At 37.9% G+C, this 72,089-nt stretch overlaps 1 protein-coding gene and 1 long non-coding RNA gene across 4 annotated transcripts; one reads left to right on the forward strand and one right to left on the reverse strand.

Moving 5' to 3' along the window:
* Positions 1-4,458: 4,458 nt before the first annotated feature.
* LOC110133530 (uncharacterized) lies at positions 4,459-10,800 on the reverse strand. The gene is made up of 3 exons (XR_002312790.2): positions 10,521-10,800; positions 5,298-7,280; positions 4,459-4,888 (listed from the first exon to the last, which is right to left on the reverse strand). It is a non-coding gene; the product is annotated as an uncharacterized lncRNA (long non-coding RNA).
* A 53-nt stretch (positions 10,801-10,853) lies between these two features.
* Positions 10,854-49,318, forward strand: NUF2 (NUF2 component of NDC80 kinetochore complex). Of its 3 annotated transcripts, none has more exons than XM_020887554.2 (14): positions 10,854-10,982; positions 14,180-14,314; positions 15,754-15,828; positions 16,750-16,826; positions 17,330-17,391; positions 26,812-26,909; positions 28,053-28,126; positions 30,236-30,332; positions 31,467-31,529; positions 33,826-33,963; positions 37,101-37,241; positions 38,067-38,242; positions 39,173-39,308; positions 48,923-49,318. In XM_020887554.2, the coding sequence occupies exons 2-14, from the start codon at positions 14,192-14,194 to the stop codon at positions 49,058-49,060; spliced, it is 1,398 nt and encodes a 465-aa protein (XP_020743213.1). In that variant the 5' UTR covers positions 10,854-10,982; positions 14,180-14,191; the 3' UTR covers positions 49,061-49,318. The 3 variants fall into 3 exon arrangements, with proteins under 3 accessions (XP_020743213.1, XP_020743212.1, XP_020743214.1); XM_020887553.2 differs by having other exon boundaries at positions 10,854-10,978; XM_020887555.2 differs by lacking the exon at positions 10,854-10,982 and adding an exon at positions 10,997-11,122.
* The last annotated feature ends 22,771 nt before the right edge of the window (positions 49,319-72,089 follow it).

The raw sequence follows: 72,089 nt of genomic DNA on the forward strand, positions 1-72,089 counted from the left end.
GTGGAAGATTAAGTTGAATAAGAAAAGTGGACCGGATGATGTGAGAAACACACTAGTACTGAAATAATGAGTTTATACATGGCAGATAAAAGGACATTGTAGTTTCCTACCATGCTATTGTGATATAATAGAAAATTTGACCTTAGGCCCTGGCTCCTGCAAACGATGCTAAAACTTTTGTAATTTGCTAACTGATAAAGGTGCTAGGAATATCTTTTGTTCTAATAATTGGTCTTTGACCCTAGTTCCTAACACAGAGCACCTAAACACCTTGGGTAATACAAGCATCTTTTGCTCTGAGGCAATTTATGGTGAGCTCCTGGATAACTTCAGGATGAAGGCTGATCACCAGAAAGACCAAGCCATGAGTAGAAGCTTGGAAACTTCAGCTGCAATCCCCATTCTTTGGAGAGTGGCCAGAGGTGAGAGGCCAGAGACTGAGTTAGTAATCAGTCATGTCTGCGGGATGAAAGTATGGGGCTCAGAGAGCTTCTGGGGTGATGAGCACGTCCACGTGCCAGGGGGCACCCCACTCAGTGGAGACAGAAGCTCTTGTTCTTGGGCCCATACAGACCTTGCTGTATGTGTCTCACACCCGGCTACTCCTTTATATCCTTTAACATGCAACAAACCAGCAGACTTGCTTCCCCGTTCTGAGTCATTCCAGCAAACTACTGAAGCCTGAGGAGGGAACTGTGGTGACTCCAACTTATAGTCCGGCAGTCAGAAGTACAGATGACAATGTGGGACTTGCAGCTGGCTGCTGAAGCAGCAGCAGTCTTGTGAGAGAGAGCTCCCCGTTAACTTGTGGGCTGTGGCACTAATGCCAAGCAGACAGTGTCAGGGACAACGCTGGTTTTGTGTGTGAGTATTGTAGAGAGGTGGTAAATGGTGGAAGGTATCTGGGGACACAGTCCTTCCTAGGAGGACCCGGGAACACAACCCGAGGAACATAAGCAGTCTGTTACAAAAATCAACACGGCCCCTACCAGCTATAAGGGTCTGAGATTAGGCAGTACAGTAGAGTAGCTAGACAGCTTCCACTGTCAGACTGCGTGGGTTCAAAGCGTGGCTCTTTTTCTAGATATATGACTAGAAACAAACTAAGTTTTCTTAAGTTTTGGGTTTTACATCTGAAAAATGGGAATGGAAAGTACTTTATGCAGTTCTGAGAATTAATGAGAAAATACACGGACCTAGCACCTAGAATATCTTCTATGAATGTGAACTAGTATTATTTAAATATTGTATGCAAAAGGAATATAAATAGAAACTGTCTTAATGGGTTATCCTAGGCATAACATTCAGATATCAATTTCGAATTTATATGGTCAATTTGTTTATCGGTTGCCTGCTTAACAGTCAGTGAAAACTGAAGGGTACTTTTTTCAAATACTAACACTGAAATTAGATACTCTTACCTGGTATTTATGTAGAAATGTTTTGATAAAACACAGAGATATAGCCTTCTTTTTGAGAGAAATAAGATTAGGGGCTATGAAAAGATGTTGAGAACTTAGAAGTGATTTCCTTCTAAGAGTTCATTAAATAAAGTCTGTACTGGAAGATTTACTCTAGATAACAGAAGTTATTAGCATAAAAGAATCTACTGGAATGACAATGTGACACTAAAATTCTGACAAAAAAGCTAGTTATCTCCAAAGTTTTCTGGTACTGTCATTATTGGTTTTATTTTTTAACTTCCTTTTCCAAAATTTGTTATAAATGATTAACTTTAACATAAGTGTTCACATTTCCCAACCCTCCTCCCCAAGAATCTCTTAAACTTCCTTGAAATACCTGGTAGCACTATCAGTTCAGTTCAGTCGCTCAGTCGTGTCCGACTCTTTGCGACCTCATGAACCGCAGCACGCCAGGCCTCCCTGTCCATCACCAACTCCCGGAGCTTACTCAGACTCATGTCCATCAAATCGGTGATGCCATCCAGCCATCTCATCTCTGTTGTCTCCTTCTCCTCCTGCCCCCAATCCCTCCCAGCATCAGGGTCTTTTCCAATGAGTCAGTTCTTCGCATCAGGTGGCCAAAGTCTTGGAATTTCAGCTTCAGCATCAGTCCTTCCAATGAACACCCAGGACTGATCTCACTATAGGATATCACAATACCAAATTCAGAAATGCCCAGAGTACAAAACTCGTATTTTAAACAGTTACATTAGACAAATATCTCAGTAGTGTCTGACTCTGTGCGACCCCATGGGTCATAGCCCACCAGGATCCATGGGATCCTCCAGGCAAGAATACTGGAGTGGGTTGCCATGCCCTCCTCCAGGGTATCTTCCCAACCCAGGGATCAAACCAGCAACTCTTATGTCTCCTGCATTGGCAGGCCAGTTCTTTATCACCAGCGCCACCTGGGAAGCCCAAGGTTCTCTATGCTACGTTACAATAATACAGGATGATGTGAAAGTTGAGGAAAGGATACTAGGAGGTTAAAGTAGAATATACCAAATTTTTGCTTCCTTACATCTGGTTTAGAGTTCATCACAAATTAACAAAGGACATATATTTTATGGTTTCAGACTAAAAATTTCATTTGAAACCAAAATGAAGATACTGTTTAAAGTAACTCAAATGTATAGTCCAGTTCCCAAATGTACTAATAAAGAGGGACACAGATGAGGAATGAAGTAGATTAACAGATTTTGAATGACTATAAGACAATACAAAAACAGAGACCTGCTTTGAATTCAGGCTGTTTGTCTTAAGCCTGAGCTCTAAATACGTATCTTAAAGCCAACAAAGTCAGAATCTAACCTTCCCACCTAGAACACTGTGTTCAATGTTCATCACTCTATTTACTTACGTAAAAGAAAATGAAAACGTCTAAATTGTGAGAGGTCAACACTAATACAACAGCGCCACCCAGTGAGTAGGCTGTGGAAACAAAATGCTCCTAGAATTCACCTCTAAGTATTACTGCATCTGTAGTGCTCCTAGAACCCCAACCTTTTAAATAAAATTATACACGAAAATGCCAACTCACAATCTATAAAAGCATTATTACATATTAATTCATAATTAACTACAGTTAAGATGGAACAACAGACTGGTTCCAAATAGGAAAAGGAGTATGTCAGGGCTGTGTATTGTCACCCTGCTTATTTAACTTACATGCAGAGTACATCATGAGAAACGCTGCGCTGGAGGAAGTACAAGCTGGAATCAAGATTGCCAGGAGAAATATCAATAACCTCAGATATGCAGATGACTCCACCCTTATGGCAGAAAGTGAAGAGGAACTGAAAAGCCTCTTGATGAAAGTGAAAGAGGAGAGTGAAAAAGTTGGCTTAAAGGCTCAACATTCAGAAAACTAAGATCATGGCATCTAGTCCTATCACTTCATGGGAAATAGATGGGGAAACAGTGGAAACAGCGGCTGACTTTATTTTTTTCAGCTCCAAAATCACTGCAGATGGTGATTGCAGCCATGAAATTAAAAGACGCTTACTCCTTGGAGGGAAAGTTATGACCAATCTAGACAGCATATTGAAAAGCAGAGACATTACTTTGCCAACAAAGGTCTGTCTAGTCAAGGCTGTCATTTTTCCAGTGGTCATGTATGGATGTGAGGGCTGGACTATGAAGAAAGCTGAGCGCCGAAGAATTGATGCTTTTGAACTGTGGTGTTGGAGAAGACTCTTGAGAGTCCCTTGGACTGCAAGGAGATTCAACCAGTCCATCCTAAAGGAGATCAGTCCTGGGTGTTCATTGGAAGGACCGATGCTGAAGCTGAAATCCAATACTCTGGCCACCTGATGCGAAGAGTTGACTCACTGGAAAAGACCCTGATGCTGGGAGGCTTCGGGGCAGGAGGAGAAGGGGACAACAGAGGATGAGATTGCTGGATGGTATCACCGACTTGATGCTCATGAGTTTGAGTAAACTCCGGGAGTTGGTGATGGACAGAGAGGCCTGGCGTGCTGCAATTCGTAGGGTCGCAAAGAGTTGGACACGACTAAGCGACTGAACTGAACTGAACTGAAGATGTAAAAGGAACATTCCAACACTTGTAACGAAAAGGTTTTGCATGTTGGACACTACTTGTAATGTTAGCAAACAATAAATGTTAGCTGACAGGTCAAAGAGGCCCACTGTTTTCTCTCATATGAATTGTTAGGCAGATATAAAAGTACCAAACTCCTTTGGCTTAGTAAGTTTTAACTATACCTCACAATACATAGTTTCAAAGATTTTCTGATGTCCTTAATATAAAGTATGTGCTGATAATTTCACTTTCTTAAAGACATAAATATTATTATCTAAGTGAACTGAACAATAGCAACAATGATACAATCATCAAATTTGTAAATAAGTTGATAATGTGATGTGGTCAAAAAATGCTATGAACAGTATGACTTCATATAGCATTAATATTCTACTCTGTATCAGATCATAGGTAGAGTACTGTTTTCAGTTTAAAGTTCATACAAATTGAGCATTTCTTTCTCATCATTTTTATTTTTCATAGGAAATATAAGCAAATGAGGGAAAAGGCATGAAGAACCAAAATATATACAATAAAATCTTTTCACTCTGAGCCCCAGTCTCCCTCCTCAGAGACTACTACTATTAATTTCTCCTGTTAGATGTACCATGTTTAAAAAGGAGTAGTTCAGTTCAACAACGACCAGGTGCCCTGTTTGTGCCAGACACGGTGTAAGGTGCTAGGGAATCAAGTCATTTAGAACCAGCCCTTGTAGCCCAGCCAGGTGCTCTGAGACCACCTGAAGGGGCAGGATGGGGGTGGCGGTGGAGTGGGGTGGAGGGAGGCCCAGGGAGGTGATATGTATGTAATTACGGCTGATTCAAGTTGTTGGATAGTAGAAACACAACACTGTAAAGCAATCTTCCTCCAATTGAAGAATAAGCTTAAAAAAAAAAAAAAAAAAATCAGTCCTGTGTAGTAGTGGAGACAGACACAAAACAGATCATTTCAATAAAACATAAACCTTTTTTTTTAAAGTATACAAAGAATATGTCTGAGATTTCTCCCAATTGCATCGTATCTGTCATTTTCACGTGTATCTCCCACAGGCATCTTGAGTTAGACACATCCAAAACTCAGTATCAGTCACCTCCCCCAGTGAGTTCACCTCTACATTTCCTAAATCAGAAAATGGCATTCCATTGATCTAGGCTCAAGCCAGAAAACTCTCACTCAGCAGATATTTATCAAGCATCTGCAATGTCTAAGGACTTTCAGGCTGTGAACATGTGACAGCAAATAGGGTCTTCACTAAAACTTGTTTATGGAACTCTACCCTTGATTTCTCTCACCTCTGTCCTTCCAATCCAGTTGTCAAATCTTGCCAGTTCTACTTCCTGAATCCCTCCAGGATTTATAGTTCCATCCACACTGGCAATGCCCTAGTACAGGCTGTCATCTTCTTTTCCTTGGATTACTACAATGATGGCCTAACTGGTTTTCCTTCCATTAGTCTTGCCACTCCTCAATTCCATTTTCTCACAGTAGTCAGAGTCATCACCTAAAATACAAACCTAATCATGTTGAAACCTTTCAACTTTACTATAATCTTTAGGAAGAAGGTCAAATGCCTTAATATGATCAGCAATACTCTTCATGATCTAAGCCTATTTGCTTCCCCAGCCCTGCATCTAGAATCTCTGTTCCTGGACTGTGCTCTCCTCTCCCGTCTGGGCCTTTACATTTGTCTCTATCTTGCCCTCCAGCATTTAATCTGGCTAATTCCTATCTATTCACAAGCATGGAACCATTAAGACTGAACTACATTTTTTTTTAAAATTTATGTTTCCCTTCCCTATGAGAATATAAGCTTTGTCAGGTCAATTATTAGATTGATTTTTACATTTACTTGTTCATTATTATACTTCCATATCTAGCTCAATGTCTGGCATAAAATAAGAGGCTAAGTATTTTCTGGATAAATCAATCAACACTCAGAAAGTCAGAAGGAAAGTCAACTAGCTCAGTGTGTGGATTAGGGAAAGGCTTTCTAGAAGATATCTGAAAAATAAGTAAAGAAAGTAGGAGTTAGGCAAAGAAAATCAAGACATTCAGACAGTGTCAATAAGAATATGAAAAGTTCTCTAAGTATAAAACAGCATCATGAAGGGAAAGTGGGTGTGATGGAAGATGATAGTGGAAACATAAACAGTGGTGAGATTATGGAGGTCCTAGGACATAGGCTATGGAGGTAGACTTTATCTTGTAGGTGATGGTGGAGGTGGCAGGGGGCGGGGGAGGGTTGTAGACATTTAAACAGACCAGTAAAATGGTCAGATTTACATTTAAGACTGATCATTTTGGCTGCTACTGAAAAGACAAATTGGGGGATGTAGGTGAGGGTTGTTAAGGCTGGAGGCAACAGTGAGATAGATTGGTAGCTGAAATAAAAGGAAGGGATAAATTAGAATCTGAATGGCTCATGAGCCCTCCCAAATGGATCTATGTAGTAGGCAAATAAAAGTCTGAGTCTCAAGGAAGAAGTCAGGTATAGCAGCAGTTTTAGGATCCTTAAGCAAATAGCTTAAAACAATGAGCATGGATGGTACTTTGAAAGGGAATAGTCATCAAAAAAAAAAAAAAGAGGAGAAAAAAAATCAAGGTTTAAACTTATACTATTTAAAGGACAGGCAGAGAAAGCACCCCTAAGAAGCATGAGATAAGTAGAACAGGAGAGAAGTAAAGGGATTCAGGTTTCAAGAAGGGTCTGACCAATGGTGTGAAAGGTAAGAGACGGTCTAGAGAGAGGCACTGGTCAATAGCACGGGTAGAGTGGGTGCTATTCATTTTCCAAGACCAATAAGAGAGAGGCAGATAAATGTGGGGTGGACAGGAAGCTGTGATACATCACATGAGGGCTTGGATTTTCTCAATTAACTAGGTACAAGGTTGTTGGAAATGTCTGTGGCCCCGAGGAAATCTCCATCCTCAAATGAGTGGGTCTTTGATGGCAAGGAGGGCATAAGCCCTTGGCATAATACCAATTTTGGTATTTCACCTATTCCTACCACACTAGACCAAGTGAATCAACTTTTCATCCTCACTAACCCTTTTTTTTTTTAAAAAAAAAAAAGCAGAAACAATTTGGAAATCTTGGCACTTAAAAAGAGATTTAAAAAAATTTAACCAAAAGCTCTAGCTACCACAGGAACACTATCTGAGTTCAAGATAAAGTCCTAGTTGCAGGCTGTGATGGTCTCACTGAGCACCCCATCTTGTCAGTCAAAGGTCTGCTCGGCCTTTACAGGTCTGTCATCTGGGATCTAAAGTGCAACCTACAATAGAAAAAGAACACAAATTAAAAAAGGAACTGGCATTAAAATTGCAGGCACATGGGAATGTGTGTTAAGTGCTTGAAAAATACCTTTTAGACTAGTCACCTTGTAACAAAGAAGAAGTTGAAGCTGAGGAAGGAGGAGGTAGTTATCACCGAGTTATAAGACCGGGAACTGACAAATGATAAAGGAATGTCAAGAATTGGGGTAAGCTGAAGCTGCAGACCCAGAATCTGTTGTATGTCACTTTGTGTTATTTCCTCCAAAGTGCTCAGCTGGAGATTTATGGGACAGACTCGGGATTAAGGTTTTGACAGGCACTGGGGTCTGAGGCAAGGAAACACGGGGCATCTGGATATTGATAAATCTGTGGTCTAGGCTGGGAAGGGAGGTAATGGCAGGAGGGCTGAGAGGGAAAATGAAATATAAGAGCAGGTATGGACCACGTGAGGGTATAGAGGTGCAGGGGAAACAGATGTTACAGCCATAAAGAGGAGTGGAATCTGATTTTTTTGCTGTAGTTAACGTCTTTATGAATGATGACAAAACTCAAGAAAGTCTAGGTTGGGATTTCTGTATTTCTGATGTTCTGCCTTCTACTCCACGATGACCAGTAACAGACAACTAAATCTTGAAAAATCAGATCTACCCTTATAATCAAGACAACCTGAATAAATACCTGTTAGTTTTTTCTTAACTTTAATAAACTATCAATTTGCCATATCTACAGTAAAATTATCCTCCAAATACACAATTATTATCCTATAAATACAGTCATTCTGCTTTTCTATCACCTCATTTTTCTCTCTCCATATGGTTCATTCTATTTTTAGTTTACAAATAGGTCACCTTTTCTTGTCTGGACTCTTAACAATGGTTGAACACTTAACATTTGCAGGATATTTTACTAGGACAGTGTATAAATAATAATAGTCAAAATAACTGGCAATATTAATACTTATTCTGTGAAATACTTCACAAGAATAAATCTATCTAATCTCATGACACCCTATAAATCAGATATTATCTCTATTTTAAAGATGCAGAAACCAGTTTAGTTAGGTTAATCAAGCTGCCTGAGTCCACATAGATGGTAAGCACTATGATAAGGGATTTAAAGTCAGCTTCTCAAGAGCTAAGCTCTCAGCCATTATGCTATCTACATTCCTTTTCTGTTTCTAAGAAGATATGGCCTATTGGAATTACATGAATTCACAAATAATCAGCTTGATTTGGTAAGTGCCAATGGGAAAGGTCTCTTTTTTTCAGACTCTCAATGTTTTTAAAAAATCTATTTCCTAACTAACTTCTGAGTTTTATTAGATTCTGACTTTGAGAATTATATCAGTAAATGGACATAGAAAGGGGAAAAGAAAGCCCTAAACTACTGAATATGAAACATACTTTTACTTCAAATCAGCATAAATTTCTATATTAATAGGTAGAGCCTCCACTCCCCCATACAACAAAGTACCAGAATTTGTGTCTACTGTCAACACAATCTTTTCAGCATTGTTTTTCACTTGATTCAGCCCAGACTTCCCGACCAGTACATCACCCTCACTAATACTGAACCCTGCAAGTTCTATTACATTTTCCAAGGTCCCAACACATAATAAAACTCAATGGCTGCCCCCCACTCTCCCCAACAACCAGGCCGTCCTATCGTCCCATCTTCTGCTGCAAGGCCCTGATTTGTGACTAGGTATGAGGTGCCTGCCCCTCATTCAGGCATCAACTAAAGAATCCAACTCATTCAGGGACATGTGTGTTCAGAGGACAGTTCAGTGTTGGAAGGCACCGGCAATGCCTGGCTCTTGTGGCAGCATGAAAGAAGGGAGGCAGAAGAAAAGACCAGGATTCTACCCTACATGGGAGTAGGAAATAGCAACCCACTCCAGTATTCTTGCCTGGAAAATCCCAAGGACAAAGGATCCTGGTGGGCTACAGTCCATAGGGTCACAAAGAGTTGGACACAACTGAAGTGACTTAGCGTGCATGCACGAACTTCTGCACATAGCTTTAAGTCAGTGGCATAATTTCCCTGAATTTAATCCCTAAGTTGATGATGGTATCTATTAGCCCCTTTTCCCTTTTTAATGAATCGTAAAAAAGATATTGTGGATCACAACAAACTGTGGAAAATTCTTTAAGAGATGGGAATACCAGACCACCTGACCTGCCTCCTGAGAAATCTGTATGCAACTCAGGAAGCAACAGTTAGAACGGGACATGGAACAGTTTGGTTCCAAATTGAGAAAGGAATATGCTAAGGCTGTACATTGTCACCTTGTTTATTTAACTTATATGCAGAGTACATCATGAGAAATGCAGAGCTGGATGAAGCACAAGCGGTAATCAAGATTGCCAGGAGAAATATCATCAATCTCAGATATGCAGATGACACCACCCTTATGGCAGAAAGGGTAGAACTAAAGAGCCTCTTGATGAAAGTGAAAGAGGAGAGAGTGAAAAGCTGGCTTAAAACTCAACATTCAAAAAACTAAGATCATGGCATCCAGCCCCATCATTTTATGGCAAATAGATGGGGAAACAATGGAAACAGTGAGAGACTTTACTTTTGGGGGCTCCAAAATCACTGGAGATGGTGACTGCAGCCATGAAATTAAAAGACACTTGCTCCTTGGAAGAAAAGCTATGACCAACCTAGACAGCATATTAAAAAGCAGAGACATTACTTTTCTGACAAAGGTCTGTCTAATCAAAGGTAAGGTTTTTCCAGTAGTCATGTATGGATGTGAGAGTTGGACTAGAAAGAAAGCTGGGCGCCGTGGTGTTGGAGAAGACTCTTGGAAGTCCCTTGGACTACAAGGAGATCCAACTAGTCAATCCTAAAGGAAATCAGTCCTGAAAATTCATTAGAAGGACTGATGCTGAAGCTGAAACTCCAATACTTTGGCCACCTGAGGCGAAGAACTGACTCGCTGGAAAAGACCTTGATGCTAAGAAAGATTGAAGGCGGGAGAAGGGGACGACAGAGGATGGGATGGTTGGATGGCATCACCGACTCAATGGACATGAGTTTGAGCAAGCTCGGGGAGTTAGTGATGGACAGGGAAGTCTGGCATGCTGCATTCCATGCGGTCGCAAAGAGTCAGACACGACTGAGCGACTGAACTGAACTGAAAAAGATAACACCTGTAAGCATCCAACACAGAACCCGGGGGCTATGCTCAAAAAGCATCAGCATTATTAGCAGTCTGAGACTCTATGACTTACCTTGCCCCACTGACAGCCCCACGTCCTCCTTTCCTTGTTACGATGAGCTTAGCTTAAGTCTCCAGAAACCCTCTATTCACTTTCGCTCTTCACCTCTGAAGCAAAACACGTTTATGAACCTCGGGAGTTCCGCGGCCGTGCCGGACTACTTGCCCAAACCCCGGCTCTCCCACTTCCTGCAGAATCCGATTCCGACTGGACGTCAACTCCGCGAAAAATAGTTCCGCCTAGAGCCCAGCGTTCTCTCTCGCACCTCCAGCGCCAACCGCTCTAAGCATACTGAGCCCAGCCGGTACCCGGCGCGAACGGAGCGCAGGAAGTGGGCGGGGCGGAACGGGGAGGGACTTCCAGTAGGAGGCGGCGGGTTTGAAAATTGACAACGGTCGGTGTTTGCTGACTTTTGACTTCGCCTGTGGCTGCTCCACGGACTCGCCGCCGTCCTGAGGGCGGCTGCTGCGGTAGGTGAGAGCAGAGAGACACGCGTGGACGGAGTCCGGGAGACAGTGTGTGCTCTCTCGCTCTGGAGCCACGGGCCTGACAGTGTTTTCGTTACACGCGTCGCTGGGGAGAAGGCTGCAGAAGCCCGCCTTTGGGTGGTGCGGGTGAGCTCATCGGTCGTTTTTGTTAGATTTTAGCCCCCTAAACAATCTGAACTCGTTTCCTACGAAACGAATGTCTGTCATTTGGTACAGCAAAGATTACGCGAGAAGAAACTTGAGGTCCAGCTTGTCTGTTGAAGGTTGTATTTCTATATTTTTAATCGGTTTATTTCGAAGATAATGGGGTTCCAGATGCTGTCATGAATCTCCGTTACTCAAACATCGCTTAACCAAAGTCAAAACCAAAAATCGAAAGGCTAAAATATCATGTTGTTGTTGCTGTTCAGTCTCCAGGTCTTGTTCTTTGCGACCCACTGGACCGCAGCTCGTCAACCTGCGGTGTGATATTAGAAATATCATGCTTAATCCAAAAGTCAGAGGAAGAGGGCGGTGTGTATATAGCGCTTTGCGTGCATGGCACGATCATTTCCCTGAATAAGTTCAGGAAACTTTTAATCTTTTGAGGTTGGGACTCTTCTCTCTTTGTTTAGCATCGGCTCCCTGGGCTTTTGATTTCCACGATCTAGTTTATTTTAGAAAAATGAACCTGCTGTGCGCTGGATTGTGGTGTTGCAAATAATGAGACACCTAGAGGTGATTAGCAGTAAATGGCCTGCTACTTTACATATTAGGTCTTTTATATACTTTATCTCACCAGAGAGCTCAAACTGGATTGGAAGGCCTCTCCACCGCTTGTCTTTTTCTCTCCTTCTCCTCCCTGTCCCGTTCTCCCTCCCTCTCTCCACACACTCGTGGCAAATTGGAACTGAAATTGTACTATCAAACAAAAACAGAAGTTAGATAGGAGAGGTGGTTTCAAAAGGAAACATTGGAAGTTTGGGAAACGTCCTGGAGGAGACTAACTTGTAACAGAAAATAGATTAGGTTATTAAATTGTGGAAGTTTTTAAAAGCCAAGCAGAAACATTTGAATTTGATGTGATGGGTAGGGCAAGTAATTATTTTTGTAAAGATGTTACCTGATGCATTTGTTGTTCTATGCAGATTAACCTGATAGCAAAGTGCACGACTTTAGAAGGGAGAGATGTGTGATAATAATTATGAAGATATTGTATTTTGCACCTCTTTCTCTATTGGAATAATCTCTGATCCAGCTATATTAATAGTTTGTTTTGGAAAGTTGACTTTTTCTGCAGTCTTTCTTTGGGCAATGATTTTCAAATCTATGACTTAGATGAACATATAGAATGCATATTTATGTTAAAAGGGACGTATAACATGTGAGGTGTCAGAATCTGGATACAAAAAGATTCTGACTATAGAAGGAAAGTCTGGAATTATGAAATTCAGTAATAGGAAATGCAAATTATGAAATTCAATAGTATGAAATAGGAATAATGGGAAATTCAGTCATAGGAAATACAAATCCTTAAGGTTCAAATAATCAGTTATGTAAAAAGAGCATGGAGAACTCCTGGCTAGTGAACTACAAAGTCATGTAAGAAGTTATGGAGAAGTGGGCTACGTTGAAAAAGTTCTGGGACTTTGAGTCAAACGCGCATACACAGACACACACACACACACACACACACATATTTATCAGTAAGTGTTATAGTAGCATTAGATGAGCAGTGACTATTGCCGACTGCATTGATATTCCACTGTAATCAGACCATATCTGGAGTATTATGTTCAGTTTGAGCGTTACATTTTAAGAAGACACTGATGAAATAGTTGTAGAGGAAAGTGAGCAGAATGATAGTTTCTAAAAGTCATAAATGGAGTGGCTGTTCTTAAACTATACTTTCTTTAGATCAGAGAGGACTAAGCAGAGAGATATGATAGCTTTCTTCACATTTTTGAAAGTGGAGTCATGTGACCAAGGATTAATAAATTCTATTTAGTTGCAGTGACAAGAAATAGGACCAGAATGAGTTATAACAAACAGATTTCTGTATAGTATGAGAAAGTGTTATCTTATTATTAGATTCATACTAAGGTGGACAAAAAGTTGCCTTGAGACAGTGAATTCTGTGATGTTTCTAATGTTTAAGCAGAACTGGGAAGTTATTTGTCAATCACCTTTCAGGGTGTTTTGCAGCATGCTGGGCCTACTACCCACTAGGTTCCAGTAGCATCCTCAATCTAGTGCAGACAACCAAAAGTGTCTCCAAAATTGTGAGAACAACTGCTCTCAGAGGACACAGATGCGAATATTTCACTATTGAAGGACATTGTAAGGAGTGGGTTTTTTGTTATTTTATTTTTCAAGTTCTCATCTGGTGATTGGAATTCCTGCCAGTTACAGCTATTCATGGGCTTCCCTGGAGGCTCAGATGGTAAAGAATCTACCTGCAGTGCAGGTGACCTGTGTTCGATCCCTGGGTCAGGAAGATCCCCTGGAGAAGGGAATGGCAACCCACTCCAGTATTCTTGCCTGGAAAATTCCATGGTCAGTGGAGCCTGGTGGGCTACAATCCATGGTGTCGCAAAGAATGATGATGACATGACTGATGACTTTTACTCACAGCTATTCTATCCTTACTCTGTTTTTTCTCTCTCATCCTGCTTACATCTTAAACCTTATTAATCATCTCACTGTGTGTCATTAAATAGAATGTCAAGTCAGAGTACAGTACAGCTTATTATTTATTTACCCTAAGTTGCTGTTGTTTGTGTATAGATTCTGCCGATAGTGTTACCTATATATTTTACTTTGAGGATTAGTCTTCGGGATCTTATTGAACTCGGCCTCCGAAACTTTAAAAAAAAACAAACCAAAAAACGTAGTTTCTCATCTGTCTGTTCAACCTAAGTCCTCTTTCCCATGAAAAAGAAAACAGTATTAGTTAAATTAGAAAATGACTGTGTTGCTTTAGAATAAAAGCTGTTTTAGAATATGTATGTGTGTGTGTATGTATATATTTGTTTTTAATATTATCTTACTAGGATGTTTGATGATTTGATAATAGCACTACCATAAATATAGTTCAACCTTAGCTTGTTAATTTTGTGCTTGTATTTGTCAGCTTCCAGGTAGTGAGAACTGCTGGTTGTGCTATGTTTCTGATCTTTGTTTTTAATTCCTTCAAACCAACAGGAGACTCCCAAGATGGAAACTTTGTCTTTTCCTAGATATAATGCAGCTGAAATTGTGGTTCATATTCGAAACAAAATCTTAACAGGAGCTGATGGTAAAAACCTCTCTAAGAATGATCTTTCTCCAAATCCCAAGGTAAAATGTGGTTCTTTTTGCGTGTGGTTAATATACAGGCTACACTAGGTCTGTAATGTGTGGGGAAGGGCATGTATATCACTATTTGATATAGGCTAGTAATTTTAATCCAGAGAAAATCTCTCAACTAGAGTTATTTTAAAATAACACTGCTTTTATGTGGGGCAACTTCTGCATTCCTATTAGGAATTCAAGTCTTTAAGACAGTTGTTTTTTTCCAAAAAAAGCTTCTGAACCATAAATGCATTACAGTACATTAAACTTTATTATTGGAGTAGTGGTCTGAGGGTATCATTTATTGGTAAAGCTTGAAGGAACTTACTCCAGGTGGTTTCCAATCACAAAAAGTGCTTAGAAACAATCTTCTTGGGAAGCTTACAGATTAATTTTCTTGCATTATGCCCCAACAGGGAATTGACTTGTTTTGACACATAGTGTTTTTTATGTCTTTAGTTGTTAAATGCAGAAATGAACTAGTCATATGTTACAGAAAATCCCAAAGTCTCCTTCCATTTTCCTGTGTTCATCTTGAAGTGATAACGTAATAAAACCTGGTTTAATGATGTAGAACTTAAACTTTTTGATCTTGATGACTCTTTAATTCTTTAAAATGGAGGGAATAATCTCAGAATAAACAAACTTGTTTCTCATATGGATGAGAAAAGGTTCTATAGGCCAGGGTTTGGAAACTGCTGATTTAGAAGATAAAAGTTAAAAATCCCATACTATCCTATTAAATGTATACCTCCTGGATCATAATAGTCCCTTTAACAGCTAAGGCATCTTAACATCTGAGGCATCAAACAGGGTTTCCCATGTTCTTATTTAAAAAAAAAAAAATGCCCTCATTATTTTTGTCATATGTTTGATGACATGTTTTGAAAGACTAACCTATTCTTCCATTCCCTTTATGTGGATAGGTTGCTTGGATTATGTTTGAATATTCTTGTTATCATTCTGTGTATAAGCCTAAACAACTGATCTTATTGACCAGTATCTATGACTTAGCACGTAGGAGCAAACTGATGAGTATATAAGGTGTTTTAAAATATGGAGAAATTAAGGATGAGATGTATGGAGAGAGTAACATGGAAACTTAAAATACCATGTATAAAACAGATCGCCAGTGGGAATTTGCTGTCTGACCCAGGGAACTCAGACAGGAGCTCCGTAACAATCTAGAGGGGTGGGGTTGGGAGGGAGGCTGAGGAGGGAGGGCGCACGGGTGTACCTGTGGCTGATTTTTGTTGATGTTTGACAGAAAACAGCAAAATTATATAAAGCAGTTATCCTTCAATTAAAAAATAAAGTGGCAAAAAAAATATTTCAAGGGAAACGGAGTAATGTTGTCACTCTTCTTTTTATCCATTAACTACAATATTGGACAGTAATGGTGACAGTGGTACAACAGAGTATTAAAAGTTATTTTTCTGTTATAGCCTGAAGTCTTGCATATGATCTACATGAGAGCTTTACAGATCGTATATGGAATTCGACTGGAGCATTTTTACATGGTGGGTTTAGGATGAAGCAAAATTATGTTCTTTTGCTGCATTTCTTCTGCTCACATTGATGTCCGTTTTCAGGATAGGAAGTTCTTGACTTGATTTTTAGCAAAATCAAAGGCTTATTTAAAGTTAATGTCATTTACAAAGGAATCTTAGGTGTAGTAATGATTTATATTGATAGCTTTACTGAGATGAAAACTCTTACTGAAGACCTAAATGACACAAGTTATTGATTCTCTGCAGTTACTAACAGATTTTCAGGCTTGTCTTCAGAGACTGCAATAAGCAATAGAAAAGTCTTCACAGATACTGTTCTCTTCTCAGGAAGGACTTCCAAATTAGAATAAGAGATTGGAAACAGTTGAAATAAAGTAGTTGAACTTATAGCAAATTAGGTATTTCTAGTAGGAAAATTATTTTTCTTAATCTTTTTTTGATGTTATTGTTAAATCATCAGGGCATCAACTGAAGATGTACAAATGCAGTATCTGTAGAGTCTCAGTATATATTGTTTGAAAATCAAAGGGTTTGTCATTTATTTGCTATGAAATCTTGTTAAGGCTTAGTTTGTCTATAAAATAAGGTTAGTACTCTGTCCTACTTTTGTTATAAAAATTAAGGAGGAATATATATTAGGAATATATTTATATAATTTAGCAGAGTACCTGATATTTAGCAAATGCTAATCATTGCCCCTTTATTTTTTCATTCATTTAAAAAGTCTTTATTGAGCACTCACTTATGAACTGAGCATTATTAATATTAATGACACGTCTAGTTTCGTGCCAGGATCTACATTGTTTGTTTAATAATAGTAAGTTAATATATTTTGATTTTAATCAATGATTAAACTTTCTTGAGGTTGAAAATTTTTCTCGTTTTGTCTAATCAGTTTGTAATTTGGATTTTGTGATTTATTATGTTTAGATGCCAGTGAACTCTGAAGTCATGTATCCACACATAATGGAAGGCTTCTTACCAGTCAGCAATTTGTTTATTCATTTGTAAGTAAAGAGTCATTATTTTCTTAGTCCACATTTGTATTTACATTATATTTGGCTTAAAGACACGATTTTCTTGGGAAAGGAATTTCTACCATTTTTCACTCCACTCCCTTTCATGAATATTCAAAATTGTACTTCTCTAACAAATACAGCTAACTGCCTCCACTTCAGTTCTTTCAGTTGATGTATTAAGTGAGTCTAAAATTGTGAGTCTAAAATTGTTAGAGTTTTGCATCTTAGAGAGTCCTGGTACCCCCAAGATTGTGTGTTGTTTATTAGAATCTATAACTATACCTTGGTATTACATGAATACTTGTGTAATATACAGAAAAAGTAGATTTCAGTGGTATATGATTATGTATTGTAGTAGACTTCTGACTCAGTCCTTTGACACTGAGAAATATATCCAGAAATCTTTTTGATAAAAGGATGTTTATCCTCTTTGACTTAGAGTGTAATTCAAAAGATACTTTTCAATATGCTTGCTCCACTTTATCTTCAAGGGACTCATTTCTGCCCATCTGTCGGGTGAATGACTTTGAGATTGCTGATATTCTATATCCAAGTAAGTGAAAATTAAAACAATTTTTAATGTTTGGCCTTAATCTAACATCTTACCTTTCTATCAATAATGTGAAAAAAGAAAAGACTTAAAGGAACTTGGATTTAGAAAGTATGTCTTGATTCTCAAGGACGAATTTTTTAATATCCCATTATTGGAAAATTTTCCTTTGTAAAGTCACAGAAAAGCTGTTTTTTTGATTAGTTTTTCTTAACTCCTTACATTTGAAAACATTCTGTAAATTTGAGATTATGAATACAAACAATATGCAAGCTGTGATGTTGCATAATGAATTAATCATACCAGTTTTATCAAATATCATAATTACTTTTTACCATGAAGAAAACACCTTTTATCACTGATAATCATGATACTGTATTAAAATGTAAAGTTCTCCTAATTTTGTGTCCCTTAATTTATTTGATTCTTTGGTATTTACAAATCAAGTTATTTTATGTTTCAAGGTATTAGGTGTAACTATACAAAAATTTATTTTTTATCCCATTTTAGATCTCCTACTTTTTTTGTTGTTTATTAGCATATAAATTATACAAAATAAAAAATTGACTAATTTTAAATGCATAACTGAATAAATCTTAGGAAATGTATGTAGTAATATAACCAGTACCACAGTCATGATCCCTCACAGTTCCCTTATATCTCTTTGCAGTCAGGTTTCTTTGGTCATGCATTTAACCTGCAAGCATTAATCTACTTTTTACCACTATATTTTGATTTTTCAGAACCTCATGTAATTGAAATCATATAGTCTATAGTCTTTTGTATCTGGCTTCTTTAATTTAGCATAAGGCTTTTGAGATTTGTCCACGTTATTGTATTTATTAGTACTTTGTCCTTTTATTTTAGAGTAGCAGTCTATCATAAGTATACAGTTTATTTATCCATTGTCCAGTTGATAAGACATTTGAATTGCTTCCAGTTTTGGCCATTGTGTATAAAGTTGCTGTGAACATTAGGGAACAAATCTTTGTATGCACATATTTTCATTTCTGTGGATAAAGGTTGCTGTTCAGTTGCTCAGTCTTGTCTGACTCTTTGTGACCCCACAGACTGCAGCACACTAGTCTTCCCTGTCCTTCACCATCTCCCAGAGCTTGCTCAGACTCATGTCCATGGAGTCAGTGATGCCATCCAACCTTCTTGCCCTCTGTCGTCCCCTTTACTTCCTGCTTTCAATCTTTCCCAGCATTGGGGTCTTTTCTAATGAATCAGTCACATCAGATGGCCAAAGTATTGGAGCTTCAGTTCAGCATCAGTCCTTCCAATGAATAGTTAGGACTGATTTCCTTTAGGATTGACTGGTTGGATCTCCTTGCAGTCCAAGGGACTCTCAAGAGTCTACTCCAACACCACAGTTCAAAAGCATCAATTCTTCGATGTTCAGCCTTCTTTATGGTCCAACTCTTACATCCATACATGACTGCTGGGAAGACCATAGCTTTGACTATATAGATCATTGTTGGCAAAATGTTTTCTCTAATTTTTAATATACCGTCTAGGTTGGTCAAAACTTTTCTTCCAAGGAGCAAGTGTCTTTTAATTTCATGGCTGCAGTCACCATCTGCAGTGATTTTGGAGCCCAAGAAAATAAAGCCTGTCACTGTTTCCATTCTTTCCCCATCTATTTGCCATGAAGCTATGGGATCGAATGCAATGATCTTGGGTTTTTGAATGTTGAGTTTTAAGCCAGCTTTTCACTCTCCTCTTTCACTTTCATCAAGAGACTCTTTAGTTCCTCTTCACTTTCTGCCGTAAGAGTGGTGTCATCTGCATATCTGAGGTTATTGATATTTCTCTTGGCAATCTTCATTCCAGCTGTGCTTCATCCAGCTCGGCATTTCACATGATGTACTCTGCATATAAGTTAAATAAGTAGGGCAACAAATACAGCCTTGACGTACTCCTTTCACAATTTTGAACTAGTCTGTTGTTTCATGTTTGGTTCTAACTGTTGCTTTTTGACCTGCATACAGGTTTCTCAGGAGGCAGGTAAGGTCTGGTACTCCCATCTCTTTAAGAATTCTCCACAGTTTGTTGTGAAATACACAGTCAAAGGTTTTCAGGTCAGTTCATTTCAGTCACTCAGTCGTGTCTAACTCTTTGTGACCCCATGGACTACAGCACGCCAGGCCTCCCTGTCCATTACTAACTCCCAGAGTTTACTCAAACTCAGGTCCATTGAGTCAGTGATGCCATCCAACCATCTCATCCTCTGTTCTACCCTTCTCCTCCCACCTTCCAGTCTTTTCCAGCATCAGGGTCTTTTCAAATGAGTCAGCTCTTTGCATCAGCTGGCCAAAATATTGGAGTTTCAGCTTCAGCATCAGTCCTTCCAATGAATATTTAGGACTGATTTCCTTTAGGATGGACTGGTTGGATCTCTTGCAGTCCAAGGGATGCTCAAGAGTCTTCTCCAACAACACAGTTCAAAAGCATCAATTCTTCAGTGCTCAGCCTTATTTATAGTCCAACTCTCACATCCATACATGACTACTGGAAAAACCATAGCCTTGACTGGACAGACCTTTATTGGCAAAGTTATGTCTCTGCTTTTTAACATGCTGTCTAGGTTGGTCATAACTTTTCTTCCAAGGAGCAAGCATCTTTTAGTTTCATGGCTTCAGTCACCATCTGCAGTGATTTTGGAGCCCCCCAAAATAAAGTCTGTCACTGTTTCCACTGTTTCCCCATCTATTTGCCATGAAATGATAGGACCAGATGCCATGATCTTAGTTTTCTGAATGCTGAGCTTTAAGCCAACTTTTTCACTCTCTTCTTTCACTTTCATCAAGAGGCTCTTTAGTTCTTCTTTGCTTTCTGCCATAAGGGTGGTGTCATCTGCATATCTGAGGTTATTGATATTACTCTCAGCAATCTTGATTCCAGCTTGTGCTTCATCCATTCCCTCGTTTCTCATGATGTACTCTGCATATAAGTTAAATAAGCAGGTTGACAATATACAGCTTTGACATACTCCTTTCTCTATTTGGAACCAGTCTGTTGTTCCATTTCCGGTTCTAACTATTGCTTCCGGACCTGCATACACATTTGTCAAGAAGCAGTTCAGGTTGTCTGGTATTCCCATCTCTTTAAGAATTCTCCTCAGTTTGTAGTGATACACACAGTCAAATACTTTGGTATAGTCACTAAAGCAGAAATAGATGTTTTTCTGGAACTCTCTTGCTTTTTGGATGATCCAACGGATGTTGGCAATTTGATCTCTGCTTCTTCTGCCTTTTCTAAAACCAGCTGGAAGTTCACGGTTCACATACTGTTGAAGCCTGACTTGGAGACAATTTTGAGTATTACTTTACTAGCGTGTGAGATGAATGCAATTGTGCAGTAGTTTGAGCATTCTTTGACATTGCCTTTCTTTGGGATTGGAATGAAAACTGACCTTTTCCAGTCCTGTGGCCACTGCTGAGTTTTCCAAATTTGCTGGCATATTGAGTGCAGCACTTTCACAGCATCATCATTTAGGACTTGAAATAGCTCAACTGGAATTCCATCACCTCCACTAGCTTTGTTCATAGTGATGCTTCCTAAGGTCCACTTGACTTTGCATTCCAGAATGTCTGGCTCTAGGTGAGTGATCATTCCATCATGATTATCTGGGTCATGAAGATCTTTTTTGTAAAGTCCTTCTGTGTATTCTTGCCACCTCTTCTTAATATCTTCTGCTTCTGTTAGGTCCATACCATTTCTGTCTTTTATTGAGCCCATCTTTGATGAAATGTTCCCTTGGTATCTCTAATATTCTTGAAGAGATCTCTAATCTTTTCTGGTCTATTGTTTTCCTCTATTTCTTTTCATTGATCACTGAGGAAGTGATCTCCTTGCTATTCTTTGGAACTCTGCGTTCAGATGGGATAAATGCTAAAAGTGGAAATGCTGGTTTACATAATAAGCACATGCTTAACCTTTTCAAGAAACTGCCAAACTGTTCTTCTAAGTGGCTGTATCGTAAAGCTCTAGTGAATTTCATTGGCAATATGTGATAGTTTCAGTTCCTCTACATCCTCCTTGTACTTGATACTGTAGGTTTTTAATTTGACATGCTAAAGGCTGTCTCTGGGCACAGTAGTGTAGAATCCACCTGCTAATGCAGGAGATACAAGAGATATAGGTTTGATCCCTGGGTCGGGGAAGATCACGCGGAGTAGAAAATGACAACCCACTCCAGTATTCTTGCTTGGAAAATTCCATGGACAAAGAAGCATGGCGGGCTACAGTACATGGATCACAAAAAGTGGGACATGACTGAGCCCTCATGCACGTAAAGACTGTCCAGTTATGTTTCATGGTTTCAATTCACGTCTTCTTCATGGCTAGATAACAATGAGTAAATTTTCATATGCTTATTTGCTATCCGTATATCTTTGGTGAAGTATCTATTTGAATCCTTTAGCTACTTTTTAAAAATTGAATTGTTTGTCTTATGATTGAGTTGGAAGGTTTCTTCAGATATTTTGGAAACAAGTAGTTTATCAGATACGTGTTATGCAGATTTTTCCCTTGGTCTGTTACTTGCTTTTTCAGTTTCATAACCATGTCTTTTCAAAAGCAAAATATATTTGAGTTTTGAATTTCTAATAATTTGAATATTCTAATTGATATTCTAATTTTTCTATCATCATTCATAAAACTATTTTTTGCATTCTGTCAGAAAATCTTGGCCTCAAGTATTTATTTGGCTAAATTTTACTCCTTTATTTTGCTGTAAGCATATTATAGTTTCAGCCTTTATTATTTAATGCATGAAGTTTTGTATATCATGTGAGGCTAAGGGCAAGGTTCACTTTTTTTCCTTTATGCATATGATTATCAAAGTATTCTAGCACCACTCATTATCCTTTTGCCATTGAACTACCCTGGCACATTTGTCAAAAGTGTACATTCTGCACATCTATTAGGACGGCAGAAATCTAAAACACTGACAATACCAAATGCTGATGAGGAAGGATATGGAGCAGCAGGAATTTTCATTTCTCGATTGTGGGAATGCAAAATAGCAAAGCAGCCTTGGGAGACAGTTGTCAGTTTCTCACAAAGCTAAGTGTATCCCTACTGTGTGACCCAGTAGTCATGTGCCTTGGTATTTATCCAAACATCTAGAAAGCTCATGTCCACACAAAAACCTGCTGACATCTTTTTGCAGCTTTATTCATAATTGTCAAAACCTAGAAGCAAGCAAGACATCCTTCAGTAGGTGAATGAATAAACTAGTACATCAAGCCAGGGGAATATTGCTTAGTGCTATGAAGAAATGAGTTATGAAGCAATAAAAAGACATCAGGAATCTTAGATGCATATCACTAAATGTAAGAAGTCAGTCTGCAAATGCTATTTCCAGTACTATTACAATTATGACAATCTGAAAAAGGCAAAAACTATGAAGATAGTAAAAATAAAAAGATCATTATTTGCCAGGGACTGCGGGGGGAGAAAGAATGGATAACCAGGGCAGAGAGGATTTTTTACAGCAGTGAAACTATCCTGTATAATACTGTAGTTATACAGTATTATATTTGTGTCATTATACCTTTGTCAAAATCTGTAGAATGTACGGATTTTTACGTAAATTCCAAGAGTGAATTCTAATGTGGACTATGGACTTTGACTAATAATGACATGTCAGTGTAGGTTCATCTTTTGTCACAAATGTACCACTCAGGTGGGGGATGTTGATAGTGGAGTAGTCTGTATCAGGACATAGAATACATGGAAACTCTACTTTCTGCTTAATTTTTCTGTGAACCTAAAGTGCTCTAAAAATTCTGCATTAAAAAGTCAGTTAATATATATATTTCTGCCTTCAGTCTTTGCTCCATAGATCTATGTTTGTCTTTGCACCAACCATACTACCTTGATTACTTTAGCCTTTATAGTCTTGAAATCAGGCAGTGTTTAAGTTCTCCAACTTTGTTCTCTGTTTCATAATTGTTTTAGTTGTTCTGCTCTTTTGTATTTTCATGTAAATTTTAGAATTAGCCTGTCACTTTTGTGCCCCTCTACTCTCCATAATCTCCTGGAATTTTGACTGAGATTACTTTGAATATATAGTTCATTTGGTGGATAATTGAGACAACTTGATAATATTAGGTCTTGGGATCCAAGTGTTTATACCTCTATTTATTTAGGTTGTCTTTAGTTTTTTATGACTGTGTTTTATAATTTTCAGAGTACAGGTCATATACATTTTGTTAAATTTATCTGTAAGTGATGTTGTATGTTTCTTTCAGTTTAAATTTTGAATTGATTGGACACTACTAGTGTAGAGAGACAATTGTTTTTTATATAGTGACCTTATTTTTAATAGATTTTTAGAATAGATTCCTTAGAGTTTTCTACACTGGCAGTCCTGTTGTTTGAGAACAAAGACAGTTTTACATCGTTCCAATCTAGATGTATTTTACTTATTTTTCTTTCCTTCTGCAGTGGCTAGGACTTCTAGCATAATGTTGAATAAAATGTTGAGAGTATGCATCATTGTGTTATTCCTATTCTTCAGGGGAAAGCATTTAGGCTTTTATCAGGAAGTATGTTAGTTATAGGATTTTCTTAGATGGCGTTTATTAGGGTAAGCAACTTCTCTTTGTATTTTGTATCATGAGTGGGTGTTCACTTTTGTTAAATTTCTTCTCTGCATCTGGTGAGAAAATCATGTGCTTTCTCTTCTTCAGAATACTGGATTACATTGTTTGATTTTTGAATGTTAAGTCAACTTAGTATTCAGGATGAATCCCATTTGGTTATGATGTAGTTTTTTTTAACATATTGCTGAATTAGATTTGCTAATATTTTGTTGTGTTTTTGTTATCATGTTCATGAGAGCTGTTGGTCTGTATTTTTTTGTTTTGTAATGCTACTGCAGTGACAAATTTGGATATCAAGATATTGCTGGCCTTTCAGGATGAGTTTACAGAGATTCCTTTTTTCATTTTCAGAGATTGTTAATGTAAAACTTGTATTATTTCTTTATTAAATGTTCAGTAGAATTCACCAGTGAATCCATCTGGGATTGGAGTTTTCTCTGTGGGAAGGTGTGAATTATTAATTTATTTTTTCCAATAAATAAAGGATTATGCTGGTTATTTCTAGAGCTACTAAGTTGAGCTTTTGTAGGCTACCTTTTCAGAGAGTTTATCTATTTACTTTAAATGGACAGATTTATTAACATAAAGTTGCTCATATTTTTCCTGTATCATTGAGGTCAGTAGTGATGTTTTTGAGGTCAGTAGTGATGTCCCCTCTCTCATTTTGACATTAGTTATTTGTTTCTTCATTCATTTACTTCTCCCTGATCAGTCTGGCTAGAGGTTTATCAATTTTGCTGATCTTTTGAAAGAACCAGCTTTTTGTCTCACTAGTTTTTAGGTATTTTATTTCTGTTTTTTGTCTTATTGGTTTTTGTGCTCATTGTTATTCCTTCTTTTTTCATGCTTACTTTGGGTTTGCTTTTCTTTTTTTTTTCCTCCTAGTCTTTTAAAGATAGAAGCTGAGGCCATCAATTGAGACCTTCCTTCTTTCCTAACATAGATGTTTGGTGCTATAAATTTCCCTCTAGCCTTGATTTTGTTGCATCCCATGGCTTTATTATAGATGTTTGTGTGGTAGTTTCAATTCCTCTACATCCTGCCTGTACTTGATGTACACACACACATGCATTTGTGATTATAAATTTAAATTTTATCTTCAACAGAGTAGTCCTGTGACTCTTTGGCTTCGGGAATTGAGGCCACATCCCTTCTGAGATATCTTTTGTTTTTGGAAGTTATTTCAGGATTTCATTGGTCAAAGACCACTTTTTATCTAAATGCCTAATTTTGATAGTTCTTAGATCAAATATATAGTTTAAAATAAAAATCGTTATGGCAATGAGTCCAAGATTTAGAGTTCTCAGAGGAGATTATTTCCTCACAGAGACAATGCAGAAACACTACTAACTTTGTCATTTCCCTGCATTTTTTCCCCTTAATCTACCATTTCACTAAGGATGTAACCTTTCTAGAGTCCCACATCTTATAGGGACCTCAGCTCCAATTCCCTGTGTCATGTAAGTCCAAGGTGTGATCAGCTGTTTCTTCATGAAAGTTAATAATCCAAACTAATTGCTTACTGAGCCTGAAGTTATTCTCTCTTGATTCTCCTCATGTCTGGCAGTTTTTAATAAGACTTTCTCTTTATCATAAGTTTTCCTTTGAAGCTTTTATTTTTGTCCCCCTTCCTTAGATATGTTTATAGTTCTTGGATATGTTTGTGTGTGTGTGTGTGTGTGAGTCACTCCATCGTGTCCATCTCTCTGCGACCCCATGGACTGTAGCCCGCCAGGCTCCTCTGTCCATGGGGTTCTCCAGGCAGGAATAGTGGAGTGGGGTGCCATTTCCTCCTCCAGGGGCTCTTCCTAACCCATGGATTGAACCCACGTCTCCTGCATTGCAGGCAGATTCTTTACCATCTGAGCCACCAGGGAAGCCTGGTTATGTTTCAAGTTTCTGTCAAATTTGGAAAATATTTAGCTATTCTATAAAAGTTTTTTCTACCATTCCTTTTTGTAGGACTCACATTTATTATGCTGCTTGATATTGTCCTTAAGTTCCTAAATATTCTGTTCGTTTTTTTCTCTCTGGCTTTTATTTTAGATAGCTTTTATTGCTATGTTTTCAGTTTCATTAATCCTTTCATCTATAGATATAATCTGCTGTTAATCCTATCTAGTGTATTTTTCATTTCAGATATTTTATTTTTCAGCTGTAAAAGTTTGATTTGGGTCTCTCCTTTCTGTCCTTATAATGCTATTGCTTTTCTGAACCTTCCTAAACCAACAGAATGTATTTATAGACTATATTTATGAAGGCTGAGTCAAGAAGATAGAGTTTTTATATATTCTAGCTTCCTTGGCCTCTTTAAACTCTAAAAATCCTAATTTTTTTGTTCTCTCCAAATTCTTAATTCTCTCTTCATGTCTCAGCAAAACTCAAGAGTTCTGTTTGTGATCTCCCCCAGGATACAGCCTGAAAATTCACTCAAGTGGTAGGCTAGAGCATTAGTAGGGTTCACCTCATTTACCTTTCTTGGAAATTGCTATCATATGTTACTTATAGTTCAGTGTCTACAACTTGTTATTTTATATTTTTTATCTGGTTTTCTGGTTGTTTAGGATGGGATAGTATATCTGGTCTCTGTTCTCTCATGGCCAAAATTGCTTTTTGTTTTTGGGTTTTTTTTTTTTTATTAAGATAATTGTGATCATTAAGTTAGAGCAGATATTCTGTACTTTGGTTAATCAGCATACAAATATTTTTGTTCTGTATACTATAAGCAGAATTTATGGGGGAAGAAAATAAATTTTCACTTATTGTTTCAAAGATTTATTTAAGAAGGCTTGCTTTCTATTTTTAGAGGCAAAACGGACAACTCGGTTTTTAAGTGGCATTATCAACTTTATTCACTTCCGAGAAGCATGCCGTGAGACATATATGGAATTTCTTTGGCAATATGTAAGATTCAAATGTATTTTGGGGGTCATATACCAGATCAGTAACATCATTTATGCACCAATAATATGTCTTGAAATGGTTGTCACGATAACTAAATTTTTTATGGCCATTAGAATCAAATTTACATATTTATATGAAATTTCAAATTTAGTAAGGTTATCTCAGAATGAGATTTTCTTTTCTATTTGGTATCATTAGGGAGAGGCTGGGTTTTTTATTCTAATTTTGTACCAGAGACTCCTTTTCCTTTATTAGAAAATGGAGGGGGAAGACAGTAGTGATAATCAAATTCTTTTTCTTTAGAGTTTAATAGATAGTGTAATGTTCTTTAAATAACTGAGAAATTTGAAGTTTATATTTGCTTTCTAAATAATGGCCTAATTAGGTGTTCATCTGCTTGCTCAGCATTGCATTATAAGAATCAAGTAAATCACTTTAAATTCCTTTTACCAACAATTTAGAGAATTTGGAAAGATTTTGGGTCATCTGTGTGATTTGTTCCCATCTGCCCTCAGTTTGGGGTACTATACTTTTAGAAAAGCACTTGGGTAACATCAGAGAATTAGTACTTGAACAACTGAGCTACATAGATAAATATTTCCTTCTACAAATCATGATCATTCTATACCACTTAAACATCAAATACTCTCCAAAGCATACAGATGTGTGTGCCAACACATACTAACACACAATTTTGCTTGGCTAATTTCTCATTTTTTTAAAGATATGGCTCAGACTTCTATCATTTCTATGAACCTTCTGTGATACTTCTTCTCAGACATTACCCAAGTTGAGTTGAATGTCATTATATTCAGGCTTATGAAAAGTTGTATAGTTTTATATTTATTTTTCTGACTCGTTAAAGAGACTGAACTATCTAAGTCCAGGAACTACAAGTTAGTCTTCTTGGGAGTTATTCCTGGTACCTAGCACCATGATTAATTGTGTTAAGAACTCAACATTTGTATGTTGAATAAGTAAAGAAATTCCTAACTCATTTGTCATAGGTGCCTAATTCCTTCTTAAATTTCTTAATTCTCATGGTGAAAGTTGTAGAGTGTGCGAGTACTGGATATTTTTTAAACACATCACTGATTGATGTTGAAAAATGCTAATATTAAATTGTTAAAATTGCTTTAATAGAAATCTTCTGTGGACAAAATGCAGCAGTTAAATACTGCACACCAGGAGGCATTAATGAAATTGGAAAGACTTGAGTAAGTAGGAAATTTACAAATAAAATAAATGCAATTTCAAAATGCAAAATGAAGGTAAAGAGTATTTTACAATCTACAGTCTACTTCATCTCTTTTATCTTCCTTACTAAATAGAGTATTTAAGCTGACCTTTTTTCAAGAAGGAAAGCTAGCGTTTGCTTCTTTTAACTCTTGATATACACATAATATATTCTTTTCTTTTTTTGTTGTTAGCACATTAGCCAGACATGTTTAGAGCCATTAACTTATGCTCCTAAATTATATCTAGTGCTATTTATCTTATGTAGTAAGCAGTAGCTGACAGGACTGTCTTTCTCCTTCAGATCAGTTAATTCTTTAAAATTTTTATTCCTTCAGCTGAGGTTTATTGTTTCGTTTGTTTTGTTTTGACTTAAAGGTCAGATAAGAGAAGAAATCACTTAAGGGTTATAATTTCTTGGCTTTATGTATATTGATTTTGAACAAAAGGATTTTTTTATCCCTTCTAATATGTTGATGTTTTGGGTTTTTCTGTCTCAGTTAAAAACTTTGTTTTCAGCCTGCTCTGGCATAAACTGCCTTTAGAGACAGCAGTAAACTGAAAAGACTGGGAGTAGGAGGCAGATAATACAATTTAAGATGGCAAGTTTGCACAGTGTTTGAATATCAACAGCCTCAAGTATGCAGATAATACCACTATAAGGGCAGAAAGTGAAGAAGAACTAAAGAGCCCATTGACAGTTGTGAAAGGGGAGAGTGAAAAAGCTGGCTTAAAACTCAACATCAAAGCAGATCATGGCATCTGACCCCATCACTTCATTTCACATAGAAGGGGAAAAGTGGAAGCAATGACAGACTTTATTTTCTTGGGCTCCAAAATCACTGTGGATGTTGACTGCAGCCATGAAATTAAAAGATGTTTGTTCCTTAGAAGGAAAGCTGTGACAAACTAGACAGAGTATTAAAAAGCAGAGACATCACTTTGCCGAGAAATGTTCATAAAGTCAAAGCTATGTTTTTTCCAGTAGTCATGTATGAATGTGAGAGTTGGGCCATAAAGAAGGCTGAGCACCGAAGAATTGATGCTTTCAAATTATGGTGCTAGAGAAGACTTTTGAGAGTTCTTTGGACTGCAAAGAGATCAAATGAGTCAATCCTAAAGGAAATCAATCCCAAATATTCATTGGAATGACTGAAGCTGAAGTTCCAACACTTTGGTCATATGATGCAAAGAGTCAACTCCTTGGAAGACTCTGATGCTGGGCAAGATTGAAGGCAAAAGAAGAAGGGGATGGTAGAGAATGAGATGGTTAGCATCAAGGACTCAATGGATGTGAATTTGAGCAAACTGAGAGACAGTAGAGAACAGAGGAGCCTGGCTTTCTACAGTCCAGGGGGTCTCAAAGAGTTGGACACGACTTAATGACTGAACAACAACAAAATTTATGATAAACCAAGTCAAAAGAGAAATGGCAGACTGGAAGTGAAATTTGCAACATTTTCAGCAAAGTGTTTCAATCTCTAATGATGCCCATGTAGTATTCCTAAAATACAAAGAACTACAAACTGATGGGAAAAAATAATTTTAAAAATGGGCAAGGAATTTACAGAGGATTAAGTGCAAATACCATTAAAAATACGTAAAAATCATTAAACTCAATAGCAGTCAAGGAAATGGAAAATTAAAGTAACAATTCTCTACCACATATCAAAAACTAAAGTTGAGACCATTCATATGGAAGAGACTAGAACATGTGAAAGTGCTCTTAGGAAGGATTTGTGGAGCAAAACAAATGGATGATACAGTAGAGAGGTGTGAGGAAGTGAGAGCCCGCGAAAGATGGGATCAGCACTAAAGTGAGGAGTGGAGTGAGGGTAGATGTGTATGCAGATGAGACCATGCATAGATTGGTGGCAGGGATTTAAAGAGCTCATCTGACTTTTATTTTTGCTGGGTAGTAGAGTCCAGGTCAAGGATTTTAAATTACTGTCATGTGGAAGGATGAGAATTCAGAAACATGAAAGCAGATAGTTTTTTTCATTTAAGTTGTTGAAGAGCAGAGACCTTTTTTGGACTTTCAAGGTTAAGAACTTTATACATCTTATTTTAACTTATTTTGCTGTGTTCAGTTCTGTCCCAGTTGAAGAGCAGGCAGAGTTCAAGCAGCTTTCAGATGATATTCAGGAGCTGCAGCAATCGCTGAATCAAGAGTTTCGTCAAAAAACGGTATGTAAGCAGGGCACCCAAGGCCCGTGCCCGGGTATCCAACTTGGAGGGATGGGGTGGAGAGGGAGATGAGAGGAGGGTTCAGGATGGAGGGGCACACGTATACCTGTGGCCGATTCATACTGGCGTACGGCAAAAACCATCACAATATTGTAACGTAATTGTCTTCCAATTAAGTAAATAATAATAAATATATATTTTTATATATTACATATTAAAAATAAAATAAATAAATACAAATGGTGTCTATTGTTAGACACCTTAGATCTTTTTCAAAAGTTTTTTGAATATGTGATGTGGAGGGGCTAACAGCACATTACTTTCAATTACTAAACAAATAGGATATATTGCTGCATCCATTTGTTCATCTTATAATGAATATATATTTCTGTCGTCCAGGTCAACAGAATTTTAATAACTGATTATTGATGGTATCAAAGGTATATGTGATGTTGTTGACTAGAATTAAGATTTTTTTCTATATCTAATCCTGATGTTTCTAAATTGTGCAATGAAGCACCCTGGGTGCTACAGCAAGCCCGCGAGGGTGCTTCAGGATATTTTAAATTTTAAAGGAAAACAGCATTCAGCATCTGTCATACACTGCTGGAATATCTAGCTCAAGGTACTTCACAGTTTCAACGTGAACTCATGTTACCTTCCTTTCATATCTTTTGAACCTGGGTTTTTGGCTTTTGGCATAATAAAAAGCCAAGTGCTGTGTGAATATTATCATGCAACAGAAAATGAAAATTGCCAGTGACTCATGATTCTAAGATGTGTACAGTACTTAGTTTTTATAGTATACCCATTCCCATCCAATTTGGAAGTAGTTGTAGCTGTTTAAGAATAACATAAAAATAGTATTTTTCTTTCAATTTGCATGTTACTTTTTCAAGGGGCTACTAAGTTGTTAGGGAATGAATACTCAGTTATTGGAATTTAATGACCCAATAAAGGATCTGTTAGGGGTTTATTTTGGCCTTAGGGTCATAATGAACAGAGAAAGTTTGAGAATATCTGGTCTAATCTGTTTAATTCCTCTACTTTCTGACTTCTATTTTGTGAAAAAGCATTGACTAAATTTAAATCTGTTTGAATCACTGTAAAATAGTTGTTTATTTTCTTCCCTAGATAGTGCTGCAAGAGGGAAATTCACAAAAGAAGTCAGATATTTCAGAGAAAACCAAGCGTTTGGTAAGCATCTTTTCATTTAACTAGCATATAAGGTTTGAATCTTGTGTGTAGGAGTATTTTAACTGTGCGTTATTATTAAATGTTTCTTTCTTTCTTCCCTTTAAGTGAAGCTAATTTAACTTTTTCCAATAGAATAGATGGCTATTGTTGTAAAAAATACAGAAACACAGAAATATATGACAAAAGTGAAAATCACCTACAAATTCACCACACAATCAGATACATGTCACAGATTACATTTCTCTAAGTAAATATACATATATATGTGTAATTTTACATAAATGATATTATACTCTATGTGACTCAAACCTGCTTTTCTTCACTTTATAGTATAAAGTTATCATGTCTATGTAGATCTCCATTATTTTGATAACTGCACCTTAATGTCGACCCTGTGTCCTGTTGATAGACATTCACATTGCTTCTATTTTTTTCCTATTGAACAATAGCATGTGTGTGCTACACACCTATACATGCACATCTATATTTGCCCACCAGGCTGCTTTTTTTCTTAGTAGATTCCTAAATGTAGGGTTTTGGGGCTAAAGAGAATTACACTTAAATTTGGCCCATGTTGCCAAACTGACTTCTAAAAAGATATCAGTATAGAATATGAGAGTATTCCTTTCTCTACAGTGTTGTCAAAATTGGATATTTTTATGTTTTTTTTTCCTTTTTAATCTGTGTCATTCTTATAGAGGAATAAATGTCTCATCTTCATTTTGATTTTTTTGATTTTCAGTGATTTAGACCACCTTATTCAGAGGTTTGTTATTATTTCTTACTTTGTGAATTACCTGTTTATGTTCTTTTTTAATTTCATTTTTTTTTAAACCTCCATGAGTTAGGGGTTTTAACTCTATTTGTCTTTCAAATTCATCATTTTTTCCTATTAGAAGGTTCATGTTTTTATGTAGTAAAATTGATAGACATAGCCTTCTACATTTGGGTTTAATTCTTTGTATAGAAAGGCCTATCTCATTCCTCATTTTTTCCCATATTTTCCCGTTGTACTTTTATGATTTCCCTATTATTTTGATATTTATATTTTATAACTATCTGAAATTTACTTTAGTATAATATATTCCTTATTTTTTTATCACTCTTTTTATTGCCAGATGTTTTGATCAGAGTAGTATTGATTATGGTTCAATTTTATTCATTTCTCTGTCCCATTTAAATCTATATTAAAATAAAATCACTTTGTAGTGATATATAATATCAAATTTTAGAGTCTTTGTGAAGGGACTAAAAGTGATAAAGAGTCAGTACTAATGTAAGGAAAATGATCTTTAATTTCATAGGGTATTAAAAGAGTAGATAACATGGTGGTATGCTAAATTCTAATAATAAAATGACAAATACATTGTTTCAAACATTCAGTTTTGGCTTCTGAGTTAGTTGATGAAAAAGTAAGAACTTTTTAAAAAAATTTTAGTTAAAAATAATTTAGACAAATTATACAAGTGATACATTCCTGTTGTAAAAATATATATATATATTTAGAGAGAGAGAGAGACATGAAAGACCCTCTTCTCTCAGCCAACCTTCCCTAGAGGTTATACCTTACCAGTCCTTTTTCTGTGCTATTACATGCACATGTATAGATGCATATACTTATTTGTTGCTGTTTTGTTCTATTTTCATAGGACTGAATTTGTGTTATGTAAGAGAGTTCTCAGAGACTTCAGTTCCCCTGATAGTCTAAAATTCAGGAGAAGGAAATTTGTTTTAGTTCAATAACCATATACTGAGTACCTTCTCAGTGCTATTACTTTCTTTGGGTTGTGGGAAAGCAAAAATAACTGTTCACAACCCCAGGTTACTCAGTTAATTCAGAAACACATATTAAATACATAATTATGATTATCATGTACATGATTATACTGTTTATAGAAAAATACAGAGTAGGTAGGAAGAGAATTCTCAGAGGTTAATGGAGATTGATTTGCAGTACAGGAATTGGATGGTAGTGTTCTGAGATCAGAAAGAGATCACTTGTAGTTGTCCAGACATAAGGCAGACTGGAGTTACCGGGCTGTAAGGGCATAGCAGGAAGCTGGTGGAAGATGACACCAGAGAGGAGAGTAAGAGCTCCATGATGTACAAGGGAGCCTGACCTTTGGCGTGTAGACAAATGTGAGCGGTCAAGCCGGAAAGTGATACGGTTAGAATTTAGTATGTTGTTCTGACTACAACAAAATCAGATCCAATTTCTTTTTCCTTTTTCATTATTATAGTGGCAAATCACTAGTTTTATTATTATATCTAATATATTTAAATGTTTTTTCAACAGAATGAACTAAAATTGTCGGTGGTTTCTTTGAAAGAAATACAAGAGAATTTGAAAACAAAAATTGTGGATTCTCCAGAGAAAGTTAAGAATTATAAAGAAAAAATGAAAGATACAGTCCAGAAGCTTAAAAATTCCAGAGTGAGTTTTCTTTTTATTTTAATGCTCTTCTGTCCCTCTTTTATTTTTTAGTAACTCTTGTTTAATCATGTGTTAATTTTCTAATTTCCAAATTATCTGTACATCTCTCCCTCTTAGACTTTTTGCCCTTGTCTCTAATTTTTAGCTTTTCTCTAAAGTGGATATAAGAAAAGAAGTATAATTTCAAGACATTTTTTTAATTATGCAACAAATTTTTTTTGCCCTGGGTGATCAAAAACAGAACTGATTTGTCCTCATAAGACTTAGTCACTCTATCTTAAGGAAGAATGGTGTTAATTTTATAATCAGTTACATAATTTTAAATTATATACTATGAGAAAGTGTAGGATATGCATGTATGGAGGCAGGAAGTATATGGGAATTCTGTACCTTCTGCTTAATTTTGCAGTGTACCTAAAACTGCTCTAAAAACGGTGTTGTTGTTTTTTAAGCATCAAAAAGAGAAATAAATAAAAAATAGCGTGTGATGTGAAGTTGCTCAGTCGTGTCCGACTCTTTGCAACCCCATGAACTGTAGCCTACCACTCTCCTCCGTCCATGGGATTTTCCAGGCAAGAGTACTGGAGTGGATTGCCGTTTCCTTCTCCAGAGGATCTTCCCAACCCAGGGATCAAACCTGGGTCTCCTGCATTGTAGGCAGATGCTTTACCCTCTGAGCCACCAGGGAAGTTAAATAACATAGGGTGCTTCAACAAAGCATAATGAGAGTACTCTAGTTTAGTATTGTGAAAGTTAGAGGTAAAGATGGGAAGGAAGCAAAAATTTATGCTTACATCTGAAGGATGAAGAGCTTATCTTAGTAAGTTTATGCTTTGAAGAGCATTCAAGACAAAGGGAACAGCAGCATGTGCCAATTGTATGAGGTAAGTAGTAGGGAGGAAGTTATATTCAAGGAAGAAAGTATGATGTATAAGAAGGAGAATGGTATGAGATGATGATGGAAAAATAGGTAACGGGCAGGTGTTTCAGGATGCTGGATTTTACCATAAGAGCAGGAGTGCACCATTGGCTAACTTATGAGTTGGGGATGTTGGAACATGGTATGATTTATGTTTAAAAAAATTACGAATTCACAGTGGGAGATAGATTTAGGAGGGGATAGAAGTAGAAGTGGGTAGACAATTTAGCATCCTTTATGAGGAAAGGTTTTTTGTTTTGTTTTTTTTTAGCTCCTGTGGTTTTATTTTATTTTCATCCTTTCTGTGTTAGAGATACACACTGGAGTATTATTGGTGAATTCAAATGTTTTCTGTGATTTGTTTTTTGTTTTTTCCTTTTTATTTATTTTCCATTTGTTTTTATTAGTTGGAGGCTAATTACTTTACAATATTATAGTGGTTTTTGCCATACATTGACATGAATCAGCCATGGATTTACATGTGTTCCCCATCCCGATCCCCGCTCCCACCTCCCTCTCTATCCCATCCCTCTGGGTCTTCCCAGTGCACCAGCCCTGAGCACTTGTCTCATGCATCCGACCTGGGCTGGTGATCTATTTCACCCTTGATAGTATACTTGTTTCATTGCTATTCTCTCAGAACATCCCACCCTCGCCTTCTCCCACAGAGTCTAAAAGTCTGTTCTGTACATTTGTGTCTCTTTTTCTGTTTTGCATATAGGGTTATCATTACCATCTTTTTAAATTCCATATATATTCGTTAATATCCTGTATTGGTGTTTATCTTTCTGGCTTACTTCACTGTGTGTAATGGGCTCCAGTTTCATCCACCTCATTAGAACTGATTCAAATGAATTCTTTTTAATGGCTGAGTAATATTCCATGGTGTATTTGTACCACAGCTTCCTTATCCATTCGTCTGCTGATGGGCATCTAGGTTGCTTCCATGTCCTGGCTAGTATAAACAGTGCTGCAATGAACATTGGGGTACACGTGTCTCTTTCAGATCTGATTTCCTGGGTGTGTATGCCCAGGAGTGGTATTGCTGGGTCATATGGCAGTTCTATTTCCAGTTTTTTAAGGAATCTCCACACTGTTCTCCATAGTGGCTGTACTAGTTTGCATGCCCACCAACAGTGTAAGAGGGTTCCCTTTTCTCCACACCCTCTCCAGCATTTATTGCTTGTAGACTTTTGGATGAGGAAAGGTTTTAAAACTATTAATTGAAAAAGAGTTTCTGAATTTTTTATTTAAGTCATTTCTGATAATTGAGAATTATCACATGAGACTAGACAAAAATTAATAGAACAGTAGTGAGAGCCCAGAAATAGATCTAAGTATTTGAGGTCTATTTATTTAATAAGCAATTTTGGTTCAATTGACTGTTCATCTAGAAGAAAAAAGCAAGTTGGGTCTATACCTTGTACCATTTACAAAGATAAATTCTAATTGGATTGAAAATTTAACAGTTTTAGGTGAACATTGATATCTTGGATAGAATTTTAAAATTAAGATTGAAAACGCAAAAGCTGCAGAAAAAAGTAGACCTGTGAAACATATATGTAATGCATATGATAGGTAAAGGGATTATATCCCTAATGTTCAAAGACACAAAAGAGTATTTACAAATTAGTAGGAAAAAGACAGCTTAATGGAAAAATGAGCAGTGCTGTGATTAAGCATTTCACTAAAGACAAAATCTAACTGGTTAATAAAGTGGGAAGAAGGGATAGACTCGGAAAGAAGCCTTTGTATTATTGCAGTGCTTATGGTAAACATATGCTCATTTCCTAATTTTAGAAGAAGAATTAACCTTTTTGAACAAATGACTTGTAGTAATAATTATACAAATGAATAGGAAGATTGTAATTGGTAATATAATTGTCCAGGAGTAATTGGGAGTAGTTTGAGTATTAGCAGAAATGAACTCTTTTAAAATCATTACGAATAACCTTTGGAAGGTACTTCAATGAGTGATTTAGTAAAATTATGGCATGTTTCCTTTGTTCAAGGATATTTAACAATTAGAAAGCCTAATTATATGTGCTCAGACACATGTCAGCAATAGTGCTTTGTTACTGACCTAGAAACTTTAATTGTTCTTTGCTCTTAAGCTTTCAGTATTAAGTACAGAAATTAAGAGCAAACAAATTGACATTATTGCAGTTTCATAAAGGAGAGTGTCAAACTGGTTTCTGTGTTTTTTTTTCTTTCAAAGCAAGAAGTGATGGAAAAATATGAAATCTATCGAGACTCTGTTGACTGCCTGCCTTCATGTCAGCTGGAAGTGCAGTTATATCAAAAGAAAATACAGGACCTTGCAGATAATAGAGAAAAATTAACCACTATCTTAAAGGAGGTTTGTATTGTGTGGAATTTTTATGCCTTTTTATTATGTAGTAGTTTACTATAGTCCCTTGGGTTTGCTTTTACTTTCTGTTAACTACTTTCTTAGAGAAAAGCAGGATCATTCTACAGTATAATAGACGTGGCAATGTATGCTCAGGAATAAAACGGTATTGTTTTTAAACATAGCAGTAGTAGACCCATTCTTCAGATGAAATGAATAATAAATTAATTAACATAGCGTATTGCCATGTATATTTTGGGAAAAAGCAATGGAATTTTAAACCTGTTCTGACAGTTGGAAATGATCTTCTAGTCAGTAAGCATAAAGTGCCAACTTACTGCCTAACACTATAGCTAGGGTATATAAAGAGATATTTTAAAGTTTCTCAGGCTAGAAACGTGAAAAGCCTTTTCACTTCATCATCCCAATCCAGACTGTCCCCAGGATCACTAACATAGATTTCGATGAAAGATTTCTCTTTTGAGGAAAGAAGGGGTTGGAAGGTGAGATTGTCTTTAGGGTCTCCCTTCTCCTCTTTATTCCTGCACCTTTAATTCAGACCCTCACCCCCTTAAACCTAGCCTGCTGGCTGATCTTGATATGTTCCTCTGTCCTGGTCCTTGCTGATAAAATGACACACCTCACTAGGTGTCACATTCTTTCTTAGTATCCCTTGTGCCTTCCTGTTGTCTCTTTTGTTGAGTCAGTGTTTAAACAGTTTTATCACATTTTGAAATTGTATTTTATTACACCTCATCCTCGAAGACAGTCCTTTATTTTGTTTGTAAATTCTAATTTGTTGTATTGACTTCAAATACACCTCCTAAAATATAGAGCCTGAACTTGGAGGACCAAATTGAGAGTGATGAGTCAGAATTGAAGAAATTGAAGACTGAAGAAAATTCCTTTAAAAGACTGATGATTGTGAAGAAGGAAAAACTTGCCACAGCACAGTTCAGAATAAATAAGAAGCATGAGGATGTCAAGCAGTACAAACGCACAGTGATTGAGTATGAACTTATTTTCAATTTAATGTATTAGAAAAGCCTAATTCATTTTATTTTCCCTAAGATTCCAAACCTCCTCTAATTTCAAAAAGGTATTCCACCTTTGGGTGACTAAAGCAGTTAGTTATGACTCATGATGCTGCTGCATCTGAATGTATAGAGATGTTTTAGGTATTATTTTTTTAATTTATTTTCCTGATAATCACAATTCTAAATCCTTTGCATAATTCGTTAGAAAGGTTCTAGTGCTATTGCTTATTTCTGTGCATTTCAGAGCCAGCGATCTAGAGTTGTATTAGAATAAATCAACTAGTTCATGTTACTGTTCAGCTAGTCTATAGCATTATAGCATATTTTGAGAAAGTCTTTTTTATTTAAGTACAACTTTGCAAGAATTTTGTCACTGTGGTTGCTGGCTAGTATGTTTGGATGTTTCATTGGTAGAATCTTTTTCCCATCAGTTCTAAAAAAGTGTTTTTAGAATAAATGCCCCAGATATGTCTATGAGATGACACTATTTCTGTTTCTAAAAGGTATATTAGGATGGTCTGAAGATTTCCTTTCCTCTTCCTCATGCAGATGAAGAAAAAGGGCAGAACCTGAGGGTTTTAATTTGTCACTTGCCTTGCAAGAAAGTTCTATTAATTCACACTCTCACCAACAGTCATGAGTGAGTGCAGCTGGGAGAGGTGACTTAAAAATCTCATTTTTAAATAACAGCTTTGTGTGGAAGAGCTTACTCTTCCACACAAAGACCTGACTATAGCACCACCTTGTGATTCTCATCTGCTTGATTTTAAATCTTGAGCTGTAGGTGTGTCAGCCAAATATTGATAACAAATAATCTCTTTGGAATCAAAATTAGAGTTAAATGTTTGACTGTTTAAATACTTAAGTGGAATTATAATTTCACCCATCTCTGTTTTCCTTTAGAGACTGTAATAAAGTTCAAGAAAAAAGAGGTGCTGTCTATGAGCGAGTAACCACAATTAATCAAGAAATCCAAAAAATTAAATTTGGAATTCAACAACTAAAAGATGCTGCTGAAAGGGAGAAACTGAAGTCCCAGGTGAGGATATGTTTGCTATAGCCATGCTTTCCGGGAAAAACTCACTCAGAAGGACAATGCAGATAGTGGAGTGCAGTTTATTACACGGGGGGCCCAAGGCAGAGTCTCCTCTTAGCCAAGGGCCCCGACCAGCATTTGTGAAAATCTTTTATACCCCATGTGTCCAAACCCACCAGCCCAAATCCCTTGAGGCTTACAAAGGAAGGGTAAATACAATCACAATAACCCCATCATTCACGTGTTATGTGTTCAAACAGTTAATAATCAATAAGCCTGTGGTTACATTCCGAAAGATACTGTCCAGAGGCAGGGGTGATTAGTGTCTGTTTTCTCTTAGGCAATGAGTAACCTGGATGTGATCTTCAAGATTCCCCTGCCCAGAGGGGGTCTTATCCTTCCATTGTCATTCCCACAGGCTCTAAGTACAGAGCTCAGAGTCCATTGGAGAGGTGGCCTAGCACGATCAGCACGGACAGGCCTGAGATGGAGTCCAGGCCCTATGAAATCCTTCTTCATGTTAATAAGAAATAATTTCAGATAATCTCGTGGGTTTAAAATGTAAATTATGTCACCCTCATTTTGAAGATTTTGTCAGTTCTTCAGAGTAAAAATTGGCCCCTCAGGTCTGTTGCTTTTATTTCCATTTGTGGTATCTTTCCCATTACCCTGGGATAGTTTGCATGTATGTCTCCTCACACCTTTTCCTTACTCACCTTTTTTCCCTGTCAGCACCTAGAACCGTGCTTTGCAGTAAGAGTTAGTGCTCCATAAAGTTTCTGAATTTTTTTGATAAATTAACTTAGATGGTGATTTAAAGTAAAGTCTTCCAAAAAATTTTTGTATCTTTTTTCTGATAAAAGAATCTCAAAAGTGTTTCCTATGATCAGTTTAGATTTATTTGAGTTGTTACCTGAAACAAAGTAGCTTAGGTCTGTTCCTGTATTTTGAGATTTTTTTATGATAATTTTATCATAATTACCAAGTTGCTTTGCCTGTTTCAAGTAACATTTATTTTATTGTTTCATAAACAGTCTCAAGTTTAATGTGGACAGGCATCGTCTACATTTTTATCTTCCAAAATATCAGTATAGCCAAACATGTTGCCTGTTTCTCTTCTTTTTGACTGCCAAAGACCCAAAGAACTAGTCTATTCCTACTCTGTTTATCACATTATCATTCTCTCTTTAACCTTTAAAGTTTGTACAGTAACCTCAAGGTGGTCCCAAACGGCTTTACCAGGAGTCACTAAAAATAGCCCTTTATCATGTAAAATCCCTTGGCCTCTTTTTTTTTCATTTTGCTTCATCTTGCCTACATTGATATCCTAAAACCTCTGAAACCTGAAAGATATTTAAACATGCTATCATTCCCTTTCACCATTCACATTTAATTTGCAAGGATTCTTAATACTAAAAAAAAGAATCACAGTAAACAATCCCCTCACCTGTTCTCAGGAATTTTTATCCTCCAAAACATTAGATTATTGGCACATGCACATGTAAGTGTATATATACAGCTGAGAATTATCTCGAGGCTGCTTTAAAAGGAAGGAAAGAAAGAAATGAAAGAAAGAAAAAGAAAATGGTTGGGTTTCCTCTTCCATGGTCTGCCCAGTACACTGTCCTGATTTTTTTCTTTCTTTTTACTTTCCAATTGCTTTTCTTTTACATTCCAACTACTTTCCTTCAATTGGATATTTGCCAAGCCTTTGGCCCTCAGTTTATCTCTGGAATGGGGATTAGAAAAACCTTATTTAATCCTACTTCGTAACCAAATCATATGAGCAGATTTATTATCACCTCGTCAGATATAATTAATGAACCAGTTACTAATGTAAGTACCTTTTGTCTGTGGTCATGAAAGGTGCCTCTGCCTGCTTTAAATTTCTTTTAGTTTTGTGCATATGTGTTTCACCAATAACATTTTAAGTTTCTTAACAATAGTGATCAAATATTTTACCTTAATATATCATGCCAAACCATGCCTAGAAACCATGCCTTATATTGTAGTATGCTTTCCATAAATATTTGTAGCATGCTGTTGCTTAAAACTAGCAGTGTATTAGAATTCAATAAAGAATTCAAGAGAATTAAAGATGAGCAACCCCTCATCCAAATGTATTGAATTAGAACCATCAGCAGTGGAGCCCATGAACCTAAATTTTTTAGCATAACTCTTGAGAACCACTCATGTATTCTGCTTCATTGTTTCAGTATTACAAAGCTCATCACCAGGCAGGCTGTTCTACTAGGACAGCTTTAGTCATTAAAATGTTACTTCTTGTTTTGAGTTTAAAAATTTTCATTTCTATACTCTAGTGGACCAAGATCATCTCTCTGGAACAAATCTGTACCCTCTTCTACTTAATAAAATTGTACTTAAGATATTTGAGGATAAAGATCATGGGTTCTTTTAGCCTGCTCATCAGGTTAATTAGTGCCAGTTTTCCAGCATTCTTTATATAGTTTAATTTTCATTCTGTTTACTGTCCTCTACTCTGTTTCCTGCTTTTTTTATTCTGCTTAATATGTAGAGTTCAGTATTAAACGTAGTCTTCCAAGTAATGGTATCACCAATCCCAGAGCACAATGCTTTTGTTAAATGAAGCATAATATCAAGTTGGATTTTTAGCAGCAACAAAACACTCGATGCAGTTAGTTGTTCAACTTGGTAAGGATGTGTTAAAATTGCCAAATTTTTCTTTTTGTAATTTTGTTGGATCCTAATGATCATTCTTTTTTATTATTCTTCTTTTTCATTAAATATTCTTTTCCATAGATATTTCATCACTTCTAGCTTCAATTGTCATCTTTATTAGAAAGCTTTCAAAAATCTATTTTTCCTATTCTGTCCACGTCAACTCCTTATTTTAGCTGCCTGATGGATATTTTCAGTGGATAAGCTTATCATTACAAAATAACATTTATGAAATTTAACATCTTTCAGTGTCTTTCCTCTTCCTCACCTTCACTTTCTCCTTCTCCCTCTGTCTCTGTCTCCTTCCCCTTCCCTTTCCCTCTCTTTTTCATTTAGTTTCCTCATATTCTTCAGTGGCATCATCATCTTCAAAATATCACAAGGAGTTGCAGTTTTGAATTTTCTTTAGATAATATCCAAACAGTCACCAAGTTAACGTCATGACTTGTAAAAACTCACTGATAACTATTCATAACAACTGTTTTCTAATCATATTTATATCATATACTTTTCTAATATTCATGAATTGCAGCAAAAGCTTGCTAAATTTGTTCCTTAAGATTCTCCTGCATCAAACCTGCCCTGAATCCTAAGTATGGCCAAATTTATGCTGTTAAAATATCACTCTTACTGCTACACTTTCTTGTTTAAAACCCAAATTCCCTGTTTTCCTGTAGTTATTCCTGCATTTAGTCAACCATTCAGCAAATGGTCTATATACCTACAAGATTGTTGTGGTTCAGTCGCTAAATCGTGTCTGACTCTTTGCGACCCCGTGGGCTATAGCTTACCAGGCTCCTCTGTCCATGAAATTCTCCAGACAAGAATACTGGAGATCTCCCTTCTCCAGGAGATCTTCCTGACCCAGGGATCAAGCCCAGGTCTCCTGCATTGCAGGCAGATTCTTTAACATCTGAGCCACCAGGGAAGCCCCATATCTCCCAGAATTTGCTCAAATTCATGTCCATTGAGTTGGAGATGCTATCTAACCTTATCTTCTGCCGCTGACTTCTCCTTTTGCCTTGAATCTTTCCCAGGATCAGGGTCCTTTCCAATGAGTCATCTCTGCATCACATGGCAAAGTGTTGGAGCTGCAGCTTCAGTCGTTCCAATGAATTTTCAGGGTTGATTTTCTTTAGAATTGACTGGTTTGATCGCCTTGCAGTCCAGTGGACTTTCAAGAGTCTTCTCCATCACGACAATTTGAATGCATCAGTTCTTCAGTACTTAGCCTTCCTTATGGTCCACCTCTCACATCCGTACATGACTTCTGGAAAAACCATAGCTTTGACTAGGCAGATCTTTGTCAGCCAAGTGACGTCTCTGCATTTTAATATGCTGTCTAGTTTGTCATAGCTTTCTTCCAAGGAGCAAGGGTCTTAATTTCATGGCTCCATTCACCATTTGCAGTGATTTTGAAGACCAAGAAAATGAAATTTGTTGCTGCTTCCACTTTTTCCCCTTCTATTTGCCATAAAGTGATGGGACCAAATGCTATGATCTTAGTTTTTTTGATGTTGATTTTCAAATCAGCTTTTTTATTCTCCCTTGTCAAGAGGCTTTTTAGTTCCTCTTCACTTTCTGCCATTAGAGTGGTATCGTCTGCATGTCTGAGGTTATTGATATTTCTCCCGGTAGTCCTTATTCCAGCTTGTGATTCATTCAGCTCAGCATTTTGCAGATGTTATCTGCATATAAGCTAAATAAGCAGGATGACAATATACAACCTTACTGAGTAATTTTGAACCAGTCAGTTGTTTCATGTCTGCTTTTAACTGTTGCTTCTTGACCCGCATAAAGGTTTCTCAGGAGGCAGGTAAGGAGATCTGGTATTCCCATTTCTAAGAATTATCAACAGTTTGTCATGATCCACAAAGTCAAATGAAGCTGAAGTAGGTGTTTTTTTCTGGAAAACTCTGTTACTTTCTCCCTGATCCAACAGATGTCACAGTTTGATCTCTGATGCTCTGCCTTTTCTAAACCTAGCTTGTACATCTGGAAGTTCTCTGTTCACACACTGCAGCCTCCTTGCTTGAAGGATTTTGAGCATAACCTTGCCAGCATGTGAAATAAACTCAGTTGTACAATAGTTTGGACATTCTTCAGTATTGCCCTTCTTTGGAATTGTAATGAAATTACAATTGTAATGAAACCTTTTTCAGTCTTGTTACCACTGCCGAGTTTTCCAAATTTGCTGACATACTGAGTACAGCACTTTAACAACGTCATCTTTTAGGATTTTTAAGTTGCTCAGCTGGAATTTTGTCATCGCTACTAGCTTTGTTCATAGGAATGCTTCCTAAGGCCCAGTTGACTTCACACTCTAGGACGTCCAGCTCTAGGTGAGTGACTGCACCATTGTGGTTACCTGGGTCATTACGACGTTTCTTGTATTGTCCTTCTGTTTTCTGTGTATTCTTGCCAACTGTTGTTAATCTCTTCTGCTTCTGTTGGGTCCTACCATTTTTGTCCTTTATTGTGCTCATCCTTCTATGAAATGTTCCTGAAGAGCTCCCTAGTCTTTTCCATTCTATCATTTTCCTGTATTTCTTTGCATTGCTTATTTAAGAAGGCCTTCTTATCTCTTCTTGCTATTCTCCGGAACTCTGTATTCAGTAGGGTATATTTTTCCCTTTCTCCCTTTCCTTTTTCTTCTCCTCAGCTGTTTTTAGAGCTTTGTCAGACAACCAGTTTTCCTTCCTGCATTTCTTTTTCTTTGGGTTGGCTTTGGTCACTGCCTCCTGTACACTGTTATGAACTTCTGTCCATAGTTCTTCAGATACTCTGCCTACGAGATTTAATCCCTTGAATCTTCTCATCACCTCCACTGTATCATAAGGGATTTGACTTAGGTCATACCTGAATGAATGGCCTAGTGGTTTTACCTACTTTTCTTCAATTTAAGCCTGAATTTTGCAATAATGAGCCATAGTCAGCTCCAGGTTTTGTTTGTTTGTTTGTTTGTTTGTTTTTACTGACTGTATAGAACTTCTCCATCTTTGGCTGCAAATAACATAATCAATCTGATTTTGGTATTGACCATCTGGTGATGTCTATGTGTAGCGTCATCTCTTGTGTTGTTGGAAGAGGGTATTTGCTATGAGCAGTTCCTTCTTTTGGTAAAACTCTGTTAGTCTTTGCCCTGCTTCATTTTGTACTCAAAGCCAAACTTGCCTGTTATTCTGGATATCTCTTGACTTCCTACTTCCAATCTAATACCCTATGTTGAAAAGGGATGTCTTTTTTAGTCCTAGAAAGTGTTGTAGGTCTTCATAGAACCAGTCAACTTCAGCTTTTTCTGCGTTAGTGGTTGGGCATAGACTTGGATTACTGTGATATTGAACGGTTTGCCTTGTGAACAAACCAGGATTGTTCTGTTATTTTTGAGATTGTACTCAAGTACTCCATTTTGGACTCTCGTTAACTGTGAAGGCTACTACTCCATTTCACTAAGAAATTCTTGCCCAAGTAGTAGATATAATGATCATCTGGATTAGATTTGCCTATTCCTGTCTATTTTTAGTTCACTGATTCCTAAGATGTTGATATTCACTCTTGCCATCTCCTATTTGACCACATCCAATTTACTTTGATTCCTGACATTCCAGGTTCCTGTTCAGTATTCTTTATAGAGTGGTATCATCTGCATGTCTGAGATTGTTGATATTTCTCCCAGCAGTATTTTTTTTTTATTGAAGGATAATTGCTTTGCAGAATTTGCTGTTTTCTGTGAAACCTCACCATAGGTATACATGTACCCCTCCCTTTTGAAGCCCCCTCCCATCTCCCTCCCCCCCCACCCATCTAGGTTGATACAGAGCCCCTGTTTAAGTTTCCTGAGACATACAGCAAATTCCTGTTGGCTGTCTATTTTACATGTGGCAATGTAAGTTTCTGTATTACTCTTTCCATATACCTCATCCTCTCCTCTGGCAGTCTTTATTCCAGCTTATGATTCATCCAGCTCAGCATTTCACCTGATGTGATCTGCATATAAGTTAAATAAGCAGGATGACAGTATGCAGCCTCGGACTTTACCTTCACCACCTGACGTATCCACAAGGGAGCATCGTTTCTGCTTTGGCCCAGCTGCCTGCTCTCCCTGGTGCGATGAGGGATTGTTCTCCGCTCCTGCTCAGTAGCATGCTGGACGCCTTGTGACCTGGCTCATCTTCTGGCATAGTGTCTCTCCCTTTTCACACTGCGCGTGGTGCTCTCCAGGCACGAGCGGTGCAGTGGACTGTGGTCTCCTCCCCACCGAGCTGTGTGTCGTCAGAGCCCCTCACTGTGACCCGGCCGTCTAGGTCGGCCCTGCAGAGCATGGCGCACGGCGTCTTGCGTCACTCCAGCCTCTGCTGTGACAGCTGTGAGCCGTGAGAGGGGTCTGCTAGGTAGTAGCCTTTGTAGTTGATTCAGAGAGTAAGTGTGAGCAAAGAAGCCGTGATCCCTGCCCCCTAGGATTATTCAAGTTTTGTGTCTAAGCTCATCGTTTTCATCATTTAAGGTTTAATGAAAAATATATTCTCCCTATAACTTTCCGTGGCTCCTTTCAGATACTGTTGATTTCTCTTCTCAAATACTATAGCATTATTAGTCTATTCTGATCTGTGCTGTCCTTAGCTACTAGCAACATGTGGCTGTTTACACTTAGAGTTAAATTAATTAAAATGAAATAAAATCTAAAATTTAGTTCCTGGTTTATACTAGCTATATTTCAAGTGCTAAGTATCCAAACTAGTCTGGATTGTATGTTTCATAGGGTCAAAAAGCATAACTGCATGTTCCATTGTACTGTTATACTACTTACAGTGCTATGGTAGAAGGCAGTCAATAGTATGTTGGTTGATGAGTTAATACATACTTGATGGATAAATGGCTATATTGGCCATAGAACTCCGTGGATATTATATAATCCTGATATCTCTGATTTGGAAAGGGAGATAATTACCTAGACCAATGCTGTCCAATAGAACCTACTGCTGGGGATGTCCTGGACTAATGAGTATGGTAGCTGTTAGGTACATGTAGCTACAGTGCATTTGAAGCGTGGGTTGTGCAGCTGAGGAGCATGCAGCTGTTTAAATGTGAACTTAAATAATCACATGTTCCTGGTGGTTGTCTGTTAGATGCTGTGGAACTAGAGTTTGAGATTAAAAATATTTAACTCCAGGCAAGCCATCACAGTGAGACTTATTATGCAAGCTAATATAAAATTCCACTTGGATACAGAGTTTAATTGGAAACTGAAATATGTAGCTTTTGTGAGGGCTGTGATCTGTTGCTGTTAACAAACATCCTGTGAGGATTGGCTTAGAACTTCAGATGTCCGTTCGCTTCTGTGGACGTGCCAGTGGAATTGGGCTTTAATATTTCATTCATTCACTGTGGCTCTACATGCCAGATTTGGTTCCTCCTTGAGAATATAGTTGTCCTCAGGAGAAAATTGTTCCCCTGAGTTTGTCTAAATGGTTGGTTCAGATATTTACAGATTATGTATCTTTATTTAGCTGCACTTTGTTTTAATAGTTTCTCCTGAGTAATGTCTTTCTACCAAATTTATTCAGCTTTCTTTTAATATGAATAAATACATATTCCTATATAGAATCATGAAATTAAATTGATCTGTAGCTGCTGATTGTGCCAATTTTTAAAAATGGTATTTACATAAGCTAGCAACTAATTCACCTTATTTTTCCTATAAGCTTTAAGAAATAAAGGCATCAAAATTTTTTTATTTATTTCCCTAATGATGTATATTCCATCATAGTTGTAGTAATTTTATGTCTGATTAAATGTTGGGAATCTTAAGTACACTCTTCTATTTTTATATTATGATTTAATAATAATCCATGTTTAGATTTTAGGAAAGTGTTTAGCCTTCACCATCTCTTTATATTCTCACTTAATCTAGAGCAATAGTTCTCAAACTTGCATAGGTGACAATCTCTGGAAATAGTGTTGTTCTTTTTGAAACATTTTGAATTCATACTATGTTTAATTATGATCTATATAACTTGCTTAAAATCAGATAGTATCTACACTAAAATTTAAACTAAGATAAGTACTAGCTATACTATGGGTTTAAGAAAAGTTTAATGGGAGCAGCAGTTAAAATTGAGAATATTTATAACCATTATACCCATTTATTGCTTTTTCCTTCCATTGGAAAAGCCCTGCTGTTTTATTTCAGTGGTGGAACACCTTTTATAATCTTTCAGAATACTACTTTTTCTTGTATCAAGATTTGAGAATTATTTTGTATAAGAAAAATCAATAATAAATGGATCAAAATTGATAAGCATGAGATAAAAGATAATGCATGCAGACTAATTGGTTTATAATTTTATTCAGCCTATAAAAATTGTTTTGTAGTTTTTTCTTAATTCTTAACATATCCATATAGATTTATATGAAAACTCATTATTGCTTATAGTAGGACTGCCTGATCAGTTTATTAAAACAAAGTTATTGGTATATTTTTCAGTCCTCTAGTTTACTTATTAAACCTGTTCACATGTAATTTAAATGATGATCAGAATCAAATGCAGAGGTTATAGCTGTTTACAGAAAACTAGGTATCTGCCTGGTAAACATGAAAAGCTCCAAAGTAAAAACTTTTCTTTGGTTATTAAAAATATGTCCTTAATGTCTTAGAATTCAAGCCATTGTTAATGTCTCTGCTTTGTTCTCTCTTTTTTTTTTTTTTTTGCTTTGTTCTTTCTAGGTAGCTGACTTTTGATGCATCTGTGTGGCTTAATAAGAGTTGGCACACATGTGTCTGTATGTGCCTGTGCATAAGATAATTTAGGCTTTAAAATATGAATAAATATGAATGGGACTGTTGGAATTCTTATAACTCACTTTTAGTTTTGGTCATTTCATGGAATAATCCTTATTGTATTTCATTTTCTACTTAGGAAATATTTCTCAGCTTGAAAGCTGCTTTGGAGAAATACCACGAAGGCATTGAAAAGGCAACAGAGGACTGTCATGCTAAAATAGATGAGAAAACAGCTGAACTGAAGAAGAAAATGTTCAGAACTCAACCTGATTAGCAGAATTACTCATCTTTTTATAAATAGCTTGTCAATTTTTAATTTTATATTCTGAAAGGGAATAGTTAAGTTGAAGTTAATGAAAGTATCAAAAGTACCAAATAATGTTGGCTCAGTCATCTTTTATATATTCTCATAGATTATTATTTTGTAAGATAATACATTTATTGTAGATGTCCATGAACGTAAATTGTGCAGGTATTCATGTCTCTGCTCCTTGTTGTAAGTAGTCATTGAAATAAAATAGTTGCATTTGAATTTTTCTTTTCTGTTATTTTCATGGTTTTTGTTGCTTTGTCTGTCAACATACAGAGGTATAGTATTATTGAGCCCTGACTTTGCAGTAAGCATTGTGGGATCTCATTTGATCTTCACTCAGGCAGCTCCAGGTAGACATTTTTATAACTCCTTGATGGGTGAAGTAACTGTGAAGGTCCTGAAAGAGTAAATAGTTGAGCCAAAATTTGAACTGTGCTTTGTATAATACTGAGGTCTGGAATGTCTTTGCTATAGCATACTTCCTAGTGTAATTATTTGAAAGAGGAAGTATGAGTGTAGTGGTCTTATGCTATGACATTTTTATGAGGAAAATAAAATGTGCAAACTGCTTAGAACAGTGCCATGGTAGACAATACATATTAATGGTATTTAGAGTCCCAGTTATTTTTCTCTTTGACAGAGATATAAAATGCTGCAGTAAGTAGAGAGCAGGCTTTCAGGAAGAGGAACAGCCCTAGGAGGAGTGGAAAGGGCCAGGTGGCCAGGGGGGGAGTAGTAGGGGCACGGAATGGAGCTATGGCCCTGTCCCTTTCCTGCTTTTTAAAAAAGTAAGTCCAGCCCATAGAAAGGTCTGTTTATGAGGCTGGGTAACAGGTGTAACCATGACCATGTCTCCCATTTCACATTTAAAAGTTTTTTAACTCGCCAAGGCCTGTCTGCACCTTTAGCTCTTGTTCTTTTTTTTTTTTCCCCCACAGCCAAATTTCTAGAAAAGCTAATTTATATATGCCTCTCTTTATTTCCTTGCCCATAATGGTATTGTTATTTCTATTCATACTGGTGCACTGAACTTTCTAAAATCATTTTACTAGTTCTCAAAATTCCCTGGACCGTTTTAATCTTTGTCTTCCTTACATTCTACCTGTACAATACTTTTTCCCCTGTGTCTCAGTAACACTGCTCTCTTGGTTCTCTTATCTGTCTGTTCCTTTTAGATGTTTTCCCATGAGGGTCTCACTCTCTGTTCTTCCCTAGAGTGTGTGTGTGTTCTCTAGGTGTCTGCCCTTGACCCTCCTTCTCTTCTCAACCTCTGTACCCCTCCTTGAAAACTTTCATCTACACCCACCACTTCAATCATGAATTAAACATTCATGCAACTTTCACTGCATTATGTACATTGTTAACATTTGTCATATTTTTCCTGAATTTCAGACTTGGATGTTCAATAGCCAATACAGTATACCCTGACAACACTGCTGGGAACTGCAAGGGTCGGTCTACTTTTATGTGGATTTGTTTCAGTAGAACTTTTGAATAAATGATCCACAGTTGGTTGAATCCATGGATGCAGAACTGTGGATGCGGAGGATCACTATGGCCCTTGAGCATCAGCAGACACAATATGAGACCACGAGTCCTGGGATACTGCAGATACCAGTCCCCTGCAGATACTGAGAGGTGACTAGATATTTTTAACCTTGTGTCATTCTGGTGAAGCCTAACGGGCCTTTTCAGATTAATGTAATGTTTTTCGTGCATAAAATAGAATACAGGATTGCAGGTGGAACCAATATGATTATTAAAATACTCAAAGTATTTTATAGAAAAGGAACTTAGCCAACTTTCTCTCTTATGCCACTGCTCACTCCTTTATATCCATTTAGTTAGCAAGAACTCTGGATGGATGTACCCAAGTCTCCTCTCATATCTTTGCCCATGTTGCAGTTTGTATCATCTTCGTTTCTTAGCTGATGTACTTGCAGTAATCTTTTTTACTAGGTTTACAATCTCTAATCTACCTCTTCAAAGGTATTAGTTTATTCTAAACGTTCTAATTAGATTATGTCAATTATTTTTACAAAAGCTTTTAGATTTTCAAATTGTTCTTGGGTGTCATAGTAAACTCAATATTTTAAGTTTGCAAAGGAAATAGAGTAATTGTTCTATCTATTGGACACTAGTGCAAACTGCCAGCTCAAGATAGTTCAGTTTCAATGTTAGATCACACTAAATTCCCTTCAATGATACCTCTTTATGAAGCTGGGTTTGGGGTTTTGGTTTTTGGCATTCACTGGTTTCAGTTCAGTTCAGTTGCTCAGTCGTGTCCTACTCTTTGTGACCCCATGAATTGCAGCATGCCAGGCCTCCCTGTCCATCACCAACTCCCGGAATTTACCCAAACCCATGTCCATTGTGTTAGTGATGCCATCCAACCATCTCATCCTCTGTCGTCCCCTTCTCCTCCTGCCCTCAGTCTTTCCCAGCATCAGGGTCTTTTCAAATGAGTTAGCTCTTTGCATCAGCTGGCCAAAGTATTGGAGTTTCAGCTTCAACATCAGTTCTTCCAGGGAACACCCAGGACTGATCTCCTTTAGGATGGAACTAGTTGGATCTCCTTGCAGTCCAAGGGACTCTCAAGAGTCTGCTCCAGCACCACAGTTCAAAAGCATAAGTTCTTCAGTGTTCAGCTTTCTTTATAGTCTAACTCTCACATCCATACATGACTACTGGAAAAACCATACCATTGATTAGATGGACCTATGTTGGCAAAGTAATGTCTCTGCTTTTCAATATTCTAGGTTGGTCATAACTTTCCTTCCAAGGAGCAAGCATCTTAATTTCATGGCTGCAATCACCATCTGCAGTGATTTTGGAGCCCGGAAAAATAAAGTCAGCCACTGTTTCCACTGTTTCCCAATCTATTTCCCATGAAGTGATGGGACTGGCTGCCATGATCTAGTTTTCTGAATGTTGAGCTTTAAGCCAACTTTTTCAGTCTCCTCTTTCACTTTCAAGAGGCTCTTTAGTTTTTCTTCACTTTGTGCCATAAGGGTGGTGTCATCTGCATATCTGAGGTTGTTGATATTTCTCCTGGCAATCTTGATTCCAGCTTGTGCTTCCTCCAGCCCAGCATTTCTCATGATGTACTCTGCATATAAGTTAAATAAGCAGGGTGACAATATACAGTCTTGACGTACTCCTTTTCCTATTTGGAACCAGTTGAAGTGACTTAGCAGCAGCAGCAGCTGTTGTTCCATATCCAGTTCTAACTGTTGCTTCCTGACCTGTATACAGGTTTCTCAAGAGGGAGGTCAGGTGGTCTGGTATTCCCATCTCATTCAGAATTTTCCACAGTTTATTGTGATCCACACAGTCAAAGGCTTTGGCATTGTCAATATAGCAGAAATAGATGTTTTTCTGGAACTCGCTTGCTGCAATACAAATCAAGTATCACATGAAAATCATTATGGAATAAGAAATGAGAGTGCCAATATCCAATCTGATTTGTACAGTGCCGATTGGCATGCACACTCAGTTAATATTTGCTATCCAACAGAAGAAAATACTCTTTTAGTTTTGTTTAAATGAACATTGCTAGGGCATAAATACCTATTAAGTTGTTTGAACCTAACTACTTGATAATGGAACTGTTCAGCTTTTGGGTTTTGTTGTTTTTTTGGCCAAGGGGCATAGTAAAATAATTTTGGATACACTAAGAAACACAAGCTGGAATCAAGATTGCCGGGAGAAATATCAACAATCTCAGATATGCAGATGACACCACCCTTACGGCAGAAAGTGAAGAGGAACTAAAGGGCCTCTTGATGAAAGTGAAAGAAGAGAGTAAAGAAGTTGGCTTAAAGCTCAGCATTCAGAAAACTAAGATCATGGCATCCGGTCCCATCACTTCATGGCAAATAGATGGGGAAACAGTGGAAACAGTGTCAGACTTTATTTTTTTGGGCTCCAAAGTCAGTGTGGATGGTGATTGCAGCCATGAAATTAAGAGATGCTTACTCCTTGGAAGGAAAGTTATGGCCAACCTAGATAACATATTAAAAAACAGAGACATTACTTTGCTAACAAAGGTCCGTCTAGTCAAAGCTATGGTTTTTCCAGTAGTCATGTATGGATGTGAGAGTTGGACTATAAAGAAAGCTGAGTGCCAAAGAATTGATGCTTTTGTACTGTGGTGTTGGAGAAGACTCTTGAGAGTCCCTTGGACTGCAAGGAGATCCAACCAGTCCATCCTAAAAGAGATCAGTCCTGGGTGTTCATTGGAGGGACTGATGCTGAAGCTGAAACTCCAATACTTTGGCCACCTCATGCGAAAAGCTGACTCATTTGTAAAGACCCTGATGCTGGGAGGGACTGGGGGCAGGAGGAGAACGGGACGACAGAGGATGAGATGGCTGGATGGCATCACTGACTCGATGGACATGGGTTTGGGTGAACTCTGGGAGTTGGTGATGGACAGGGAGGCCTGGCGTGCTGTGATTCATGGGGTCTAAAAGAGTCAGACATGACTGAGCAACTGAACTGAACTGAATAGCTTCTTGAACTGAGAAAGTTTTGGGACCTGTCACTTACAGGAGAAATTTGCATGAATTTCAAGACCTTTTGTCCTCTGACCTCCCATGCCTTTTCTCTTGCTAGTTCTCATTTGAACTTTATCCACGAGTTGCACCTATTTTCGCTTTCTTAGCACCTCACACTTCCATGTGTTTTCATGTTTCTTCGCGTAGTTTTTGGGGTTTTTTTGGTATGTCCAATTGAACATACAATACTCATTTTTCAAGTCTCCAACCCAAACAATAACCGTAATGCCTTTTTAAAGGTCAGGCTTTCCTCTCTTTTTTTGTTATTACTTTCACTATAATTTGTATCATATTATAATTTTTTACACATCCTCCAGTTGCCTAGGCTTTTTGTTCTTGAAGCCAGTGACTGTCTCTGTTTCGTACTAACAGGATAGTATAGTGCCAGGCACCTGGTAGCCACTTTGTTTACTTAACAAATAGGCTTTTTTTTTTCCTGTTTGACCAAATAATATATCCACTGAGGCCAAGTTCTCTTATTCCAAGAAGAAACATTTATCCTTCATGCATTTTTTTTTTACACCAAACATCAGCATAGGTTCTAGTAGTTCAATATCTTCACTCATCTTTTTTTGTCCCCAAACCGATAAAAGCCTTAATCAAGAAGCTATCAGTATAATCCCCATTAAAACCATTATTTGACTGATTTAATTAGAGGGCGAATTATAAAATTTAGAACTTTTTTCTAACACCTTCTTGAAAATGGCTACTTGGGCTTATATAACCTTGAAAAGTTTATTAATAGAGGGAAAGCAATGGTATTGTGTATATGTGACATATGCTAAAGTCTGATCTTGAAGGAAATTCTGTATATAGACTTCAGTTATGTTTTATGAGTGCAGCAACTTATCAGCTATATGTAGAGCAAATATTTAATTTCAAGTTCAACTGACATATTTTAAGGAGTTAATCCATTTTATGACAAAGCAAGGGAAATTGAAATATGCACTTTGCAGGCTGAAGTTAACACATCTGATTTTAGTTTTAACAGGATGTTTCCTATTTTTAGTAAGACCAGAAAAGTTTTATATGAAATTCCATTTCAAGTTCAGGGCCTGTCCCCTGTTTCAATTAAGTCAGCTCTCTCATTTTGATTGAAATATGCTTCTCATCTTCCTATCCTTATTGCCACCAGGGGGCATAACACAACTTGTATAACCAATGATATTAAATAGAATAACTCGATTTTAAGATCTGAAACAGCAGAGCTGGAAATTTTTAAAGTGATAGTAACAACTCAAAAAAAAAAGTGTCAGAATTTATAGACAATCTATTTAGAAATTGAAGGTAGGTTCTAAATAGTAACTTTAAATATTTTAAAAGTTTGCTAAGAGGATGACTGCCAAAGTTCCAGTTCTGACCCTATGTCGTTATCTTTGTTTAGATTACCTCAGTTATCCCCCTGGTACTTGGATCAGGATTTCTAGCTTAGATTCCATGCAGCTCTTAAAACTGAACTTTCCTCACATGAATTTGAGATCCCCATACAAGAATGAGCAAGTCACTTAGGAAATTAACCTAGATCACCGCCTGGCCTTATTTTAGTGTGACATTGTTTGTTTGTCTTCATAAGATGATAAAGTCATTCTCTACTACTACCATCTTCCTCTAATCCATTCATACTGCCAATATATAGATCTCCCTAAAATACAAATTTAATCATCTCTTTGCCACTGCTTTACAAATATTTGATGCTCATTTCAGGATATGATCCGTAATACTTTGAAGGATAATACACTTTGACAGAGGCAATGTGGTGTAACACGGTAGTTCCCAAATTATACTGTGTATAACATTCGCCTGGGGTGCTTGTTAAGTATGCCTTGATTTGGAGGGGTCTCTGAGGGGCTGCACTTAAAACAAGTGCGCTAAGTGCTTTTAACAGTGATCTTTGGAGATCACTTTAAGAATCTCTGCTGTGTGATTAAAAGCATACACTTTAGAGTCAGTATTTATATTTCTTATAAAATGGGAATAATAAATACATCTTCAGCTCATAAGAATTGAGTGAGTTTTTAAAACCCAGCACAGTGCCTACTCCACGGCAAGTACACAGTAGCTGGTGCTGGTATAAACATAACTGGTAGTAGATTGCTCCAGGGAACAATCTTTCTATTTTCTGCACTACCACTATCTGCAGTCCTTTATACCTACTTGGTGATGAATGAATGTTTGCTGAATTAAAGGATCTTGTCAGCTTGGCCAAAATGAGCAGAGGATTCTAAAGCATATAGTTTACCGGGTAGGAAATCAGCTTTGTATTTTTAGTACAAAGGATATAGATCGTGGCGATTTTATCTTGCTGCTGCTGCTGCTAAGTCGCGTCAGTCATGTCCGACTCTGTGCGACCCCATAGACGGCAGCCCACCAGGCTCCCCCGTCCCTGGGATTCTCCAGGCAAGAGTACTGGAGTGGGGTGCCATTGCCTTCTCCAGGTTTTATCTTACCAGCAGAAAAAGGCAAGTACACTCGTCGAAAACATGCAAGCTTCCCTTGGCTCCACAGGGTGTCACTGCTGGCTCCTCGTTTCAAGTAGAGCACAGGTGTGAGGATTGTACAACATTTGAAGGATGGTTCTCAAACCTCGGGTTTCATCAGAATCACATGAAAGGCTAAGACAGACTATTGCCTTGGAATTTCTCATTCAGAAGGTCTGGGGTGGGGTTCTAGAATGTTCATTTCAAATTCTCTGGTGAAGATGACACTCCTGGTCAGGGATCCCACTTAGAGAATCACTGCAACAGAGAAATCCATTCACAGATGGGGATAGGTTTTTTTCATAGCAATTGAAATACATTGATTTGCTTACAAGTCACCTAGAGATCTTGTTAAAATACAGATTCTCATTCAGCTGGTTTGGGTGGGATCTGAGATCCTGCAGGGCTTCCCAGGTGGCTGAGTGGTAATAAATCTGCCTGCCAATGCAGGAGACTCTGGTTTGATCCCTGGGTCAGGAAGATCCCCTGGAAGAGGGCATGGCAACCCACTCCAGTATTCTTGCCTGGGAAGCCCGGTGGGCTACAGTCCATGGAGTAGCAGTCAGATACAACTGAGCACACACGCAAAAAACTGAGATCTGCATTTCTAAATAGCTTCTGGCTGAAACATGCTGCCGGACTCCTGACACTGAATACCAAAGTCAGTATCACTCCCTGCCACTCATCATTGGTTCCACATTCATATCACCAAGTCCTTTACTTTTCAAGGAAGTGACGGTATGTGTGAAGTGCATGGCACAGCAGCCTGTGCAGAGGCAAGCACCTTACATTATGTTAACAATTAGTAGGATGAGCTATTTAGTGGTGAAGAATGTGGGGTTTGGAGAGACTTTGAAGTTCCATGTTTGCAACTCACCAGCCATGTGAACTGGGTCATGTTATAGAATGTCACGGAGCCTCAGGTTCCCCATTTGTATATTAGGGATTATAGTAGTCTTTACTCCATATAGTTGTTGTAAGAATTAAATCAGAAAATAAATGTGAGCTTCTTATCATTCTTTGTAAATGGCTATTATTGCTAGTAAAACCCAAGAAATAGAGATGACAAAAATAGCTGCCAGAGGTGCTAGGTGAGCTTTTTACAATTTGAAAGAAATAGAATCTAACCAGAAAAAAAAGCATATGTTACTCGTGACTGTGACCTACCCACTACTAATGTTTATTGCTCTCAGGTATGTCACCAGGCATACCTGGGAAAGGATTCAGAAAACAGTGAGTTGCTTAAAGCCATCTTTTGGACTAGACTTGAAATAAAAGAGTTATGGAAATATTAATATCTTTTAAAAAGTTCTCAGTAATCAAATGTATTTTATCATAGAGGCAAATTTGTCCTAATGTAAATCAAGGCAACTTTATATAAGTGCTCATTCAAGTCAGAGACCATAATTTTTTAATCAACAGAATTTAGCATACAATAGAATCAAACTAATATTTGTTGAAGAAACAAATGGAGGAACCCTACTGTATTCAAAGGTGTAATCATCTGTCCCTCAGGTTCTCTCATTTTCTGTTTTTCTTAGAAGGGTTCCTTTAGTTCTCTCACTGTCCTAGTTTTTAACCTTGCATGTCCCACATTCCAGGAAACCCCTCAGTTCAGAGCAAACCAGAATGATTGATCTCCCTAAATATGTGAAAGATATACATATATCCTCATACACACACACATACATAAACGCATACACCCATACATTCATGCATACACCCACACACACATACATACACCCACACACACACATACATGCATACACATACATACATACACCCCCCACACACATACATACACATACATGCATACACACACACACACACACACACACACACATACATACATAGATACATACGGGCCTCCCAGGTGGCACTAGTGGTAAAGAACCCACCTGCTAACGCAGGAGACACGAGACGCAGATTTGACCCCTGGGTCGGGAAGATACCCCTGGAGGAGGGCATGGCAACTCACTCCAGTATTCTCGCCCAGAGAATCCCATGGACAGAGGAGCCTGGCAGGCACAGGGTCAGACACGACTGAAGCGACTTAGCCCGCATGTGTAGCTATACATGTGGCCCTGTTTGCTCCCTTACTCATATCCATGATTGGGTTTCATTTACTCTCACAGAATTTAGGTGTCCACTTCAATCAATAATACAATGGTCATTTACAAAGAGTAATTATACCACATGCAATATGAGTGTGGTCACTGGAAGAGGTCAAGTGAAAAAGACAAGTTTCTGCTGTCAAGAAGTATCCATGGACAGTGTCAACTCTTAAGGGCTTTCTCTCCATGCAGATGTTATGCTTTCCTTTTTGCCCAAATCCTTTATTAGCTATCCACTGCTATGTAACAAATTAGGTTATCAGGCTCCAGAGAGTTCTGAAGAAAACTCTTGTCTTTTGCTCATACAGAGAAGGGGTAACTTTTTTCTTTTTCTTTCTTCCTTTTTTTTTTTTGCTCAACTTTTATGTTCAGAGTGATTAATCTTCCAACTTCTCAGAAAGGTGGGTGGGGAACAAAAATCAGCTCCACATGCCTTACCCCACACAGGGCATCTGCCCAGAGGTACACCTCTCTCCCCCAACACCTGGTTCATCTGTGGAAACCAAGGCATTCCAGGGTAAAAGCCCTTCTCCTTTCTACACACTCAGCCCCAAAGTCGCCCTTACCCCCTCCCCTCTGTAGATAAATGAAAAGGAAAACAGAAGCAAACCTTGGGATTTGGGCTGGAATTCCCCCAGGGGCTCCCTGATTTTGTCAATAAAGTTTTATTGGAACACAGCCAGCCTCGTTGTTTACATACTGTCTCTGCCTGTGGTCAAGCAGAGTTCAGTAATTGTGACAGATGCCAGGTTGTTAGGGGAAGCACGCTGAAACCACCCACCCTATCCAGGCACTCTAGTAACCACCTGCATGAGTTATTTCACAACAGGAGGTCCTAGTAAGGAACATGGAGCTAACAAACCACCACCAGCCAGAAGAGAAGTTAAAGGAGACGCCACACGTCCTGTCACCTCCTAGAATCCTTCTCACTGGCGTCCATCTTGCCTGAGCGATGCGTGCGTCACCAAGAAGGACCCTGAGCCAGAATGCCTGATAATCCCGTCCCCATAAAACCCAAGACTGGGAGCCACATGACAGGGCAGTCCTCCTGGGTTCCCTTACCCTCCTGCCCTCTTCCAGGGCGCCCCTTCCCAATAAAATCTCTTGCTTTTTCAGCACAAGTGTCTCCTGGGATAATTCATTTCCTAGTGTTAGACAAGAGCCCCCTTTTGCGCCCTGGAAGGGGATCTTCCCAATCCAGGGATCAAACCCAGATCTCCCACATTGCAGGCAGATATTTTAGAGTCTGAGCCACTTTGGAAAAAGAAAACATGCACCTGATCTCTTTTCTGTCACTTTCTTCACGTTGCCAAAGTGTATTTTGTGACTTCTTACCTCATCCTATCCTAAAAGAATGACTAGCAAGCTATGTAGAATATTTTAAAATAATCTCAATTAATGTAGGTCCCAAATAATGCTATCAGCCCTGAAGTAATGTTATCATTCTATCTTTAATCAGTCAGTACAGAGATGTATCTTATTTCATAAGAATGTTTACCAAAAATTACCTCCTAGACCATCAACTACTGAAGGACAGAGGGAATGTCTTCAGATTCCTCTATAACCCCCTTCCCCTGCCTTCCTCCATCTGCTCCTCGTTCATTGTCCTGCTCAATGAGGTCACTCCATAAATGCTGACTTACGGCTGGTGATATTAGCATGCCTGGATTTACCTGATTACATTTTGTAAGAAGTAATTGTGGCATACAGACAGGTGTGGGATGGGTGCGGGGCAGGCAAAAGGAGCAGAGGGAAGCAATGGAAAAAGATGGTTCTAAAAGCATTTGCTAATTTACAACTCCCAGGGCTGCTGAAACCATTTTCAAATTTTGCAGCCTTTGACATTTTTGCAATTTTTCCCTGTCTTTGCTGCTGTTCTAGTATCAGAGATAAGAAATCCCTCAAACCTTGCTCAGTTCTGGAATAATGAGATTGGAAAAGATTTTTTTCGTCTTTTTAACATATTAAAAAGAAAGATCTAGCCAAAGCCCAGCAGTTCAACAAATATTACTCATGTCGCAGCAAGAAGAAAAGGAGACTTTTGAATTAAAAAAAAAAAAAAGCAGAAAAGAGGAACACAAGAGGCATTGTTTGCATATCAGAAAAATTAATCTACATAGGAAAGTGTAAGAACCTGCAATTCAGAAAGCAAAGAATTAGGACAGCCCAGCTGAGAATAATTTTGTAGCCGGTTAATTTAATTGCATAAATCATTCCTTTGTTAGCAATAAAGAGATATAATTAAAATGAAATTGCCTCTAGTTTCTATTCTCTAGAAACTAAAGGAATTGATTTTGGGTAGAGCATTCTTCCAAATACCAGATCGGCAAATTACATTTACCTTTTTAGAAAAGCTAAATTATTTTGCAGTAATATCATGGTGGGTTTAATTAATTATAGATCTGCCATATGATCTTAAAGAAATAATTTATTTAATGTCCTTAGAACAGAAGTTTGCAATCATGTGTATATCCCTTTGGTAGATGGTGTGCAGATTTTTACAAACAGGTCAGAAGTTTAACAGGCAGCTGTCAGGAGGAATTTGAGGTAGTATAACGATTGTTTAGGGCTTTGGTTCACTGTCCTTGTTTAAAAAAAAAAGCCACTGCTTAGTATTACATAATTTAACTGAGCTCATTTAGATTGGCTTTATTCTAAAATTGCTACTGGTAATTATTTGCTGTCTCTGAACCTTTGGGATTTAAAGAGCCTATAATTGGCTATTAAATAGGGGGAAATCAGATCAAAGAGGAATGCAAAAAGTCTCCTACTATAAAGCCCAGGTCTGCTGATCAGTCAATTGAATGTCAGAGAGAATTGCAAGCTGTGACAGAGAAGAGGCTCATTTTTATGGTAATGAATTTGAATTTTTTAAAATGTACTAAACTACACTTGCTTGCTCCAGATTTCTGAAATTCATTGGCATTACCCGGCAACAGGGATTTGCACAGAGGTGGGAGGGGATTCTGCCAGCCTTCAGAGGGCCTGGTTTCAGGGAAAACCGTGCCCCTGCACTAGGCCTGCCTTGCAGTTTTCATACCACATCTTGCCCCTCTGAGACTGGAGACCCATTTCAAACTCTAGTTTCATGCGATGCTGACCTGAAGGCAGTGAGAGAGCTGTCACTGTGGAGGGCTACCAAAAAGGGTTTCAGTTGTATTCCTAAAATTTTCTTTTTTAAATTAGGCTTTGGAACGCAGACATGAGTTTGAGTAAACTCCAGGAGTTGGTGATGGACCGGGAGGCCTGGCGCACTGCAGTCCATGGGGTCGCAAAGAGTCGGACACAACTGAGCGACTGAAATGACTTGGAACACGGATGTTCATTATTATTCACAATGTGGTAGGTCACCTTGTATATTTCTGGAAAAGAATCCCTCTCTTAAAGGAAAACAGACATGTTGTAAAATGCTTCATTTTTGTACTAGATAAAATGTTTGATTTTGCTGTTGGAGGCTTACATTATTGACCTGCTAGAACAAGAAGTTTGTTGATTTTGTTTTAATCACGAAGTCATATCTGACTCTTTGCAAACCCATGTACTGTAGCCTACCAGGTTCCTCTGTCCAGGTGATTTCCCAGGCAATAATACTAGAGTGAGTTGCCATTTCCTTCACCAGGGGATCTTCTCAACCCAGGGATGGAACCTGCTTTTCCTGTATTATGTGTGGATTCTTAACCACTGAGCCGCCAGGGACGTCCAAGAACAAGCAGCGCATACCACTGTTTATCTGGATTCAATGGCTCGTGAGCAGGCCGCCAGAGGAGAAATGCAGCCCAGGACTCGGGAGAAACAAACCTTTCTTGCTCAGTGAAGATCTGTTATCAAAGGAGCTGCGCAGTGAGGAACACTATTCTGACACTTCCACATTCAGTCCGTAGGGCAGTACAGATGATCTGAGCTCTCTCTGCTCAAAAAGTTGCAGAAGATTCCTGTCTCTGCTGGGCAGTCTCTACCAGGGACATGTTCTATCCTAAATGCTTCGTGGACTTTCCACCTAATGCCATGACTTTCAGTCTCACATTTCTTCTTTTGGCTCACTGCCTGACATCATGAAGACTGGCTGGTCCCTTGTCAAGCCTTCCTATGTGCTCAAAGCTGGCATTATCTTCTTCCCTTTGTGACTAAGACCATTGACTCGAGTGGGCTATTAGTGCAATAATAAATAAAATATAATGTTGAAGCTAATCAACAGATGTCCTGATTTATTTGGAAAGTCTGGACTCAATTCATGTGAAGGGCATATTTTAGTGTTAAAATGATGGCATCAACCAGAATTGTTATCCAATTTAAATACTATTCAGTGTTAGGACTAAAAACAGCTGTTTACCCTCAGTTAGTTTCAATTTATCACCTGATTCTGGATAATCTCAGTTCATTAACCTCAACTTTAGTCCTGTTTCTATATATTGTCCCCCAGACAAATGGGGATTCTGACTTGCTCCACCAATAATGTGGTTTTGGTTATACTTTGTCTTCAGTAAGTTTATTCATGCTTGGTACAGATGATGTTGCTAATTAGTTGAGTATATCAAGAGATATCCCAAGATGTAAAGCCTAGTCCCATGTACTTAAAATGTAATGCCTGTCCTAAAAATAAATCTAAAACTGCATATTAGTGTCATCAGGTGTAATAAGAATACTTAGATATCTCGAGCCATCTGCTTCTGGGACATTATGACATTCATCCTCAAAACGTTCAGTAGTCACAAGTCATGAACTAGATTACAGATGGGGGACTTTAAGGTCAGAGCAGCTGAATATCACACATTCAGCTCAGGAAAAGAAGCAAGTGACCAGCAGCTCCTAGTAGCAGTCTCTGGCTTTCATACCTTAAAACTTAGACCCCATTCAATAAGCTGACCTGTACCAGGTAACAGTGAGCTGATATTACCTAAACTATTTTGCATTAGTATCATATAAAGCTCTCATTACTGTAGTGTTTGAAAATAGATTCAAAATACCCACCAGTATTTTATGAACTGTAAGGAGTTTTAAGGGCTTTAACTTTGCAAGTACTGATAATTAAAATTACATGATATAACCTGTCCCAAGGTAAGGTGTTTGGCCTGCAACCATGGATTAAGCTCATCAGCTCCTCTCCATAGTGTTCTAGACTGTCATATCAGCCGTCTCTTCCAAGTCCTGTAACTCCTTTATCCACCTCATCATGTCTTATTATCATTTCTCTGTATGAATATCTTCATCGTCATCTGTGAGTTCTTGGGCTCATTCACTGTTTAATCTTCAATATCTAGCACAGTGCCTGGCATAAAGACAACCAATTACTGTTGTCGTTATTAACCAATAGGGAGCAGGAGACTCCACATCCCTGGCTTCCAGAGCATCCTATTCATGTCCTTGGCTAACTATACAGTTATTATCAAGAGGTATGTTGAATGCATTATATCCTGCTTAGCACAGGCCCTTTCTCATGCTGGGTATTTAATAAATTTTGCAGAATGAGAGACATCCTGCACTATGACAGGCCTTTTAACAGCCACCAGGAGATGTGGCTCCCATCAGGAAGCTTCCATAAACCTCTTAACCCTATCCTTCAGAGGGCAGACAGAATGAAAACTACAATCACAGAAAACTAATGAAACTGATCACATGGAAGGCAGCCTTCTCTAACTCAATGAAACTATGAGCCATGCCATGTGGGGCCACCCAAGACAGACGAGTCATGGTAGAGAGTTCTGATAAAACATGATCCACTGGGGAAGGGAATGGCAAACCACTTCAGTGCTCTTGCCTTGAGAATCCCATGAACAGCATGAAGAGGCAAAAAGATAAGACACTGAAAGATGAAATCCCCAGGTCGATATGCTACTGGAGATCAGTGGAGAAATAACTCCAGAAAGAATGAAGAGATGGAGCCAAAGCGAAAACAGTGCCCCGTTGTGGATGTGACTGGTGATGGAAGTAAAGTTCGATGCTGTAAAGAGCACTATCGCATAGGAACCTGGAATGTCAGGTCCATGAATCAAGGTAAATCAGATGTGGTCAAACAGGAGATGGCAAGAGTGAACAATGACATTCTAGGAATCTGAACTAAAATGGACTGGGATGGGTGAATTTAACTCAGATGACCATTATATCTACTACTGAGGGCAAGAATCCCTTAGAAAAAGATGAGTAACCCTCATAGTAAAAAAAAAGAGTCCAAAATGGAGTACTTGGGTACAATCTCAAAAATGGCAGCATGATCTCTGTTCATTGCCAAGGCAAAGCATTCAATATCATAGTAATCAAAGTCTATGCCCCAACCAGTAATGCTGAAGAAGCTGAAGTTGAATGGTTCTATGAAGACCTACAAGACCTTCTAGAACTAACATCCAAAAAAGAAGTCCTTTTCATCATAGGGGCTGGAATGCAAAAGTAGGAAGCCAAGAGATACCTGTAGTAACAGGCAAATTTGGCCTTGGAGTACAAAATGAAGCAGGGCAAAGGCTAACAGAGTTTTGCCAAGAGAATGCACTGGTCATAGCAAACACCCTTTTCCAACAACACAAGAGAAGACTCTACACATGGACATCACCAGATGGTCAATACCAAAATCAGATTGATTATATTCTTTGCAGTCAAAGATGGAGAAGCTCTATACAGTCAGCAAAAAAGAGATCAGGAGCTGACTGTGGCTCAGATCATGAACTCGTTGTTGCAAAACTTCAGACTTAAATTGAAGAAAGTAGGGAAAACCACTAGGCCATTCAGGTAGGAGCCAAATCAAATCCCTTATGATTATAGAGTGGAAGTGACAAATAGATTTAAGGGATTAGATCTGATAGACAGAGTGGTTGAAGAACTATGGATGGAAGTTTGTGACATTGTACAGGAGGCAGTGATCAAGACCATCCCCAAGAAAAAGAAAGGCAAAATGGTAGTCTGAGGAGGCCTTGCAAATAGCTGAGGAAAGAAGAGAAGCTAAAGGCAAAGGAAAAAAGGAAAGATATACCATTTGAATTCAGAGTTCCAAAGAATAACAAGGAGAGAAAAAGCCTTCCTCAGTGCAAAGAAATAGAGGAAAACAATAGAATGGGAAAGACTAGAGATCTCTTCAAGAAAATTAAAGATACCAAGGGAAAATTTCATCAAAGATGGGCACAATAAAAGACAGAAATGGTATGGACCTAACAGAAGCAGAAGATATTAAGAAGAGATGGCAAGAATACACAGAAGAACTGTACAAAAAGATCTTAATGACCCAGATAACCAAGATGGTGTGGTCACTCATCTAGAGCCAGACGTCCTGGTATGTGAAGTCAAGTGGGCCTTAGGAAGCATCACTATGAGCAAAGCTAGTGGAAGTGATGGAATTCCAGTTGAGCTATTTCAAATCCTAAAAGATGATGTTGTGAAAATGCTGCACTCAATATGTCAGCAAATTTGGAAAGTGCAGCACTGGCCACAGGACTGGAAAATTTCAGCCTTCATTCCAATCCCAAAGAAGGGCAATGTCAAAGAATGCTCCAACTACTGCACAATTGCACTCATCTCACACACTAGCAAAGTAATGCTCAAAATTCTTCAAGCCAGGCTTCAATAGTATGTGAACCATGAACTTCCAGATGTTCAAGCTGGATTTTAAAAAGGCAGAGGAAGCAGAGATCAAATTGCCAACATCTTCTAGATCATCAAAAAAGCAAGAGAGTTCCAGACAAACATCTACTCCTGCTTTATTGATTATGCCAAAGCCTTTGAGTGTGGATCACAACAAACTTGAAAATTTTTCAAAAGATGAGAATACCAGACCACTTTACCTGCCTCCTGAGAAATCTGTATGCAGGTCAAGAAACAACAGTTAGAATCAGACATGGAACAACAGACTGGTTCCTAATCAGGAAAGGAGTACATCAGGCTGTATGTTGTCACCCTGCTTATTTAACTTATATGCAGAGTACATCATGCAAAATGCTGGGCTGGATGAAGCACAAGCTAGAATCAAGATTGCCAGGAGAAATATCAATAAACTCAGATATGCAGATGACACTACCCTTATGGCCGAAAGCAAAGAAGAACTGAAATGTATGACAAAACCCACTGCAATGTTGTGAAGTAATTAGCCTCCAACTAATAAAAAAAAAAAAGTGAAAGAAAAGAGTGAAAAAGCTGGCTTAAAACTCAACATTCAAAAACTAAGGTCATGGTATCCAGTCGCATCACTTCATGGCAAGTAGATGGGGAAACAATTTAAACAGTGACAGACTTTATTTTTCTGGGCCCCAAAATCACTGGAGATGGTGACTGCAGCCATGAAATTAAGACACTTGCTCCTTGGAAGAAAAGCTATGATCAACCTAGACAGCATATTAAAAAGCAGAGACATTACTTTGACAAAAAAGATCCATCTAATCAGACTATGGTTTTTCAAGTAGTCAGGTATGGATGTGAGAGTTGGACTATAAAGAAAGCTGAGCACCAAAGAACTGATATTTTGAACTGTGTTGTTGGAGAAGACTCTTGAGAGTCCCTTGGACTGCAAGGAGATCCAACCAGTCCATCCTAAAGGAAATCAGTCCTGAATGTGCATTGGACAGACAATCTTGAAACTGAAACTCCAATACTTTGGCCACCTGATGCAAAGAACTGACTCATTGGAACAGACCCTGATACTGGAAAAGATTGAGGGCAGGAGCAGGAGGGGACGACAGAGGATGAGATGGTTGGATGGCATCACCGACTGAATGGGCAGGAGTTTGAGTAAACTCCCAAGAGTTGGTGATGGACTGGGAGACCTGTCGAGCTGCAGTCCATGGGGTTTCAAAGAGTTGCACATGACTGAGGGACTGAACTAAGCTGAATTGAACTTATACATCCTTAGAAGTACTCTTGGAACATTCTCAGAACTTAAAGCTGAGAATAAGGAATGACCAGTTGCAGACAGATACTAGGGAAACTTTTCACATGGTAAGAAGAGCCATATTGTTTGGAGGCATTATTCCAGAGAAGCCAGTGTAGGATAACAGCAGAGTGCAATATCCAGCAGGATCTCCAAAATTAAACTAGACAGAAGAGGAGGAATCTGGTTGTCTCTAGAACAGGGATATTTTTCATCTCTTGGCCACAGCAAACCAAACATTTTTTTTTTCTAATTTCTTAATGAGAATGAATTGAAGAAGAGCGTTCAACTCCTATATGCTCTGCTTGATGAACAGATGAACAGAACTCCAATACCATTGTAGTTTAGATTAGGTTGCTTCGGGAATTCTGTGGTGTTCCAGGGGTGAGGACCACGAATTCTCACTGCTAAGAGTCCAGAGGCTGAGGGCCGAGTAACAAGGTGCATGGCATGGTCAAAAATGTAGAGAGATTAGGTAACTGCTACTGTGACTCTAATAATAAAAATGTTGTCTTTCTGAAGTGGGCAAATTAGGTAATTTGTAGTTTTGCTTAAATAAGCTTATCTCTCTCGGTAAGCTACATAAAATTCAGTGGAATCATTTGGTAGATAATGAAATCCGTCAAATGACTTGCTCCACCAAAGCGTTCTAGGGTGTTCTGGTGAAAGAGCATGCAGCTGGGGCTTGAGAACAGGAATTCTGCTATAACTGCGCATAGTTCAAACACATCTCTGTGTTCTCCCAGGCCTTGTAATAGTCCCATAGTTTCTCCAAAGAGCTTTTGCCATCCCAGCAAAACCTTAAAATTAGGGTTGGCAGATAAAATACAGGGCAATTCAGATAAGTCTGAATTTCAGATAAACAAGGGCAATTCTTTAATTGCCCTTGTATGTCCCACATTTATATTTACGGTTTATCTAAAATTCAAATTTAACTGAGCATCTTGCAGTTTTTATTTTCTGAATCTAGCAATCCTAATTAAACTACATTTATCACTAAAAGAAAACTGCTGTTTCTTTCAGGTCTTTCTACCCATAATCACATGAAGCCACAGAAAACTAGAGAAGGAAGTGAAAGAAGTTTCCTTGAACTCTTACTAAGTGCCTATGGCTGTCACATGAGGCATAGATGTTACATTACTTGGACTTCTTAAGGAGAAGAGTTAAGAATCTACTGAGGGAGGTGGCATTTGTGAAGCTGGTGATTAGACTTTCATGTATGGTCTTTTGTTATTCCTATCTCTGTTGGTACAGCAGGGTGGTGTGTTTTGCAGCATTTGTTTCCTTTGATAAAGCCAGGTACTGATGAGGCTGTGAATTCAATTTTGAGGAGTATAGGTCCACTCACTCTCTGAGTTTAGGGACCTCAGTTACATTACTAGTACCTTTGATAAATCATAAACAACCAGCTGATTGCTTGGTCCTAGGAATTTAAATATCTAGGCATTCAGTTTAATTAAGCATTTCATTGGAAAACACATAACACAGACTACAGTCCCTAGAACTGTGACAGTTATATTGCAGTTTTATAGCCCCAAATTTAATCATCAGGTGCTGATTAATCCTGCTCTAAATATCTTCCATAGCAAGGTAGTGACCCAGATTCTTTATGCTTCTAAAGGGGAAGTGGGATTGGGGGAGGCGTGGTGGGTACAGTGCTAAAAACACAGATGGCCATCCTTTTATTTTTGCTCCCTTGTTCTCTGGGATTTTTTATCTCAGCTGAAAGCAAACTTCCCCCTTTAGCACCTGTGTTCATAAAACCATCATTTAATATTTTTAAAAAACTTTAAAAAAGGAAAGCCCTTTTTAAATTATCCAACTTAGAGTTTGTAAAGACTGGGTTCAAATTTTCATAGCTCATTTTCAGTCAGTGAAACACAAGACCCCTCCTGGGACCACATTCCCATTCCGATCTTCCTCCTCATTTTGGTCCTCTTCCCCCAAACTGTACAGGATTTCTCTCCTTGAACCATTCTGCCTAGAATGTCCTCACTTTGCTTAGCCAAATGGTCTTTATACTTTGTTCAGCTCAGATACCACCCTCTTCTGAAGTGAGCTCTATGCTTCCCCTCAGACTGTACTAAGTGCTATTTCTCTGTGACCCCATGACTGCTTTGACATGTCTATATCACTAGATGTATGTACATTTCAAGATATTCATTTTTATTTGCTTCTGAAAGTGAAGTTTGCTTGCGCATGCATGCTAAGTTGCTTCAGTCATGTCCTACTCTTTGTGACTCTGTGTACTGTAGCCCTCCAGGTTCTTCTGTCCTTGGGAGTCTCCAGGCAAAAATACTGCAATGGGTTGCATGACCTCTTCCAGGGCATGCTCCTGACCCAGGGATCAAACCCAAATTTCTTATGTCTCCTGCATTGGCAGGCAGGTTCTTTACTGCTAGCGCCTCCTGGGAAGCCCAAAGTTTGCTTATATAAAATGGAAAATGAAAAAATATAAAGAAAACTGTAAGTCATCAGTAATTCTACCATTCAGAAATACAGTGTAAATTTTTAGATGTATTGCCTTCCGGACTTCCTTCCATGTATATTGTGATAGATTAATTACAAACATTTCCCCACTTCTCTACCCGTGCCTGTGTTCTTGTCATTTGCAATGTGACTTTGAGGCTCCTGCTGTCAAGAGGTGAGTTCTATTTTCCCTGACTTTATTTTAAAAATAAAATATGGCAAAAATGCCAATTCTGAGCCTTGTACACTTCCACTTTCTCCCAGAACCCTGATTTGCCATGAGAGCAACCCCAGGCTAGCCTGAGGAAGAATAAAAGGACATTTGGAGAGTAGATGATCATTCCAGCTAAGGCCATCCTACATCAGCCAGCCAGCTAGTCAAAGATGCCCAAACAAACCTAGCAGGTAAACCTAGATGAAATGGCCTAGGCGAGCCCAGGCTAAAATGACTACAAAATTATAAACTAAATAAATGGCTAAGTCACCAAGTTTTGAGGAGTCCTTTGTTATTCAGCAATAGCTTACTAATACATACACTGTATATGGACATGGACCTATATATGCAACAATATGTTACTGATACAAGCATACATATGTACACATATATACATACATTTGTATACACATACACATAGGAGAGACTACAAGAATCATAACAAATTTGTATCCCACTCTCCCCTCAACATTTTAATCAAAACCATACTACTAAAAAAATCTTGCCAAACAATGTATTATGCTTGGCATAAAAATGGTATATTATCACTGTTTAATAGTCTATCTTTAGAATGCAACATATGAAACTTTATACTTTCCTATTATTCTGTATCTGTATTGTGTTTTAAAAAACTTTCATGCTAGAGAGCAATGTAATGGGCATATTTAAACTAGAGGTAGAACTACTTAGCTAAGGCCATATGAACATTTTGAAGCTCTTTGAAATATGTTGAGTAATTTTTTTTTCCAGAAAGATTTCATCTATCTATACAGTCACTGGTACTTCCTGGGAAAGTTCATCTTACCATGATCTTGCCACAGTTAAGTATTACTTTTAAATAAATTGCAAATATGGCAGCAAAGAAATGCATTTTATTCTATTTTTTTATTTTTATAAGTGAAGTTGGATTATGTTCTTTTAAAAAATTAGCTATTTGCATTTATTATTTTGTGAGTCATCTCTTTGTGCACATTGTTCATTTTTCTTTCTTTTTTTTTGTATAATTTTGTATTGATTTGTATGCTTCATATACTGATAACATATATTACCAATAGATACTCTTTATTTAATGGCTACTAAGAAGCAAGCTCCTCATATAATGTATCTCATCTAAATTCTCACAAAAATCTTTTCAAGGCAGATTCTAGTACTCTTCCTTTTTATAAATGGGAAAAGTGAAACTGGAGGAATTTAATATCTTGTCCAAGATTATACATAAAAGATCTAGGTTCCAGAGTCTGGCTTTTCCCTCAAGAGACTGATGCTTCAGTTTGTTCCTCATGATTTTGCAAGAATTTTTTGGTCTTAACTTGTAAGTTATGGTATTACATAGAGATTATCTCTTTACAAGTTCATCTGCCTCTCCCCCCACAGTGTAAATTTCTTATGGTTGGAATCATATCTTTAAAGCCACTGCACCTAACAGTCCCAGGACATAATATACATTCCATAAATATTTGTCAAACTGAATGGTTTGCTCTCACATTGACACTGATATTTCACGGCCAGAGTCTTTGTCTAAAGGGCTATTACATATATTAAAATCCCCCTTCCCCAACCACATATTATAAAATAAGCAGGCTAATTACATTAGATCATTTTATCTCGTCAATTTATTTTCCCCAGAATTAGGTAGCAAATGATGCCAGAGCCACAGTTCATTATCATGACTGAAAGCAAATAGCATCAGGTTTCACCATTCCCCAAATGGCTATCATCCAGACTCCCTGAGGTTGAAAATCATTCACAATACTCCTCAGTCCTCTTCCATATGACTAGAATTTGGTCCAAAGTACATTGATGTCCCTTTCCTCTTCCTCTTAAAATTATTAGGGGTCAATCCAACTATTCCTTGAAAAATAGTTCTGGAAAACATAAAATTTAAGTTACTGAATACCTGGTGGTTAGGACAGTAAAATCAGCTGCTTGCAATGCTGGAGACCCGGGTTTGATCTCTGAGTTGGGGAGATCCCCTGGAGAAGCAAATGGCAACCCACTCCAGTACTCTTACCTGGAAAATTCCATGGATGGAGGAACCTCTTAGGCTACAGTCCATGGGGTCACAAAGAGCGAATTCACTTTCACTTTTCACTGCATACAAGATCTGTGTACAACTTTTAGGTCTTTTTCATATAGCAATCACTTTGAAAGTAAGATCCAAAGCTATCTATAAGAGGATATTAAGCTAACCTAATCATACATTGGACTTCCTTGATGGCTCAGTGGGTAAAGAATCCACCTGCAATGCAGGAGACACAGAAGATACTGGTTTGATCTCTGGGTCTGGAAGATCCCCTGGAAGAGGAAATGATAAC

Source organism: Odocoileus virginianus, chromosome 5 (assembly GCF_023699985.2).
Source record: "Odocoileus virginianus isolate 20LAN1187 ecotype Illinois chromosome 5, Ovbor_1.2, whole genome shotgun sequence".
NCBI lineage: Eukaryota > Metazoa > Chordata > Mammalia > Artiodactyla > Cervidae > Odocoileus > Odocoileus virginianus.

Bases quoted from the DNA above. Each gene is read 5' to 3' on its own strand.
- NUF2 (XM_020887554.2), top strand. From the start codon at position 14,192: ATGGAAACTTTGTCTTTTCCTAGATATAATGCAGCTGAAATTGTGGTT. The intron at 30,333-31,466 runs GTATGTAAGCAG...TTTCTTCCCTAG, and splicing joins AAGAGTTTCGTCAAAAAACG to ATAGTGCTGCAAGAGGGAAA. The intron at 33,964-37,100 runs GTGAGTTTTCTT...TTTCTTTCAAAG, and splicing joins AGAAGCTTAAAAATTCCAGA to CAAGAAGTGATGGAAAAATA.